The sequence below is a fragment of the Lactuca serriola genome, chromosome 6, assembly GCF_051521515.1.
Source record: "Lactuca serriola cultivar US96UC23 chromosome 6, Lser_US96UC23_V15, whole genome shotgun sequence".
In the NCBI taxonomy this organism is placed as follows: Eukaryota; Viridiplantae; Streptophyta; class Magnoliopsida; order Asterales; family Asteraceae; genus Lactuca; species Lactuca serriola.
The window spans coordinates 185592286-185664374 of NC_136413.1; the positions used below are offsets into that span (position 1 = coordinate 185592286).

General features: G+C 39.6%; 1 long non-coding RNA gene across 1 annotated transcript; it reads right to left on the minus strand.

Annotated features, from left to right (window-relative positions):
• Positions 1–11200: 11200 nt before the first annotated feature.
• LOC145059232 (uncharacterized) lies at positions 11201–12569 on the minus strand. Its single transcript, XR_013686714.1, has 3 exons — positions 12302–12569; positions 11740–12191; positions 11201–11433 (listed from the first exon to the last, which is right to left on the minus strand). It is a non-coding gene; the product is annotated as an uncharacterized LOC145059232 (long non-coding RNA).
• Positions 12570–72089: the final 59520 nt, after the last annotated feature.

The window sequence follows — 72089 nt, forward strand, 5'->3', positions numbered from 1 at the left end:
CTCGTCCTTTAGCTAACTGGGTATCACCCACCTCAGCCCAGCATAGAGGGGATCTGCACTTTCGGCCATAGAGGGCCTCGAATGGAGCAGCCTTTATGCTCGTGTGATAACTATTGTTGAAGGAAAATTCTACAAGGGATAAATGAATATCCCATGCTTTCCCGAAGTCTATCACACAGGCTCGCAACATATCTTCCAAGGTTTGGATAGTTCTCTCACTTTGCCCGTCGGTCTGTGGATGGTAGGCTGTACTCATGTCTAGCGTAGTTCCTAGGGAACCGTGTAACGACTGCCAGAACCTCGAAGTGAATCTACTATCTCTGTACGAGATAATGGATAAGGGAAGACCGTGCAGTCTTACAATATCCCTAATGTAAGTTCTAGTAAGTTTCTCCATCTTGTCTGTTTCTTTGATCGGCAGGAAGTGTGCAGACTTGGTCAATCTGTCGACGATGACCCATATGGTATCAAGTCCACCCGTCGTATTGGGTAACTTGGTTATGAAATCCATAGTTATCCGCTCCCACTTGCATTCTGGTATCTCAGGTTGTTGTAGTAGACCTGAGGGTTTCTGGTATTCGACCTTGACCTTGGCGCAAGTAAGGCATTTACCCACGAAGGTAGCAATCTCTGCTTTCATGTTAGGCCACCAGTATAACTTTTTGAGGTCCAGATACAACTTATCTGATCCCGGGTGCACGGAATAACGAGTGTTGTGTGCCTCGTTCATGACCAAGTCTCTGAAACCACCTAGTTTTGGGGTCCAGATGCGGTCCATGAAATAATAAGCTCTGCCACCCTTAACCTCCAAGTTCTTATCCATCCCTCTTAGGTATTCACCCGCCACATTTTCAGGCTTCAAAGCATCGAGCTGAGTTGCCTTAATTTGTGTGGACAACTGTGAATGGATAGTCATAGTCAATGATTTGACTCTACGACCAGAATATTCCTTCCGACTCAGGGCGTCAGCTACTACGTTGGCTTTACCCGGATTATAACGAATTTCGCATTCGTAATCACTAAGTAGCTCGACCCACTGTCATTGTCTCATGTTGAGCTCCTTCTAGTCGAAGATGTGTTGGAAGCTCTTGTGGTCTGTAAAGATAGTGCTCTTCGTTCCGTACAAGTAATGTCTCTAGATCTTCAGAGCAAACACAACTGCTCCTAGTTCAAGATCGTGGGTCGTGTAGTAGACCTCATGTGTCTTCAGCTGTCTCGAAGCATAGGCGATGACCTTACCTCGCTGCATCAGAACACATCCGAGCCCTTGATTTGATGCATCGCAATAGACTATGAAGTCTTCTATCCCTTCAGGGAGGGATAGTATTGGTGCGGTGCACACCCTTCTAGGTTAGTGTTGTAAGAGGTTTCTCTATGCGGGAGAAGTTCTGAATGAACCTGCGATAATAGCCAGTGAGGCCTAGAAATTGACGAATTTTTGTAGGCGTCTTCGGTGCTGACCAGTTCTCAATGGCTTTGATTTTGGAAGGGTCCACGTGTATTCCCTCTTCGCTAACCACGTGCCCTAAGAATTCGACTCGTCGAATCCAAAATTTGCATTTTGAGAACTTCGCGTAGAGCTTCTCCGAACGTAATGTTTCGAGGACTTGTCGCAGATGTTGACTATGCTCCTCCTTACTATGAGAGTAGATAAGTATGTCATCGATGAAGACGATAACGAACTGATCCAAGTAAGGACGACACACCCTATTCATTAAATCCATGAATACTGCGGGCGCGTTTGTCAATCCGAACGGCATTACTACGAATTCGTAGTGCCCATAACGAGTTCGGAAGGCTGTCTTGGGAACATCCTCCCCTAGCACTCGTAGTTGGTGATATCCGGATCTCTAGTCGATTTTTGAAAAGAAGCTCGCCCCTTGAAGTTGGTCGAATAAATCATCGATACGAGGCAACAGATAACGATTTTTGACCGTCAGCTTGTTGAGCTCCCTGTAGTCGATGCACATATGAAACGATCCGTCTTTCTTCTTGACGAACAAGACTGGAGCTCCCTAGGGTGAGAAAATTGGTCTTATAAATCCCTTGCTGAGCACGTCGTTAAGTTTATAGGACAATTCTTTCATCTATGCAGGTGCTAGACGATAGGGCGATTTGGCTACGGGGGTAGCCCTAGAACTAAGTCGATTCGGAACTCGACTTGACGTTGCGGAGGTAATCCTGGGAGTTCTTCTGGAAAGATGTCGGGAAAGTCGCGTACTACTGGAATGTTCTGAATGTCCTTCGTTTCTTGGCTCACATCGACCACATGAGCAAGGAATGTTGTACATTCCTTTCGCAAGAATTTACGAGCTTGGATGCTCGAGGTGATACGAAGGTTCGTGCCAGGTTTGTCACCATAAACGATTAGGGTTTCGCTAGACGGTAGATTTAGGCGAACAACCTTTTCGTAACACATGATATTGGCACGATGAGAACTCAACCAATCCATGCCGATAATGATGTCGAAACTTTTAATTGAGACCGGCATGAGATCGATCGAAAATGAGTAGCGATCTAAAGTTAGGGTACATCCTATGAATATACTGTTAGTGCTCTCTGTCTTGCCATTAGCCATTTCTACAGTGAACGGTTCTTTAAGTGTTCGTGATTTTTGCTTAAGTAATTGAGCAAACTTTTGGCTCACGAAACTTCTCTCCGCTCCACTATCAAATAGAATGCATGCATAAGCGTTATCTAGGAGGAACGTACCAATGACCACTGTGGGGTCGGCTACCGCTTCCTCATGGCCTATGGTTAGGACTCTTGCCACTCCACCGGCAATCCTTGCCTTCAGGTATTTCCTTTTGAAATGGCCTACCTCGCCTCTTCCGTAGCAAGCTTGGCCCACTCCAGCACCGGGGACTTGGTTGATTGGCTTCTCCGGAGCTTTACAGAAATGGGCAGTGTGCCCCTTCCTGTTGCAATTCATACACTGCATTTCCCGGCAGGAACCCACGTGATGGAAGTTGCATTTGTTGCACTTAGGCAAACTTCCAGCGTACTGCTTTACCAAAGCAGCAGCGGCAGGTGCTATCAAAGCATGTACTGCCACGACCTGCTGCTTTTTGGCAGTCTTAGCTTTCTTCTTGTCATCCCAAAACTTCCGCTTGGAGTCAGCGGTTCTTGCAGGATCTGAGATGGCCAGGGTAGTTGTTGCGGCCGGGGTACGAACCACATGGTCTATGAGCCGTTGTGCCAACTACTTGGCACTATCAAATGTAGTGGGGTGTGATGCCAAAATATTTCCTTGGTACGGTGGCACCAGCCCCCATATGTATCTCTCAATCTTCTTTCCTTCTGTATGAACCATGTTGGGACAGAGGGCCACCAGCTCGCAGAATCTGGCAGTATAAGCGGTTACGTTGGAGCTCTTCATGGTTAGGCTCCATAGCTCTTCCTCTAGCTTTTGGATCTCGCCCCTCAGGCAGTACTCCTCCATCACGAGGTCTTTCAAAGTTTCCCAGCCCATCGCATTAGCCACTATAAGTGATAGTGACTTAACATGGCCATTCCACCATGTTAGGGCTTTAGTTTCGAAGGTGCAAGCAGCGTACTTCACCTTGCCCTCCTCGGAACAAGAGCAGATTTTGAAAACCGATTTGGTTTTCTCAAACCATTGCGAGAGGGCAATGACTCCGCCAGTCCCTTTGAAGGACAATGGCTTGCAGTTGGTGAAGTCCTTATAGGAGCACTCTCTTGAGCGCACATGAGCTTCAACCTGGATAGACTGAACAGGGGTTCCTCCTCCGGTGGAACCAGATGAATGATACTGAGCCATGGTCGTAGCCACCGCTGCAGTTATAGCAGCATTTAAGGATGTCGTGTTAAACTGAGGAGTAGCTGGTTGAGGAGGTGGAGGAGGTGGTGTTTCGTTATTGAGGTTTCGCCTTGCATTTCTGCGAGGCGGCATCTTTGATCTATAGTTTATGAAGATGAAACATTGATAAGATTTCAATGGCAGATTGGATGAGAATGACTCAGGGACTAACTCTCCAAAGCCCAACGATACGATTGAATGGAAATCTAGAACTAATAGATGATCACATTTGGATAATAATTCCCATAAGATTAGGTACCTGTTAATATTACTGGAATTACAGATGTAACAAATTTGGGAAAAACGGCCAACAGAAATAGGCGTTACATCAACCAAAATGGGAAAATTTTGACAGAATTACAACCTAACCAAGACCTAACATGCCTACGATTTACAACGATAGAGAATTAGACCAGCATTTTACATAACTAGGTTATATCCAAAAAGAGAGAAGTTGATGAGAATCTATCAGCGATGAGAACTACCAGAGTGAGTTCTTGATCCCAACAGGAGATGTTCTATATCCCTCATACGCCTATCATCCCTTGCTTGCTGAGCTCGTAGTTCTCTGACTTCAGCTCTCGTTTCAGTGAGTTCCCTCTAAAGAGCTACATTGTGAACTAAAGCCCTTTCATGAGCAGAATCTAGTTGGCGTATACGGACAGTGTTAACACCAATGTTGGCGTCAATCTCTAAGAATCGATTGATAGATGATTGACCCAGTATCGTGTTCCAAGAAATCCTACGAACCATGATGGGTAGGACTATGTCAGCAGAACCTCCATTAGTGAGGTTGTAGAAACTTCTGTCTCCATTGTAAGGAATGGGATGACCCTGTTCATGGCTCCATGTATTCAAGTTTGTTGCCCATAGAGGTGTGGGTTCTTGAAATGCGGGTCGGGGGTTGTTATTCAGGGCTTGACCTACTTGAGGTAGGTTGTTGAATTCGGGGTCGGAGTCAGATCCATCCGAGAAGCCTTCAGCTTGATGATCATCCAAAGGGATTTGATGCTCATCATCAGACTCTGCTTCAAGCCATCCAACATTTCCGTTGGGTGGAAAGTACGGGTCGTCATGATGATGAAATCTAGCCATGATATCTATGCGAGAAAAGGGGTAAGGAAATAATTAATAGACGAGCTAACTAGATAATTATAAGGTGATCTTTATCAGTTACTCCAATACTTGACTTGGGCATACCAATAAAGACCTTTAGTTCCCAGGTAAATAATTATAGTAACACAGAATACTCCTATAGTATTTTAAGTTTAATGTTATGTTCTACTATTCTTATCGTGGTAGTGTTGGTAAGTTTTTAGACTTGTTGCAACCTCACAACCATCCTTAGGCACATGGTAGTCACTCCTCGGATAATGTAGTTGATCATGCTACATCTTCCCAGGGTTGACCATATGTCTCTAAGTCTACCCTTGTTGTCCAACAATCGTAATACTTTTGTTCTGTCCTAGTGACACTGATTTTAGTATGAATGTAGGTATGTATACTTAGTTAAATATTTTATTATTTAACAGTATAAACTCTTAATCAGAGTATTTTAAACTCGCTTGTGTTTATAGTTCATATATCTTTTATGGGTTGATACACTCAATTCACTATAAACAATGCTCTGATACCAATCTGTCACGCCCCAAAACCTGAACGGCGGAATCGTTCGGGGGTGGAGGACGCCATGTATAATATCACAACAATGACAAGTAGTAAACAAGCAACAACATCATCCATTGCATTAATAATATAATTTCATACTAGTGTGTTCTGTTAAGTTAAATAGACACCAAAAAGTACATCAAAATAAAAGAAGAGTCTTGAAACAAGCTCCATCTTTTCAAAAACCTGGCTCCGGTACCTGTCTACTGTTGCCCTGAGATTACGGGTTATTTTGAAAGCGAGTATCAGCTTTAAAGCTGGTGAGATCATAAGTATATTAGTGTCTGAGTTTGTATGAAAACATTTGTAAGATGTTTGTAAGATGTAATGTATAAGTTTTGTAAAGTTTGTATTTGTTTGAACACTCCTAGAAAACCCTGTATTTCCTACTAACAATAGCCTTCTACCAAGGCATCTAGTAACTATGTGTGTCTCTTTTAAGAGTCTGTATTTTCCCAAATCCGACTATCATTAACCAAAAATATAGTTTTTACATTACCGTGCATCGTGTGAATGTTCACGAAGTGAATGTAATGGGAAAATATTATAGTACTGTAGTGTTGTATTAAGTAACTACCACTGTACTAACTACCTTAAATCAATTATTATTTAAAGTACCATGTGATCGGCCTGTACCCTGCTACCGAATCAATAGTAAGACGACGATGTAAGACACCGTAAGAAATGACATTTGGCACCCGTAGACTTGCAAGTCCCACTGTAGCGAGCAGCAAGGTGTAGGGTAGTCAATCAAGTATAGATCTATATGCAAACTCATATGCTCCCCAATTAAAGAGATTATAGATACAAAAACGGTCATGGCAGGTAGTGCCATGACCCGTTTAATGGCTCACATAACTGAATGTAATGTATATGTAATGTATGTGCTAGCTGTATTGTGTGTTCTTCCTCTGTCTAGCCTGTGTGTTTGTTTCTCATCACTATGTATTATGTTTGTTTCTCATCACTATGTATTATGTTTGTTTCTCATTACTATGTATTATGTTTGTTTCTCATCACTATGTATTATGTTTGTTTCTCTTCGCTATGTATTATGTTTGTTTCTCATCACTATGTATTATGACTCATGTATGAACTGACTCTTTGTATGATTCATTGTTCTAGTATTAGTATTAGTAAAACCCTAAACTACGCCTATTGTAGTTTACTAGTAATATAACTTGTACGTATGAACATGAAAGTATAACCTTGCTACCCAAGGGTATTGAATTGACTGGAAGAACCTTTTATGACTATATATGTACACATGATATATAACTAATAGTAAAACAACCTTCGGACGGATACCCGATATCTTACCAGACCACATCCCAACGGGGAAAAGGAAATAAAGCGAGCTGGCCTTCCTAAGCCTTTTAAACATTGCTTATATAATTGTACATACATAGGCATGCATTTGATAATAAGTATAAAAGAGCTTAAGTATAAGTATTTGATAAGTAAAATAGTTTGAAGCAAAATAGTTTGATAAACAGTTTAAACAGTAAGAAAATCACAGGTTTTGTAGTTATTAATCACATGTGATTGATGTAATAACTATAAGTATTTAACTTGTACCCCCCCCCCATAAAGCATTTAAAAACATTTAAAACATTGATTTAAGGGTATGAACTCACCTATAGTGAGTGGTACGGATGAACTGAAGATGTAGGATTGATAGGTGTCAAGTGAAGTCTTGAACACACTCTATGATCCTAGTTAACATATAATATCACATATATGTATCCAATTAGTCTTTAAACCACTAATAAACAAGTCAAGACACCCTAGGACATGCTAAACACCTTATACAAGTGTAATAAGTCTCATGGATTACATCTAAGTGTTGTAGGGAAAGGCTAGTGTGTTTGGGGTTCAAGGAACACTCCATTAGGGAGTTTATGGTTTTCTGGTCACTAGCAAAAGGGTTTACAATCATAAACTCACCCCTTGGTGACCAGTTGTTGTTTGAAGCTTTAAGAGTCCCTAGAAGCTTTTCTACTTGATGTATGTGACCATGGAAGGAACTAAGGTACCATTTCACTCCTAAATGGAGTTTACGGTCCCTTTACCATTTTCTTTTGAGTTTACTACCTCAAAATCATAAGGTTTATGGTATTTGTGGGTTTTCAAGTCCTTAGCTCATCATGGTAATAGTCTTTGTTAGATTCTAGGCATAAGGAATAAATATGGGACATTTATACACCTTTTGGGGTGTTTACGGTTTTGGGAGATCCCCAAACCGTAAACACATAAATGTGAGATTTTTTTGCTTTTTGTGTGATAAACTCATCAAGGATGGATCTAGACAAGTCCTTAAGGCATTGTGAAGCATCTAGGCACCCTAAGGCACCTTACTTGGTGTTTACGGTTTTGGGAGCCCCCTAAATCCGTGAACACTTTGTTCTTGGTGTTCTGGGGACATTTCCTTGATATTAATATGTATAGCAAGATTAACAAGACTCTAGGATGGAAGTACTTACTTTGTGGAAGGTTGAAATGAACTAAAAGTCCTAGAACACTAGTGTGTGTTCTTGGTGTTTTGGAAATCTAATCAAAACACAAAAATGGATGGATGAAAAGATGTATAATCACTAGTAGTTATGATACATCAACTAATCAAGTCGATAAATACTCACGTTGTCGGGAAATCGGGTGAAAACCGGGATGATAGTTGAGAGTGTTTGGAGTTTACTCTTTAGAGTGAAAGTAACAAGTGAGGTACTTTGGGGAGTAAACTCATGCTGAAGCATGAGTTTACGGTTTTTGGGGGTAATTTACGGCCCAAACATTAAAGTTTGGCTGTGAACTTCTGAGCTACGTGTTATTCACGGTTTAGAAATTTCAAGACTCGAGGCGTTACATTCTTTCACCCGTTCATTTAAAGAATAATTATTATAATAGTCTAACGAACTTGAAATTTGTTAAAAACAAATAGAAATGAAATTGACTTATAATATGAAGTGATTGACTTTTAGGGTTTGACCGAAAGAAAATTTCGGGTTGTCACACCGTAAACTCCAATTAGGAGTGAATTGTTGCCCTAATCACTTCCTAAGGCTCAGACTTGGAGTTAGGATGCTTCAAAAATGACTTCTAGGACTTCAAATCAACAAATGGTCAAAGGATTATGTGCTTACGGCCGTAAACTCAAGGGTTTACGACTATAAACTCAATGAGTTATGGTTATTAAAGTGTAAACTCATGAAATGGGGTTCCATTGAACCCTAAACTCAATGGCTTTGTCCTACAACTCTTAGATGCACCACTTAGAACTTATGACACTTACATAAAGTGTTTATCATGTCTTAGGATGTCTTAACTTGGTTATTTAGTTGTTTAAAAGGCTAATTGGTTACATATATGTGATATTATATGTTAACTAGGATCATAGAGTGTGTACAAGTTTTCACTTGACACCTAGCATCCTATTCAGTCCGTTCATCCCAACCACTTGCTACAGGTGAGTTCATACCCCTTAATCTATCTTTTAAATGTTTATAAATGCTTTTATGGGGGGGATACAAGTTGAATCATACTAGTTATTATATCAATCACATGTGATTAATAACTAACATGCAAATGGATTTACTACACTTTTAGCTATTTTACCAAACAGATTACTTCAAATGGCTTTCCAAAACATTTTACTAGTTTAAAACTCTTTATTAAACTGTCATACATAATAAATGTTTCTTTTCAAACCCTGTTACAATTGTGTTTCAAACAAAGGTTTTCCTTATACTTAAAACTGTTCTTATCAAATATACTGCTTTCAAAACGTTTTACAAACTGACATCAAGTCATCTTTCTTAGTTGTTAAACTTTTATAAGGCTTTACAAAACTTCTTTTATGCTTTTATATTGTCAATTGCATGCCTATATATGTATAGTTATATAAGTAATGTTTAAAGGACTTAGGAAGGCTAGCTCGCTTTATCTCCTTTTCCTCGTTGGGATGTGGCTTTAGGGCATCGATTATTCGTCCGAAGGTCGTCTAAATATTAGTTATATATTATGTATACATGTATAGACATAAAAGTTCTATCGGTCAGTTCAATACCCTTAGGAAGCAAGGGTATACTTCCATGTTCATACATACAAGTTATCTTACTAGTAAACTACGATACGCGTAGTTTAGGAAGTTACTAATACTATTACTAGAACGAAGAATCATACAATGAGTCAGTTCATTCATGAGTCAATACTTGCTAGATAGAGAGAGAACACACATTACAGCTAGTATACACAGTACATTTCACTGCTTGCTAAATAGAGAGAGAACACACATTACAACTAGTACACACAGTACATTTCACTACTTGCTAGATAGAGAGAGAACACGCATTACAGCTAGTACACACAGTACCACTACTCGCTAGATAGAGAGAGAACACACATTACAACTAGTACATGCAGAACATTACAATAAATACATGCTAGACAGAGGGAGGACATATAATATAGCTAGCACATTCATTACATATACATTCATGCAGTTATGTGAGCCACTAAACGGGGCATGGTACTTCCTGCCATGGCCGTTTTTGTATTCAGAATCTCCTTATTTGGGGAGCGTATGAGTTTGCATATAGATCTATATTGGATAGACGATCCTACACCTTGTTGCTCGCTACAGTGGGACTTGCAAGTCTACGGGTGCCAAATGTCATTTCTTACGGCGTCTTACATCGTCATTTTACTAGAGTCGGTAGCAGGATACAAGCCGATCACACGGTACTTTAAATTCCAATAGATTTAAGGTAGTTAGTACGGTTGTAGTTATTTGATACTACACTATAGTACTATTTCATTTTCCCATTACATTCACTTCGTGAACATTCACACGATGCACGGAAATGTAAAAGTTATATTTTTGGTTAATGATAGTTGGATTTGGGAAAATACACACTCTTAGAAGAGACACACACATATACTAAATGCCTTGGTCGAAGGCTATTTTTAGTAGGAAACATAGGGTTTTTTAGGAGGTTCAAAACTTTTACATATTTACACTTCACATACTTACAAATACTTTCTTACAAATTCAGACACTAAAATACTTATGATCTCACTAGTTTTAAAGTTGATACTCTCTTTCAAAATGACTTGTATCCTCAGGTCAACAGTAGACAGGTACCGATGCAAGGTTTAGAGAAGATGGAGCTCGTTCAAGACTCATCTTTCATTTTGATTTATACATTAGTGTCTATTAGACATATCAGAACGCTTGTATTAAAATTATATTATTAATCCAATGGATGATGTTGTTGCTTTTTACTACTATTCATTGTTGTGATACTGTACATGACGTCCTCCGCCCCAGAACGTTTCTGCCGTTCCAGGTTTTGGGGTGTGACAATTGTACATTCCATTACTTTCAAATTAGGAAAATCAAATTATAGAAAAGAATATTCGGATTTTAAGGGATTTTTTATTATTTTAATTTTGAATTCTGATTTCTTTAATTAATTCATTTTTAATTCTGTCAGAATGCATATTTTGTCAGAATACAAATTCCAATAGATTGCATATTCTGACAGAATACATATTCTGATTGAATGAATATATATTGAAGAATATCAACATTTTGAACCATGAGTTGAAGAATAAGAAGATTCTTAAAGAATAATAATCTATTTTAACAATATTTAAGAAACTAATGTCCAAAAATAAACAAATAAAACAAATTTATAGTCACATTTTATAAAATTAGAATGCCATTCTTGGAATATTTGTCCCATTCTACAAGCATATAGTGTTTTATATTAAGCCATTTTGAAAGAATCTTCATTCCATAAGAATACAATATCTTATAGTAAGTCATTCTTGAAAGAATCTTCATTCTCATTATTGGTATGGTGAATCACAATTGTCATGAAATTGTCTCTTAATTTTCGTCCATCATTGTTGTTCCAAGCAACATTGCTACGTTCTGAGTGGTCCTGAAACAAAAATATACAAATAATGAAGTTTACGAATGTAAATAAATACATTTGTCATCAAATAAGATGTAGAAATATTTGACCTTCTATGCTAATATTAACATAAGAAAGAACAAAAAAAGTCGTTTTTCTTGTTAGTATTACTTGAGGTAACATCAAGATTTCTGCAACAAAACTTTTTCTAGCATTATAACATGAAAAAAAAACAATTGTTATTAAGAAATGACAACATTTTGTATAAAAGAAACTTAACATTTATAACATTTTGTATAAAAACATCACTTGTAATAGGTAAGAATAATTAACCTGATATTAACGAGGTAGGAATAATCTGAATAGGCACAAGAAACGATCTTACTGATGAAGCACAAACACAAACTAAGCATCACAACCCATTCGAACAGAACTTAACCACTTAGAATACCATTCCAACACTTAATCTATGAATAACAAACAAACATATGTAAAAAATAAAAATTTAATGGGTGAAAGCTTTAGTAAGAAACACTACATGCATTTATGACGTATTTATTGGATATGAAAGCTACCATAGGACCTAACATTGATATATTATATGATATATGTGAAAATGAAATGGGATGATAGGGAAGAACTTAACTGTTGTAAATATAAATTTAATGGGTGAAAGCTTTAGTAAGAAACACTAGCTTTCCCTCTTTGTTGAGTCATACTACTCTTACTAATTATGAAAGTGGAATGAAGAAAGACCTTTAACCCATGCCTTGAAGTCACAACACCTGTAGAAAAACCAATCAAAACAAATGTAGTTAAAATCTAAATCATTAAATGCTAGGTCCTTATTAAATCAAACTATAGTAAAAATTAAAAACACCCAAATTGTTTTTACCTAGGACGTAACCTAGCTTCCATAAAAGTGAAAATCAAATGAATTTGTTCCTTCAACAATGGTACATAGTTGTTGCCATCGCGGGGGATGGCGGAACGTGAGAGAACGGCTTGGGAGAGAGTAAGTAAGGTAGAACAAGTTAAGAGGATGAACAAAACAGATGCATGAATACCGATTATAAATGTTGACACAACAACAGGAGAGATCGGCCTACTTATTACTAATTCAAGATGAAGAAAAACACAATCATTGGTTACTTATATACATAAACCAAAGAATATTAATCTTAAGAGATGGAACAACCTAAGAAGAGAGAGGGGAGAAGACCGTCGTTGCCAATTAATTTATGAGATAATTTCAATTCTTACCATTAAAATGGAATGTAAAAAGTTTGAAGAAGGTGGAGGATGAAGTTCGACTTGAAGATTGTGGCCGAAGATTAGAGATACATCAGAGGTGGATTGATGGCGACGGATCGATGGGAGAAGGGAATATGGAAAATTTGATAAAGACGTAAGGTAATTGATACGCAAGCTGTATTTAAGGGAATTAATCCATGTTCTTAGGGATTTATACTTATTTTAGGGATTAATTAAATATTTATTTAATTACTAAAATTAATTAATATGTAGGATTACAATTTTACCCTTATTTGAGTTTTTGTAATGATTAGTCCATAATCATTCTTACATCCACACAATAGATAGTTAAAATATTTGAACTTACCCCTCTCTCTCTCTCTCTCTCTCTCTCTCTCTATATATATATATATATATATATATATATATATATATATATATATTTCTCTTTTATATGCCTATCAATTTCATGAAGAATTGTGGTCCATCCTAAATAAAAGAGTTATCACTATTTGAACCAACTATTATTAGGCTCAATTTCCCTTATTTTAATTGATTGTTGGATTTTATTTCTGTGAAGTGTTATTACAATAATTCTGTCTTGGCAGTTGGTATTATCATTTGTTTCATGCAAAAAATACTTGCTTACCTTGCAAATTGTTTTTTCTGACAAGATAAAACTGATACACGAACGCATCAATTGTAAAGTTAATAGTTTATTTCCGTTAAATACTCAACGATTATTTAGGCTATTTGCGAGAATATTAATCTGCCATATTCCTTATACAACGAAAATGAAATCGAGAGTCAATGGACATAGCTAAAGACATGTGGTCTATCTGACTAATTTAAGTAACGATTGATGACCACAATAATCTTAGGTTGAGAAAACCATATAGATAAAGGAAGATATAGAAATTTTAAGATTGTATAAAAATGGCATAGGCTCAAGATACCACTACATCTCAGGAGACATCTATGAGTCAACATGTAGAAGTAGAAGTATCACCCATGTTGTGTTGGTGATTTGTATCACTAATATTATTTAAGTGTAACGAGATTCACTTGTTTACCAATATGATCTTGACAAATATTGAATAAGGAAGGATGATGAGGAGTGAAAACTTGTTTGAGTTTGTCTTGATTCAAAGTACACTGTTATTTAGGGGAGAAGCCCATAAACTACGGGGTATGGGAGCAGCTCCCCTGGTAGCGGTATGCAAGGGATGGCAACCCCTGGCGGGGTCCAAGCGACATAGCCCTTGGCTATGGTCAAGCTGATGGTTTTACCCCTGCCATGGATTCGATTTAAGATAGTTAAATGATAGTTTTGTGGCACTTTGTAATTCTAATATGACAGTTTATTTACAATTTTAGGACAACGACTTATATCATGTTTTTGGTCACTTGAATATGGTACACACAAGATATAACACACAACATTCTCTATTCTTGATCTTATATTGAATTTTATCAGATTAGAGATTTCGAGTGTACCATCGAAATGCTTTAATTTGAAAGTGTAATTCACGTCTCTCTGTAATCGAAGCAATCGTTACCCTATTTTCAAACAAATATTAAAGCGTTTTGTGAAAATAGTGTATGGAGATTTTGGGAACGACATAGCAAACAAGTTTGATAAGTTGGTCAATTTTGGAGGGCATGATTTTGTAGATAGAAAACTAAGATGCATTTTCTCCTTACTACTCTGAAAGTGGTGTATATTTTGAGTACCCCCATGCTTAAATTTGTTAGAGATGAATTCCTGGAATCAAATAGGAGGAGATGAACATTGGAGAATGATGAATACATATGTCATGCTCATATTCTAAATGGTATGTATGGCTCTCTATTTGATGTTTATCAAAATGTTGAATCTGCAAAGGAACTATAGAATTCACTGGAATCCAAGTATCTGGCTAAGGATGCTTATAGTAAGAAGTTTCTACTTAGTAATTTCATGGGTTACAAGATGGTTGATACAAGTCCTGTAATGGAACAATTCCATGAAATGTTAAGGATTATGGGACAGTTTGCTCAACATAATATGAAGATGGATGAATCCATCTTGATGGTTGTCATTATTGACAAACTGCCTCATTCCTAGAAAGAGTTTAAACATACTATAAAACATAACCAGGGAGAGATAACTTTGGTTCAACTTAGAAGGTACTTAAGGATTAAAGACAGCCTCATTCCTAGAAAGAGTTTAAGCATACTATAAAACATAACCAGGGAGAGATAACTTTGGTTCAACTTAGAAGGTAGTTAAGGATTAAAGAGTCTTTAAGGGCATAAGAACATGGCAATAATCCTAAAGGTAAGAACCAAGTTGGCTCTTCTTCTATAAATATGGTGGAAGGTGATAGTTCAAAGAATTTCAACAAGTCTAAAGGCAAAAGGAAGCACAAAGGAAAAGATGATAAATCTTCCAACAAAAGTCCAAATTGGTGTGTTGGCACTGTAACAAACCTGTTCATTTCAATAATGATTGTAGTGTTCGTAAATTGAAAAATATGTTGGTCCAAGTGGGTCTAATGATCCAGAAAAGCAACAAGGCCAGAATTGTAATTCAGTGCAAAATTTTAATTATGTTTATAAACGGCTATTATGCGTATGTACATGTAATGCTCGTAGATTTGGGCTAGAGATGTAGTAGTCATAATGATTATCTCATGGATAAAAGGAAAGCTCGAATCCGACTTCGTATTAAGAAGTTATGTTTCTTCAATGTTTTGTAGTTGAATCGACACGAAAATGTGAACCGAAAAAAGTTAATTTTCGATAGGTTGCTTATTATCCTAAGTAATCTAAATGAAAGTCGTAGTAGTCGTAAAAACGAGAGTGTGTATATAGAGAACTTCCAAATCTGATTTCGTATGAGGAAGTTATGATTTTTCGAAGATTCAGCATCGTAGTGCGGACACAACAATCAAAATTCAAATCGGTTGATTGTTTGCCAAAACAATCTAAACTAGAGCTGAAGATCTTGTAAATATTAGCTCATTGATATAAACACAGTCGAGAACAAATTTTGTATGAGAGACTTATGATTTTTATAAGGACTTTAACAGTCTAAGCCTGTTAAAATATAAATTTAAGAATAAATTAAGAATTAGCCAATAGAGTCTAAATAAAAGTTGTAGCACTTGTCGATAGTTATGCGCGTATATAAATAATGTTGAAAACGAAGCTTATATAAGAAAGATACGATTTTATAAAATTTTGCGAAAAGCGTCACGTGCAGGAGGCATGACGCATGTTTCTAGAAGGAGACCTCGTTGAACCAATCTGAGCATGCCACGTGTCACGAGGAGGGAGGCCAACCAAAGCGAGTACATGTCACTCCTCTAGTCTGGGCGTGGTGCGCGTCCAAGAAAATCACCCTATATATAGCAGTCAACCCTCATTTCATTCTTTCACACTTCTAGAGCAATTCCTTTGAAAATCTAACTCCAAATTCCGAAATTTCTCTATGTCTTAGGAGTTTTAGTAAAGCTCTAAGGTCCGTGAAAGCCCGACAATTAGAAGTTATCAGGTCGGACTTCTACCAATAAGATTTTCGAACTTTTATAAGTAAAATCTATGTAAATCAAGCAACACTTATATTGCTTTCAGTGTAACTTATATTTATATTCGTACTTGTAATCATGAATTTATAAATAAGATTTATGAGATTATTGATGTAGATCTTGATGTAGACATTGAGATTATTGAGGAATCTAGATTATCCTTAATCATGAAGAATACTTAACTAAGACCTAGTGATCATTATACCTAGGTCACATCAAAGGAAAAGCTAAATGCAATCGCGAAGTCCTGCCCAAATTTCGAGTCATCCAATTTGAATAAGTGAGTGTATAGTTACTTTCATCTTACTTGTAGATATGAAGTATTTAGATGATTAAATGTTATATGTTCCTATTATATGTATATATATATATATATATATATATATATATATATATATATATTGTAACACCTGGATTCCCAGGTATGATATTTTGTTCCTTTATTGTTGGGTTTTGTGGGGGAACTCGGCGAGTTGGCGTCTACACTCGCCGAGTATGGTCGCGGATTTGTATGCGAGTTCACAGCTGGACTCGGCGAGTTCATGACTGGACTCGGCGAGTCCACGCTATTTAATGAAACCCTAATTTCCTGGGTTTGAGACCTATTTAAAGGGCCTTATGCCCGTCATTTGCGGCCACCAACCCTCAGAGAGAAACCCTAAAGAGATCTAGAGCGTTTGTGAGGAAGGAGAGGCCAATCTTGAACTTTGGTGGGTGTTTTTGCAAGAAGGAAGTGTTCAAGGCAAGAGGAGACTGAAGGAGGTGCGATTTTGGTGATTTTGGGCTCATAGAGATTGCATTGAGGTATTATTCTTGGACCTTCTTCAGTTTTGGTGTTGATCCTTAGTGTTAGGGTTTTCTAACCCTTTTAGAGGTTGATTAAGTGGTGTATTTGATCCTTTCTCGAGTTTCTGTTCTGGATCTGGACCCAAAGATGTCCAGAGACCTTAACCCTTGGAGCTTTATGAGTCATTTTGGGAGTCATGAGCTTGGAATGTCATTTTTGGGGCAAAATCACCATTTTGGACCATTTCTATGTTATATGTGTGTCAAGGTCCGAACTTTACGTGATTATCACGCTTGGGGAGGCCAGATCTATGATTGTATGGAACAGATCTGACCTCAGAAGTTGTTTTGAGTCTGTGCATGGCATGAACTTGCCGAGTCCGAAGAACAGACTTGGCAAGTAGTATGAAGGTTGCCCGTTAATCACTCAGTGAGTGAACTTGTCGAGTTAGGGGAATGACTCGGTGAGTTAGGGAGAGTCGAGGGTCTGAGTTCAAGTTGGAACTCGCCGAGTTGTTCTTGAGGCTCGACGAGTTGAGTCGGGGTGGACCCGCGATTCATGCCAGTTGGAACTCGTCGAGTCCAGGGAAGTACTCGACGTGCCAAGAGAGGGTCTAAGAGAGTCAGTGGACACGTGTAGACTCGCCGAGTCGCCCTAGTGCACTCGCCGAGTCGGGTCAAGTTTGACCGTTGACCTTGTTGACTTTTAGGGTTGAGTACAGTTCTATTCATGGGGGTATTTACTTTATGTGATTAGGCGGAGGCCAGATCACATTTCTTCCGAGTCAGATACTTACCGAGACATCGAGGTAAGTCTTCTCACTATACGTTACCTAGAGTGGTACTATGCGATGACCAAAGGGTCTTATGTGTTATGTATGAGATTATCTTCTATGTGATCTTTGTATGTTGTATGATGATATAGACCGGACCAGAGGGTCCAACGAGCTATGACCGGACCTAAGGGTCCAACGAGCTACGGGACTGGAGGGTCCCAATGAGACACATCGACCGGAGGGTCGTATTTTAGCCTCGAGTGGTGTATGTGCTGTATGTGGTATTTTGGGGAACTCACTCAGAATTTATGCTTACAGTTGTTGTGTTATGTGTTTCAGGTACTAGTGATGAGCGCAGGAAGGCGCCGGCATGATTCGTACATACACACATTGGAGTTTTTGTAGAGATTTTGGGGAGATGTTTTGTGACAATAGCATTTGATACAATATGTTTGACATTATTTTATGAATGAATGAATGTTTTAAAAATGAAAAATTATTTTGAAAATTTATGTTGTTACAATTTGGTATCAGAACCTTGGTTTGAGGGATTCGGATGCATCTTCGGGCGTATCTGAACTCAAATTGAGGATTTGAGATAATTTTTGCTAATGAAGTAAAACTTTTGAAAAGAGTAAAAAGAGTTTTGAGAAAAACAGAGCAGAGCCGTGTGTACGATCAGCGAACGCCCGAACCGTGAATCCCCAAAAGTACCCTTAGATTATGTGTTATGAGATATGTTATGTTATGCATGCTAGAGTAGGCTAGGTATACAAATTAGGACTAGAGTGGCCTGATTTGTGATGCCTTAGCCTAGGAGATTTCTGCTGCTAAGATGCTTTGAGAGTAGAGTACTTGTAATCCATGATCCAAGGAGGAGGACTTGGAGTGAATACTGATGCGGTGTGGTCAGTAGTATTGGGCCTGTACTACTGAAGACACCGGATCAGTGGGCATTCCAAGTAAGAATCTTTTGGACAATGGAGGACAAGTAGGGTTGCATCATCGAGTATGTGTATGCTGGATTGAGTCTCTGATAATTTTTGTTGTATTTCAGAAGCATCATGGTTGGGAATCGACACACACCTGAGAGCAGTGGTGTCAGCGACGAGGAGATCCGTCGATTGATTCATGAGGAGGTTGCTGCTGCCATCCGGGCTGAGATTCTCGAGATGTTTGGGAACATCAAGGCCACGTTGATTGAGACTTTTGATGAGCGGTACGCGGCATTGACTGAGGCTGCTTCAGCTGCAGCTACAGCTACTGCTGCTGTTGCGACTGCCAGACCTTAGGGAGGTGACTCGTTGTTGTTCCGGGAGTTCAGCAACACGAAGCCACCAGAGTTCGACGGGAAGCATGACCCGATTGCCGCTATGAGGTGGACCTCTGACATCGAGGGATGTTTTTATATGTGCTCTTGTCCAGAGCACTTGAGGGTTCGGTTCGCCTTGAACCAGCTCCGCCTGGGAGCAAAGGATTGGTGGAATTTCCTGATGGAGAACTTCACTTTGGCTGAGATTTCCGAGGTGACCTGGGAGAGGTTCGCCGCTATGTTCAGAGAGGAGTATGTTCCCCCAGTGGAGAGGGAACAGTTGAATCAGCAGTTCTTGACCCTCAAGCAGGGTACTGATTCTGTGGCAGCTATCACCAGGAAGTTTCATGAGAGGGCGATGTTTTGCCCTGAGCAGGTGTCGTCTGAGCAGGCTCGTATGAGCCGTTATCTGATTGTGATGAGGAGAGATATTCGGGAGTTCGTGGCGAACTCAACTTACCGGACATTTGCTGAGCTCTAGGCAAATGCCCGGAAGAGGGAGATCGAGTTGGAGACTCGGGCCAGGGAGGAGGCCGAGTCTCAGAGGATGGATCGGCGGCCGGCTCAGTCTCAGCCAACAGCCAAGCGGGCTAGACCCGCTGATTCGAGATCTAGAGGCGCAAAGGGTCGCACTTGTGGGAAGTGCGGTAAGAGTCACGAGGGGTCATGCAGGGTTGGGGTATGCTACAAGTGTGGGAAGGAGGGGCATATCGTGAGGGATTGCCCCAAAGGATTCTCGGTTTGCTTTCATTGCAACCAGACCGGCCATCGGAAGGCCGATTGCCCGCAACTTCTTCAGAGATCAGCACAGGGATCTGTGCCTACTGCTAGGACTACCGAGGTTCGGCCGGTGAAGGTTGAGGCCCCGAAGGCTCGTGGGAGGGCATTTCAGTTGACCGCGTAGGAGGTCTGCACGGCGCCCGATGTTGTGGCTGGTATGTATTCTCTTTTCATCTTTTATTTGAGTTGAGTTTTTATGCTTATATGATGATATGCGTAGGTACTTTTCTTGTGAGTTATGTGCCTGCGTTGGTATTATTTGACTCGGGTGCGAGTCGGTCGTTTATTTCCATAGCATTTAGTCAACATATTAGTCTCCGTCGAGAGGCGTTGGATCGGCCTCTATGAGTTTCCATAGCTGATGAGCGAGCAGTGTATGCTTTGGATGTGATTCGAGGATGTGTCCTTGAGATCTTCGGTGTGGAGTTCCCGATAGATCTGGTTCCGATCGCGATGGGGGACGTGTGTGTTATAGTGGGTATGGATTGGTTGAGCCGATATGGAGTTGTGATAAACAGCGAGCGTCAGTTGGTGACGATTTGAGACCCTAGTGGGGGAGTTATTACAGTGCACAGTGAGGGTACACATGCGGGGTCAACATTTTGTTCGGCCGCCAGAGCGAGACAGAGTCTACAACAGGGTTGTAGAGGATTTGTGGCATATGTGATGGATGCGAGGGTTGTTTCAGAGAGACCGAAGTCGGTTGATGAGGTTCCAATAGTGCACAAATTTTCGGATGTATTTCCAGAGGAATTGTCGGGTGTGCATTCGGGGAGGCAGGTAGAGTTCGGTATTGAGTTGGTTCCAGGAGTTGCGCCTATCGCAAAGGCGCCTTATCGCCTTGCACCTCCGGAGATGCAGGAGTTATCCTCGCAGCTTCAGGAGCTACTGGGGAAGGGGTTCATCAGGCCGAGCAGTTCTCCATGGAGGAGCCTATCCTTTTTGTCAAGAAGAAGGATGGCTCGCTCCGGATGTGCATTGATTATCGTGAGCTGAATAAGCTAACGATCAAGAACCGTTACCCATTGCCGAGGATCGATGATTTGTTTGATCAGTTGCAGGGAGCATCTTGGTTCTCCAAGGTCGATTTGAGGTCTAGGTATCATCAGGTGAGGGTGCGGGAGGAGGACATCCAGAAGACAGCATTCCAGACTCGTTATGGGCATTACGATTTTGTGGAGATGCCTTTCGGACTTACAACGCACCGGCGGTGTTCATGGATCTCATGAACAGGGTGTGCAGACCGATGTTGGATTGCTCAGTGATCATGCTCATCGACGACATTTTGGTGTATTAGAGATCCAGAGAGCAGCATGAGGAGCATTTGAGGGAGATCCTCGGAGTTCTGAGATCGGAGAGGCTTTATGCCAAGTTCTCCAAATGTGAGTTCTGGCTATGAGAGGTTCAGTTTCTAGGACACCTTGTTAACCAGGATGGGATATTGGTCGATCCGGCCAAGATTGAGGCGGTCATGAGATAGGAGGTGCCTAGGTCACCCACTGAGATCAGGAGTTTTCTAGGTTTGGCCGGCTATTATCAGAGATTTATTAAGGATTTCTCCAAGATCGTCGTGCCACTCACCAACTTGACCCTGAAGGGTGTTGCGTTTTCTTGGGGTCTGGAGCAGCAGACCTCGTTCGAGACACTTCGCCAGAAATTATGCGAAGCAGCAGTGTTAGCTCTTCTGGAAGGGATGGAAGATTTTGTGGTTTATTGTGATGCATTGATATCCGGATTGGGAGCAGTACTTATGCAAAGGGGGCATGTGATTGCATATGCATCAAGGCAGCTTAAGCCTCATGAGTCGAGATATCCCACTCATGATTTAGAGCTGGGAGCGGTAGTGTTCTCTCTCAAGATTTGGTGACATTATCTTTATGGGGTTCGGTGTACGATATACACAGACCATAAGATCTTGAAGTATTTGATGGATCAGCCCAACCTGAATATGCGCCAGAGGAGGTGGTTGGACGTGGTCAAGGATTATGATTGTGAGATCCTGTACCACCCGGGCAAGGCTAAAGTGGTAGCCAATGCATTCAGCCGTAGGGCGGAGGCCGCCCCAATTCGAGATGTTTGTTTGAGATTGTCAGTGATTACCCCGGTGTTGGATGCTATTCGTGGGGCCCAGGCTGAGGTTGTGAAGCCAGAGAGCCAGAAGAGGGAGAGAGTTGTCGGGCTGGTATCGGAATTTGTTACCGATAGCCGGGGGCTTATGACATTTCAGGGTCGGATTTGGGTACCGTCTATGGGCAGAACGCGTACCATTTTGATGGAAGAGGCTCATCGATAGAAATTCTCGATCCATCCCGGGGCCACTAAGATGTTTTTGGACCTGAAAAAGAATTATTGGTGGCCTTGTATGAAGACGGATGTCGCTTGGTTTGTAGAGAGGTGCTTGACCTATCGCAGGGTGAAGGCCGAGCACTAGCGTCCACATGGTAAGCTGCAGCCATTAGAGATTCCCGAATGGAAATGGGAACAAATTACCATGTATTTCATCACTAAATTGCCAAGGACCGCGAGGGGTGTCAATGCAATTTGGGTGATTGTAGACAGGTTGACTAAGAGTGCTCACTTCTTGGCCATCAGTGAGAGCTCTTTCGCGGAGAAGTTGGCAGAGATGTACGTGAGAGAGGTGGTATCACGGCATGGAGTGCCGATCTCGATTGTCTCAGATCGAAATGTACGTTTCACTTCCAGATTCTGGAAGAAGTTTCATGAGGAATTGGGTACGAAACTGCATTTTAGTACCGCATACCACCCACAGACTGACGGGCAAAGTGAGCGGACGATTCAGACGCTCGAGGACATGCTCCGGGCATGTGTGTTGGATCTTGGCGGGAGTTGGGACACGTATTTGCCCTTGGCGGAGTTTTCTTATAACAACAGCCATCATTCGAGCATTGGCATGCCGCCCTTCGAGCTGTTGTATGGAAGGAGGTGTCAAACCCCTATCTGTTGGGGAGAAGTAGGGCAGTGTGTGATGGGCAGCACCGAGATTGTGCTTCAGACGGCAGAGCAGATCCACCAGGTCAGACAGAGGTTGTTGACCGCTTAGATCCGTCAAAAGAGTTATGTGGACAGACGCCGGTCCGAGCTCGAGTTTCAGGTCGGCGACTTCGTGCTCCTGAAGGTCTCTCCTTGGAAAGGAGTGATCCGATTCAGGAAGAGGGGCAAGTTGGGGCCCCGATATATTGGTCCTTTCAGGGTGATCGCGAGGGTAAGCAGGGTAGCCTATCGTTTGGAGTTACCAGCATAGTTGGGTCAAATTCATGACACTTTCCACGTGTTGTAGTTGCGAAAGTGTATAGCCGACGAGTCGACAGTGGTGCCATTAGAAGATATTCAGGTGGATGCGAGCCTGAATTATGCCGAGAAACCGGTGGCGATCAGGGATCGGAAGATCAAGGTTTTGAGGAACATGGAAGTGCCACTAGTGTAGGTCCAGTGGCAGTATCGGAAAGGGTCAAAGTTTGAATTGGGAACCGGAGCATGAGATGCAGGAGCAGCATCCGGAGTTGTTTGCAGAGTGAGACTTCGAGGGCGAAGTCTGATTCTAGTGGTGGAGAATTCTAACACCCGGATTCCCAGGTATGATATTTTGTTCCTTTATTTTTGGGTTTTGTGGGGGAACTCGGCGAGTTGGCGTCTAGACTCACCGAGTATGGTCGCGGATTTGTAAGCGAGTTCACAGCTGGACTCGGCGAGTTCATGAGTGGACTCAGCGAGTTCATGAGTGGACTCAGCGAGTCCATGCTGTTTAATGAAACCCTAATTTCCAGAGTTTGAGACCTATTTAAAGGGCCTTATGGCCGTCATTTGTGGTCACCAACCCCCAGAGAGAAACCCGAAAGAGATCTAGAGCGTTTGTGAGGAAGGAGAGGCCAATCTTGAACTTTGGTGGGTGTTTTTGCAAGAAGGAAGTGTTCAAGGCAAGAGGAGACTGAAGGAGGTGCAATTTTGGTGATTTTGAGCTCATAGAGATTGCATTGAGGTATTATTCTCGGAACTTCTTCAGTTTTGGTGTTGATCTTTAGTGTTAGGGTTTTCAAACCCTTATAGAGGTTGATTAAGTGGTGTATTTGGTCCCTTCTCGAGTTTTTGTTCTGGATCTGGACCCAAAGAGGTCCAGAGACCTTAACCCTTGGAGCTTTATGAGTCATTTTGGGAGTCATGAGTTTGGAATGTCGTTTTTGGGGCTAAATCACCATTTTGGACCATTTCTATGTTATATGTGTGTCAAGGTCCGAACTTTACGTGATTATCTTGATTGGGGAGGCCAGATATATGATTGTATGGAACAGATCTGACCTCAGAAGTTGTTTTGAGTTTGTGCATCGCATGAACTCGCCGAGTCCGAAGAACAGACTCGGCGAGTAGTATGAGGGTTTCCCGTTAATCACTCAGTGAGTGGACTTGTCGAATTGGGTGAATGACTCGGTGAGTCAGGGGTTTGAGTTCAAGTTGGAACTCGCCGAGTTGGTCTTGAGACTCGGCGAGTTGAGTCGGGGTGGCCCTGAGATTCATGCCAGGTGGAACTCGTCGAGTCCAGGGAAGTACTTGACGTGCCAAGAGAGGGTCTAAGAGAGTCAGTGGACATGTGTAGACTCGCCGAGTCGCCCTAGTGCACTCGCCGAGTCGGGTCAAGTTTGAGTGTTGACCTTGTTGACTTTTAGGGTTGAGTACAGTTGTATTTATGGGGGTATTTACTTTATGTGATTAGGCGGAGGCTAGATCACATTTCTTCCGAGTCAAATACTTACCGAGACATCGAGGTGAGTCTTCTCACTATATGTTACCTAGAGTGGTACTATGCGATGACCAGAGGGTCTTATGTGTTATGTATGAGATTATGTGCTATGTGATATTTGTATGTTGTATGATGATATAGACCGGACCGGAGGGTCCAACGAACTATGACCGAACCTAAGGGTCCAACGAGCTACGGGACTGGAGGGTCCCGCTAAGACACATCGACTGGAGGGTCGTATTTTAGCCTCGAGTGGCATATGTGCTGTATGTGGTATTTTGGGGAACTCACTAAGCATTTATTCTTACAGTTGATGTGTTATGTGTTTCAGGTAATAGTGATGAGCGCGGGAAGGCGTCGGCATGATTCGTACACAGACACATTGGAGTTTTTGTAGAGATTCTGGGGAGATGTTTTGTGACAATAACATTTGATACAATATGTTTGACATTATTTTATGAATGAATGAATGTTTTAAAAATGAAAAATTATTTTGAAAATTTACGAAAATACTGTTATAATTAAATCAAGTAAAATCATTTCATATAGGTTCATCTAATACATAATATATATATATATATATATATATATATATATATATTATGTATTAGATGAACCTATATGAAATGATTTTACTTGATTTAATTATAACAGTATTTTCGTACTAATAATATATATAAATATCAGGTAGTGATGGGGGATGAGAGATGAGAGATGTTTACGGATGTCATGACTTTTACTTGCGATGATTGCGATGTAGTAATCTAACAAAGTATAGATGACGACCCTAATTAGGGTTTAGATGTTGCGCTCTTACGATGAGAGATGGGGAGGCCCTTAAGGAGTTAGAGCCTTTAAATAGGGCTCACAACCCCTAAATTAGGGTTTAGATGATGCACTACTAAGCCCAACATAGATATCTCTACGCCCACCGTAGAGCATTAAATCCAAGCATGGAATCTTTTACCTATGCCCAACATAGTAGGATATCTTACGCCCAAGCGTAGGGCACTTGAAATGAAAAAATGGGAAAAATTAAACATTAAGAATCATACCTAAGTATACAAGTGTTACATAAATGATATATCTTCATATTATCTATATTTTGTGTTAGATGAACCATTATGACATGATTTTAGTTGATTTATTTATATAAGTATTTTTGTACTAATGATATATATATATATATATATATATATATATATATATATATATATATATATATATCGGGTGGTGATGGGCATTGATAGATGGGAGATAATAGATGATTATGAGATGCCATGACTTTTACTTCCAATGATTGCAATGTAGTCATCTAACAGAGTATAGATGACGACCAAAGACTATTCTAGACTGTCCATTGGAACACTAGTAGGTTCACAACCTATAGGTGATGAACTACTTGTTCATGCGATGTACTCCCCCCACCCTTACTGACATGTATTGTGGAGGAACCCTCGAAGCGGTATTGTCTATGTTATCTTAGTGATGATCCTTATAAGAGGTTCTTAGCAATGAATATATAAGAAATTGAGATGTTGGCTATGATCCTTAGGATAGGTCCATAGAGATTAATATATAAAAAACAAGGATGGGTATTCGGGTTAATAGTTTAATATGAATTGTATAATTACAGAAATTAATTATTGTTGGATGAAACCCTATGTATTCACCAGGTTTCCCAACCTATCCCACTCAGTTTATTTGTATTAAAGGTAGCGGTACGAAGGTACTTAACATAAATACCTGCTGAGGGATTCAAGGAGAAGTAGGCCATTAGTTTGAGATGTTGTACGGCATGTTAAGGCTAGTTTATGCTTATGTTTGTTATGACATACCAAATATTCATAAATTAATGAAAATCATTTCTCCTGAAAGGTTTTGATATATTAATATCATTTCACTTAAACAATATTTTGGAACAAATTCCGCACTAATAAAGAATACTCTGTTTAAATAAGCATAAATAAAAAGGTCGTTTCTAACTGTGAAAAATAGGGACGTCACAGTACAGTACCACATTCGCCATTCGATAAGTACCTGAAAAACATTTAATCCACAACCGTAAGCCAAAGCTTAGTGAGTTCCCCCCCCCCCCCCCAAATACCCCACACAACTATACACATACAATGCATACACACATGAGCCTACAGTCTGGCTAGATTGCCTCACAAGGTCTATAGTACATCTAGACCACTCTCATTGGGCCTACAGTCTGACTAGATCACCTCGCAAGGCATACAGTACACCCGGACTACCTGTGCGCTAATTGCATTCTCTATATCTGATCCACAACTTGAGTGGATCAACGCTCCTCTATCAAGATCCAAAACGCTTTTGAAAGGAACTACTGACCACATCAAGTTCGTTACGCATCGGCCTCCTGCTGTGAGGACAATGCTTGCGACTTTGAAGACATAAACCAAACGACAACTTGCTCTGCACCCATGATTTGACCAATCCTTAAATTCTCCACGACCATGGAGGACTCTGACGGGTCCTCAAGAAATGCAATGAGAAACCTCCTAACCACAGGCACTTTGATGGTAGCCCCCTCTCCTTCTCTTATGCAGTAATAAACCCGAACCACAGTCTTGCATAACTGAACTGCATATTCCTCTGACCCAATATCCAGAAACCATAAAATCAAATTAACTAATGATCCTCCAAGCAGAGTCCATTTTCTTCTCTACTTAGGGTACGAACTGTCATCAACTTACGTCTACAACATCAAAGCCTCAGATCGACTCAACCATATATATACCAAGCTTTACTCTTAGAATTTATAACACGACACAAGATGTGTAACAGCCCAAAAATCTCAGTAAAGATTTTCATTTTTAATTAAGAAATTCATTCCCATAAATTTTAAAATTTCAATTACAATTGTTTTTAAAATTCATAACATCAGATAGATTTCCATAAGATCATAGTGTCCCAAATAAATTCCAGAGAGTGCATGTCGCGCCATCACACCGGGCTCTTGGCCTTAGATCCTGAAATACCTGAAACAACCATCAAACTGTAAGTTAATGCTTAGTGAGTTCCCCCGAGCATATTCCACATAAACCACATAACCATATACTCCATATCAATCACATAAGCTATGCATATAAACATATAAGGATGCAATGGAAACCCTCTAGAGTCTTACTCCGGGTGCTCTGAAAGCCCTCCTATGTCTTAGCCTATTGCCTCGGGAACCCCCCGAGGTCTTAACTAAGGATGTCATGAAACCCTCCAAGGTCTTACACCCTAGTGCCTCGGGATCCCCCGGGGTCTTTACCTAGGATGCTATTGAAACCTTCCAAGGTCTTACACGAAAGTGCCTTGGGAACCCCCTGAGGTCTTTCATGCAATTACCACAAATATAGCTAGCATACCACATAGCAAATAATCAACTAGCACATTACATAGCAATAATGGGCAGGCCTTGGTGCCTTCGACCCATTGGTATGGTGAGGAGACTCACCTCTCAAGAAATACTAAACTGATAAGATCCAATCCTAACTCGCACTCTAAACTCAACTATCTAGAACTAACCTATAATCACTTCAACGAAACCACAAATCAAAAAAATATACCCTTAAAGTCAAACTTGGTCAACCCTGGTTCAAGTCAAAGTCAATATTCAAGATCAACATTCCATGTTTGACCCAACTCGTCGAGTGCATTTGGTAACTCGTTGAGTTCCTTTAGTGTTCAGAAAGCCGGGACAACCCTAGCAACCTCGTCTAGTTATCTCACTAACTCACTGAGTTCACTCAGTATCCATAAGGCGGGAAGAATCGATCCAACTCACCGAGTTGGTAAGGCAACTCGTCGAGTTTTTCTATTGTTGCACACGTTTGGATTTTCCTTCGATTCTAGGGACACTAATGCTCAAATCTGAATTCCTAATGTGCCTTAAAGGATAAAATTTTCAACTTTATCCTTTATTACCATCCCAAACGTCCAAAACTCTTAACCGAGTCTTTTAAACCCAAAAGCTTAACAATAAGCCCACGGCCTTAGAGATCTGGAACCCACCCCTTTTAGAAGAGGTTCTAACCTCAAGGACGTCCCAAAGATTAAAGCTTTATAGACATGAATGTCCAATGCATTTCTTGAAACTATAATGGCCCCAATAGGAGAAATATGTCGTAACTTCCAAGCATGGCATCATGATTTGATCAAAAGTCAGATCTAGCCCAATAAGAGACTCTCTTGCCCTGGAGATTCATAAAGTTGAAAGCTTTATGAATCCCCTGCATGCACAACTATGAATGAGGAAGGATGAAGGGACAAATCCAAGATCAAGCTATCCATGTACATAAAAATTGGGTTTTGAATACTCACAACAGTTCACCCCAGTACCAACACGAAGAAATATGGATTAGGGTTTGCAATATCGATATTAGGGTTTAGGGTCTGATAACGGTTCAACCTCTAAGCCTTAAGGAGATTATATAGTGTGCGAACCCTGAAAATTAGGGTATTTCTTTCCAGCGTTAACTCGTCGAGTTGGGGCTCCCAACTTGTCGAGTTGAGTCCTTAATCCTGCATCCAAAATAATTCCTACACAATGAGTTGGAGCTTCCCAACTCGTCGAGTTCCAGTCAAAAACCCTAAAATATTGAGAAATAAATAATACCAGAATTAAGTGTTACAAATCTCCCCCACTTGAACTAGACTTCGTCCTCAAAGTCTGATGATGCGAAAAGGTCCAGATAATGCTCTTGCATCGCATTCTCTAGCTCCCATGTCCATTCCAAGCCTTTCCGGTGCTGCCATTGCACCTTCACTAGTTTCACCTCCTTGTTACAAAGAACCTTGGTTTTCTTATCCAAAACTACAACGGGCCTCTCAATGTAGTTCAGGCTCTCATCCACGTAAATGTCGTCCAAGAAAATAACCGCAGCCTCGCCAGTGATACACTTCCGAAGCTGAGATACATGAAAGGTGTTGTGAATCTGGCTAAGCTTGTCCGGCAGGTCCAGACGGTATGACCCCTTGCCCACCCGGGCAGAAATCCTGAACGGGCCGATAAATCAGGGCCCTAGCTTTCCCCTCTTCTGAAACCTAATGACAGCCTTCCATGGCGACACTTTCAGCAATATGAAGTTTGCCACCTGGAAATCAAGATCCGAATGACGTCGGTCAACATAGCTCTTCTGACGGCTCTGTGTGACTCGCAACCTATCGCACACTTGTTGGATCAACAAGATAGTCTTTAGTGGGAGTTATGTATCCCAACTCCCTTTGAAATCCGATACGCATGCCCTCAACATATCCTTGAGCGTCTGGATCGTTCGCTCGCTTTGGCCGTCTGTCTGGGGGTGGTATGCAGTGCTGAACTGTAACTATGTGCCCAGTTATTCGTGGAACTTCCTACAAAATCTAGATGTAAATCGGGCATACTTGTCAGAGACCACCGATACTGGCACCGCGTGCCTAACCACCACCTCTCGCACATAAATATTTGCTAACTTCACAGTAGAGATGCTCTCAGAGATCGGAATAAAGTGGGCACTCTTCATCAATCTGTCCATAATGACCCAAATGGAATCCACGCCCATCACCGTCCTTGGTAAATTCGTGATGAAGTCCATGGTGATATATTCGCATTTCCACATGGGAATAGGTAGCGACTAAACTAGGCCATGGGGCCGATGATGTCCAGCCTTGACCTTCGTGCTGGTCAACCACTGCTACATAAACCAGGCGATCTCTCGTTTCATGCAGGATCACGAGTAGTTCAACCTCAGATCTCTATACATTTTTGTAGCCCCGGGATGCATAGAAAACTTGGACCTATCTGACTCCTGTAAAATTTTCTGTCTCACTCCCCTAGATACTGGCACCCACACTCGGTCACACTGTGTCAACAGACCCCGACCATCCCGGACAAACAAGGGAATCGGAACCCGACTTCGCTCTATCTTCTAGTTCTCCCTCTTCAAACCCTCCACCTGAGCCTCCTTGATCATATCCAACAAGGGAGAAATCACCGTCATCCTCAAACAGACATCCCTAATCGGAGCACTTGCTGCCTTGTGGCTCAAGGCATCAACCACCACGTTGGCCTTCCCAGGACGGTATAAAATCTCGCATTCATAATTCTTCAGTACATCCAACCACCTCCTCTATCGCAAGTTGAGGTTCTGCTGATCCATCAAATACTTCAAACTTTTGTGGTCAATAAAGATGGTGCACCAGACTCCATACAAGTAATGCTTCCAGATTTTGAGGGCAAACACAACCGCCCCCAATTCCAGGTCATGAGTGGGGTAGTTCACCTCATGAGGCTTCAACTTCCTTGAGGCGTACGTGTCACACCCCGCTAAAGCGGAAATACGGGGCATGGCAGTACAAAGGGTTTCATTGTAAAAGTTAAAAGACAACACCAACCATAGTATTAAATCATTACAAATTTACAATGAGTTTGAACAAATTTTTAAATGAAATTACAATGTAAAGTGAAATACAACACATGCGAATGCTCCTAAAAGTGAAGTGTCCCTAAGTGTCACTTACTCGATGATTCTTGAAAACGCATGTAAAACAAGCGTCAATTATAAAAATAGTTGGTGAGTACTCACAACTTTATAACATAATCAAGTTTTAAATTCATTGCTAAAATAAGTAAATAAGTTTTTATGAATAAAAGTTCGTTGCTAAAGCGAGTAACAAAGTTTCAATAACGAGAAATATATTGCAAAAATGAGTAATAAGTTTGCATAAACAAAGTTCTTTGTTATCATGAGAGATAAAGTATGTTGCCCAAATGAGATGCAACGTTCATATTCTCATGGGAAATAAAGTTTGTTTATAAAATGAGTAAACAAGTTTCATTGCTATAATGAGCAATCAAGTTCGTTGCTACAAGGAGCAAACAAGTTTGTTACTATAAGGAGCAACGAAGTTCATTGCCAAAACAAGTAAATAAGTATTTAGTAACAAAAGTTCATTCTTATTTTGAGATACAAAGTTTATTGCTATAATAAGTAATTAGTTTGTATGTGTATGAGCAAGTAATGAGTTCCCAACCAAGCCTATGACTGATGCCTTATCAAGATCTATGCTTATCGTTCCATAGATTATATGGTATGATGCACTCAAGCAATCGGGCGAGTGAGGAGTTGTTAATTCCTAATAGCGATATCCATAATGATCATTGGCTCAAAGAGTTAATGGTTGGATTAAAGTGTAAGAGAAGGGACTTAAGACGATAAGGCCTCATGTTTCGTGTTGCATAGACATACATAGCGAAATATAGAAATCAAGTTTCACACAAATCAATTTAAATACAACAAGCAATAAACAGTTTTTCGGACATGCTTTTCCACCCCAAAACATAAAAACTGAAAATAGGGGGAGTCTTGAATACTCACAATATGCAAAATATAGCAACCAAGTTTATACGAGTCAAATAAATACAACGAATAAAAATAATTTAGGACATGCTTTTCCACCCAAAAACATTTAAAAACCGAAAATAGGGGAGTGCGTGAATAGTCACAATACATTGAGATGATGAAAATGGTGCCTTGAACTACATTCCACTTATACCGCTATCGATTCATACACGATGTTACACACTAATGAGTCTCTAATAGAAAGCTAATACTAATATACTTGCCACTACAATAGAATTATGCCAATACTATGTTAAAATTTAATATTGATAAGTTACAAACATTTTCTGAAATGGTGAAATTTTATAACTCATGTGATTAAGATAATTTTGGATATTATTTTCCAAATTTTCGTAATATTAATTGAGGGTATTTCAATACACTTAAAGGTGTTTTAAGCTCTTAAAAATCAAAACTATTATCAACAAGTTTCCAAAAAATCTCAAACTTTTCTTTTTCATTCGTGAAAAAATAGAATCTAGATGATCAAAATTCCCAAACATTTTATAATACTGCCATTAGACATAATTAAGCTGAGAAAAATATAAATATTGATTTCTAAACTGTTTAACCTAATTTTATGATTTTTGTTCATTTATTCTAATCAAATTTGAAATAAAAAGAAAACAGTTTTCAAAATTGCCCAAACTTTTCATATTACTGTTATTAAACATATTAAGCTTGGAAAAATATAAAAATGAATTTTCTAAACTTTTTAACTGAATTTTATGATTTTTTTGCATTTAATCTATAAAAAATTGAAATAAATAGAGAACAGTTTCCAAAATTGCCCAACCTTTTTGTAAAATTGTTATTATACATATGGAAGCTTTGAAAGATATAAAGATACTTTTCAATTAGAATTGCTATTTTTCTTTGTTTTATCCACTTAAATAATCATTAATTGGAGAATAATTATTAATCAATTAAAGTAAATTACCAAAAATTTTGTAAACTTCATTTACAGTGTAAATAATCTGAGAAAGATACCAAAGGTGGTTGTTATCTACTAGAATCTTATTTTGTGGATTTAAGTGTATTTCATCTTTGAAAGTAGAAGAAAAATAGCATACTAAATAGAAAAATCATCCAAATTTTATTTAGAGTTAAAAGGTAGTATAAGGTCTTCTGGTAAAGTTTCATGAATTTTGGATCAGTAGAACTATTTTTTCTGTTTTTAGTCCATTATAAATACAAAAATTAGGGAAAAATAGGAATACATTATGAAGAATTTGGAAAATATTTTTCTGAGTCTTAAACATAGGGTAGGAGCTGTGAAAATTATTAGATACCCTTTTCACATTCTCTAAAGTGGTTTTATCATTTATTGGGGATAAAAAAAATAAAGATCAAAACCACAATAAACAGTAACAAAAATTGATGAAACTTAATTATAGGTCATTATTTACCATAGGGGTCATCCCCGAATTTATCTAGGATTTATAGATCTCAGAAAGTAATTTATATGATTTATTACCCTATTTTATTGCAATAATTATAATAATTCGAGAAAAAAGAATTATTTTCTGAAAATTTACAGATCATCTTATTTTATTAGTGGGATTCTTAAAAAAAAAGTGGATTTGATCATAAAATTTACAGATCATCTTATTTTACATATTTGAAAGCTTTTAACAACAAACTTTAATCATCTAGTATCTAAGCTTGAAGATCATTACATGCATGTTTGTTTGAATACCATTCATGAGTTTGAAATGTTCAAAATTCATTTTTGAAAGAAAACTTTGGATGCATGTGGTGTTTTTCCACCAAAACATGTAGAAAAGTGCATTTCCTTGATTTTGACTTAGGTTTAGGTCATGGGACTTCACCATCTACAACATGCATGTTGTTTTTGAATGAAATCCTACCACCATCATCATTAAAACCGTGAGTAGGTGAAAGTGTTCATGATTTTACAATAGAATGGAGTAGAAGATGGAGAAAATCCATGAAAAACAAGTTAAACTTGAAGGAATGGTGAAGTAGAAATCGATTTTACCTTCAAGAACACCTCAAGATGATTAAGATTTAGAGTGCAAGGTGTGTTCTATGACCTATTTTCTGGAGAATTTCATGGTTGAGGAATAGAGGAAGAGAGAATAGAGAGAAAATGAAGTGAGGGAGTGTGAGAGAGAAAGTAAAGTATGGAGAAATGGAGTGTGTATGGGAATTGATTAAGTGTGTTGGGAAGAGGAGAGTGAGAGAGGAGAGAGAGAGGAATCCGACTTTTGAATGGAGAGAGGGTCTCCTTCTTTTAAATTTTATAAAATATAACTTTATTTTATAAAAACATAAAGTTTTTATAAAATATGCACCTTGTCCAAATTTTCATTCACAAAACCTTTATTTTTGGCTTAAAAATAAGGTTAAATACTAATGATTTAAATTTTATTTCTCCTTTGTTATATTTTTACTAATTTGAGTTATTTTAAATTGATATTATAAAGTCCATACCAAATTTTATGGACTTTTAGGTGTTAGAGTTTAGAAATTTGATTTTTTAGGGTTTTTAGGGTCTTGAGATTTAATAAATATTTGGATATCAAAATAAATTGATTTTTTGAGATTTCAATTTATGTTAGAGTTTCATAACTCTTTTCTAGTTAAAAATAATGTTTGTAATTTATTTTTATCGATTTATTGGCATTCTATGTAGTGGTTTCGAGATTCAAGCAAAATTGAGGAATTGAGTATACTAGTCCTAGTCTTCAACTTTGACTTAAGTTTCTATGAGACTTTGACCTAATTTCTAATTTTAAGTCAAGTGCATGATGTGTTTATATGATTCATGAAAAGGTGTTCAAGTCAAAGAGTGACCCGAATATGGATAGTCTCTATAGTTAAGTAGTTGAAGAATTCACATACCAATGTGAAATCTAAGTACACTATCCTTCAATCCTACTCTTTTCCAAGTTTCTAGTAGGTTATAACTTAGCTTCTAGTTACTAAGTCTAGAATGTGTCGTGCCTATATGTGCAACTAAGTTTACTCAAATCTAGAACTGACTCGAATTTTGACGGTAGTCACAGTACGCGATCACATGCCCCCTCTACATCAAAACTGCCCCTAACCCCGAGATATACGCATCACAATACACCACCAAATCATCAAATCCAGTGGGTAGTGCTAAAGTCGGGGTCTCACATAGCCTCTTTCTCAAAGTCTCGAAGGCCATCTGCTGATCTGGGTCCCACTTAAATGTCAAATTCTTCTTGGTCAAGCGAGTCAAAGGTAGCGCAATCTTGGAGAAATCATGAATAAATCTCTGGTAATACCCCGCTAGGCCCAAGAAGCTATGAATCTGAGATGCATTCTTTGGTATTTCTCATCACATCACCGCCTCAATCTTGGTCGGATCAACCAAAATACCCTCTTGGTTGATGATATTCCCAAAAACTGTACTTCACGCAACCAAAAATCACACTTCGAGAACTTGGAATAATGCTTTTCCTTCCTCAGTGTTACAATACCTCTCTCAAATGCTGCTCATCGATAAAGACGATCACAGACCGATCCAACATCGGTCTACACACCCTGTTCATCAGGTCCATGAACACTGCTAGGGCATTGGTGAGCCCGAATGGCATCACCACAAACTCATGGTGATCGTATCGAGTCCTAAAAGTTGTCTTCAATATATCCTCTTCCCTAATCCTCATCTGATGGTACCCCGACCGAAGATCAATCTTGGAAAACCAAGATGCACCCTGCAACTGATCAAACAAATCATCGATCCTTGGAAGCAAGTAACATTTTTTCACCGTTAGGTTGTTTAGCTCTCGATAATCATTGCACATCCTGTGTGACCCGTCCTTCTTTTTCACAAACAGGATTGGTGCTCCCCATGGGGAACTGCTTGGATGAATAAATCATCGGTCTAGCAGCTCCTGAGGCCGCATAGACAGCTCTTGCATCTCGGGCGGAGCTAGCCGATATGGTGACTTAGCTATCAGAGCGGCACCCGACACCAAATCAATGCGAAACTCTACTTGCCTCTCTAGAGGCATCGCTATCAACTCTTCGGGAAAGACGTCCCGAAAATCTCGTACAACCGGTACACTACTCAAATTTGTCTTGGGCTCAACCCCTATATCTGATATGTATGCCGAAAATCCCGAACAACCTTGATGAAGAAGTTTCATAGCCCTCGCAGCCGAACAGAGAGTTGGCCCCTGCGAGGTCCTCTCCCCATGAATAACCAGTTCTCACCCACTTGGGTTTCGAACTCTTACCAGCTGGCGCTCACATTCTATCATGACCCCATTGGCCCCTAACCAGTCCATCCCGACAATCACCTTCAGCCCTCATAAGTGTATCGGAACCAAATCAATACGAAATCTCTCCCCAAACACGTTCAGGTCATAGTCCCGATATACTCTTGCAACACTCATAGTGCGGTCATCCGCAATCTCCACCTCCAGTGGGGTATCCAGATTCCCTGGAGCAACCCAGAACTTCTTGCTAAGCGCAAGAGATAGGAAGGATTGGGTAGCTCCCGAATTAAAAATAACATGAGTTGACATACCGTTTACCATAAAGGTCCCTATATAGGTGCACGTACACATACATATAAGCATAACAAAAAATATCAAACAGGAAAAATAGATTATATAACATCCATGACGTCGGGTGCAGCTTGAGACTCCTCCTTGGTCAGCTAAAATGCACGACTCTTCACTGCAGGAGCATCCGCCTTAGCAGGGTGGCCATCCATGATTCTTATTGTAGCGGGCGTAGGTGCCACCACTGCTCCTCCTCCTCCCTAGAACCTCGGGCAATCGGCCCTTTTATGGTCGGTCTGGTTGTAGTAGAAACAAATCAATCCCTTCTTGGGGTAGTCCCTATTCACGTAGTCGGGCCGTCACTCGACAAACTCCTCCATGTGACCTCCCGCACTTGGCACACCGGCCACGACCTTGCTGGCCCCTACCAGAAGAATTAGAGGTCTTAGGCTTTTTAGCCTGATCTACAACTGTCTGAATCAGCTCTCGCTTCCGCTTCGTGTGGAACTCCAACTCCATCTCTCGTTCCCATGCTTCTCCACCATCTCATTTAGGGTTTTGCACCCCAAGAAGCTCAAAAACTTGCAGATATCATCCCTCGGCATGGAATGATACCTCCTCCTCCTCATATCCTCATCCGTAGTGTATTACGGGATTAATAGGGCTTGTTCCGGAAACTTGGCGGTGATCTTCGCCACAGTCTCAGTGGTCTGCTGTAACTCCTGGAACTCCCTCACAATCCATTGCACCTCGATGGATAGTGCAAAATTCATCTCAAAACACCTAACAAACTCCTTCCAAGACATCTCAAAGACTCCGGCTGACCCCACCTAATGGGTCACCTCTTCCCACCAGTCCCTAGCTCGATCCCTCTGCATACACCAAGCAAACCCCACCTTTGCTGCCTTGGGGCAAGAGCTCGTGCGTTGGGCATTCTCCATGTCTGCTACCCAACATCGACTAACTATGGGGTCCCTGAACCCAAAGAAATCGGGTTCCCCGCATGCCTTGAACTACCAGAACAAGGGAGTTCGGGCCCCGACCTGGCCTGCGACAATCTCGGCTCGAAAGGACCTGAGCCGCTTCTCCATGATCTCCAACATCCCCTCCTTGACAGTCCTGAATATCACCGGGGCAGCATGAAGAGTACCCATTGTAACCTCAGTCGTGATACGCTCGCACAACCTCTCATCATTGGGCTCAATAGCATAGCCCGACCAAGACCTAGATCTTGATCCTGATCCCGATCACCCTACTCCGTGTCTTGTAATCACCATACTGCACTGAAATATCACAAGACATAATGATCAGGATGTTCAAAAAGGGAATCCTTCCACACCGGTTCTCCTTAGAGCTTCCATATCTAACATTAGTTTGGTATAGGTCCTGTGCTTTCGGTAGTATGGGCCCAATACTATCTTCCACACATACCTATAATTTCCCTAAGGCTCTACCTGATAACTCTAATTCGTCCCAAAACGAAACATATTGCACAGACTACCGCATAACTCAAATCCTAGACTATCCTAAGATTTGCTCAATCCCATCATACCATAACTCAAATCAATCATAACAGGTTACCTTATGGATGCAAATTATACACAAAACAGGATCAAATAGACTTTCGAATAACAGACTCTACCCTAGAACCACAACCAGACAAGGAACAAGAAATAAGGCCAAATTCATCATTTTAAGGGTATAAGACCCCAACGTTACAATTTTGAAAGCATATACATAACGAGATTCATACAATTGTCAAATTCCAAGTATCATCATAGCATGGCTAACCTACTGGGGAAAATAATTACTTGAGCTCGGTTGATTACACGCATTTCACTCTCCATTTTTGTTACAAGAAATTGGTTTTAAGAAGTGTTTGACTTTGATTTTTTATTTTTTTTTACAATTTTCTTAGTTTGAGTCCAAACACACCCGAGAGTGTGTCTGAATCCCTCAAACCGAGGCTCTGATACCAACTTGTAAAAACCCAAAATCTCGGTAAAATTTTTCATTTTTAATTAAGAAATTCATACCCATAAATTATAAAATATCAATTACAAATTTTTTCAAAATTCATAACATCAGATAGATTTGCAAATGATCAGAGTGTCCCAAATAAACGCCAAAGAGTGCATGTCGCACCATCACACCAGACTCTTGCCCTTAGATCCTGAACTACCTGAAACAACCATCAAACTGTAACCTGCTTAGTGAGTTCCCCCGAGCGTACCCCGCATAAACCACATAACCATATAATCCATATCAATCACATAATCCATGCATATAAACATATAAGGATACCCTGGAAAGCCTCCAGAGTCTTACTCCAGGTGCCCTGAAAGCCCTCCAGGGTCTTAGCCCATTGCCTCGAGAACCCCCCCCCCCCCCCCCCGAGGTCTTAACTAAGGATGCCATGAAACCCTCCAAGGTCTTACACCCTAGTGCCTCTGGATCCCCCCGGGGTCTTTACTTAGGATGCCATGGAAACCCTCCATGGTCTTACACCAAAGTTCCTCGGGAACCCACAAGGTCTTTTATGCAATTACCACAAATACAACTAGCATACCACATAGCAAATAATCAACTAGCACATCACATAACAATAATGGGCGGAGCTTTGTGCTTTCAGCCCATTGGTATGGCGAGGAGGCTCACCTCTCAAAAAATGATGAATTGATAACGTCCAATCCCAACTCATACTGCGAACTCAACCGTCTACAACTAACCTGTAATCAATTCAAGGAAAACTTGAATTAACAAAGATACCCTTACAGTCAAACTTGGCCAATCTTGGTTCAAGTCAAAGTCAATAGTCAAGGTCAACGTTCCATGTTTGACGCAACTCATCGAGTTCCTTCAGTGTTCAGAAAGTTGGGACAAGCCTAGCCAACTCGTCGAGTTAACTCACCAACTCACTGAGTTCGCTTAGTATCCAAAAGGCGGGAAGACTCGATCCAGCTCGTTGAGTTGGTAAGGCAACTCGTCCACTTTTTCCCTTATTGCACACGTTCGGATTTTCCTTTGATTCTAGGGACTCTAATGCCTAGATCTGAATTCCTAACGTGCCTTAAAGGATGAAGTTTCCAACTTTATCCTTTGGAACCATCCCAAACGTCCAAAACTCTTAACCAAGTCTTTTAAACCCAAAAGCGTAACCATTAAGCCCAAGAACATAGAGATCTGGAACCCATGCCTTTTAGAAGAGGTTCTAACCTCAAGGATGTCCCAGAAATTAAAGCTTTATAGACATGCATGTCCAATGCATGTCTTGAAACTATAATGGCCCCAAAAGGAGAAATATGCCCTAAGTTCCACGCATGGCATCAAGATTTGATCAAAAGTCAGATCTAGCCTAATGAGAGACTATCTTGCCTCAGAGATTCGTAAAGTTGCAAGCTTTATGAATCCCATGCATGCACAACTAAGAATGAGGAGGGATGAAGGGAAAAAAATATGAGATCTAGCTATGCATGTGCATAAAAATAGGGTTTTGAATACTCACAATAGTTCTCCCCAATGCAACACGAAGATGCTTGCTAAATCCTTGCCTCTTCCTCACCAACTTCTCCTCTTCTTTCTCCAAAGTTCCAACTAGCTCACAATATGGAAGGAAATGGGGATTAGGGTTTGCAATATCGATATTTGGGTTTAGGGGGCCGATAAGGGTTCAACATCTATGGTTAATGAGATTATATATGGTGCAAACCATGAATATTAGGGTTTTCCTTTGCAGCGTCAACTCGTCGAGTTGGGGCTCCCCAACTCATCGAGTTGAGTCCTTAATCTAGCGTCCAAAATAATTCCTACACGATGAGTTGGAGATTCAAAACTCATCGAGTTCCAGTCCTAAACCCTAAAATATTGAGAAATTAATAATACCTAGACTAAGCGTTACAAGATGATCCTTCAAATAATAATCAAATAATCATAAGGAAATTATGAATATCAGATGGAGACCTTGGAAACTTTCTCCAATATTTCCACCTCAATCTTAGTGAAATCAAACAAAATACCATTTTATTAAGGAGGCACTTAACAAACTGAAATTCATGCAACCACAAATTGCATTTGAAGAATTTACCCTCAAACTTATCCTCCTTTAAAGCTTTAAGAATCCCATACATATGCTCAAATAATAGCTCCAACAAACTCAACATATCATTAGAACTCTCCTTTCCAAATCAGGAACATCTCGATCGTCCTCGAATACACCTGATATTCTCAAAACTGAGTTACATACCCAACATGCGATATGGTCTTCACCTAGGCCACCAAACCAAAAGAACAGTCAAGTCTCGATCATTCCCTTCCTATATGATGGAAATGATTCACCATGAACTGAATGATAAACCCTTGCAGCAAAAACTAATGCGAAGAACACTCTCCCCTTCTTCTATCTATCAACTAGCACATGTCTGCTCCCTTATCCCTAAAAAACAGGAGGCTAGAAGAAGGTAACCCTGTCAAAGAGAATGAAATCCCAAGCTATCGGTCGACCACCCATCTTTAGGCTGCAATCATCAGCTCGATTATCACAACCGATTCCTATGTTAGTCCCGTGACTAAAACTGGAACTACTTCGAAAAAGGTCTTTGACACCTTAAGATCAACTAACTCATAAACATTTATACCCTTCAGGTCTAAACTTCCATGGCCACTTAGGCTCGAACAAGCACCAATTTCAACCTTATCCACAACAACCATTACCAAAAGACCTGCAACATAAGGACATGCTATAACTAACACTAGTGCTATACCACATTGTCTACCAACAACTGGTTCCCTAGAAACCTTGTAACTTTTCTTGATCCTCATACGGATCGTTTTCTTATAGTAGTACATGCCCATACTACCTTCCACACATATCCATAGTTTTATTTTATAGAATCAACCTAAGGTTCTATATCACTAAACTCGACAGCAACCAGGTGTTAACATTACCGTACGCAGCCACGTTAAACTTAACGGAAAGTACTAACGAAGTGTTAAGTTTCTAGGGCCTTGGTTGGTACCCGGCCTTGGCTTTGGTAGGCCAACGTTGAGCTGGTAGCCTGCTTCTCCTCGTGAGGAAATAATATTACTCGTAATATTCTTATTCTCTCACCACCAATCAGGTCATGACAAGGAGCCTGGTGATGCCTACAACTGACGTCACCTGGCAGTTAGTTATCGTGGGGATACACCTCCCAGTAAGAGGGTGCCATGTCTCACTCCCAGATGGGAGAGTCACTTTGTTCCATTAGAAACAGGTATAAAAATATCTTTTCCGATTGAAGGGAGGGATCTATCTTCTTCTCCATACAACTTACCCTAAAAATTCCCTCAAATTAAGGACTAACTTGATTGTCGGAGTGACATCCCGAGAGACCCCCCGGTTGTCCTTTAACGATTCTTCTGTTTTGTTTTCACAGGAAAAGCTCCTGGACAAACCCGTCTACAAACAACCAATCCCCTAATGAGCATGTCACAACATTTGGCGCCATCTGTGGGACGTATCCTTAGAGTGATATAGCCAATAAACGATGCTGGTTCTCTACACAAGGGTGATCTAAACCCAACAACATCTACAACTGTAGTAGAAGATCTGTTCAGAATACCGGTGACGGTAAACAACGACCACCACCACAAGTATATAACACAGGCCCCAATCCAAGTGCTAATGACACAGATCCCACTGATTACGGAAGAAAGAGCAGAGCCAGTAATCCAAAGAGGTTTTCGGCAAATGTTGTTGGAAGGTTCGCTGCCACAGACGGCGGTACCGCATCCTGGTTTGCTACAGGAACCTCCTATGATGGCACCGACGTACTTACTATCTCTAAGTGTAAGAGAAACGCAACTCACCGTACAGAGGACGAGATAGAGGTTCTCTCGAGAAGTATACTCAATATTAGTGTTTCGAGCAACGATGCAAGACCATTGAACGAGGATCCACGAGACCCACTCCTCATATTTGGATTCATTCATCATACGAAAATCCATCGAGTATACATTGACAATGGCAGCTGCTCTAACATACCTTATGAGCATTCTTTCAGGCAACTACCAGAGGCACGGAAGGAGGGGCTAAGGCCGCCAACTGGAGGACCACTGGTAAGGTTCACCGGACATAGTTTGTGGCCATTGGACACTATCCGGCTACCCCTAACTTTGGTTAGTCATGACGGAAGGGATGGAATCACAAGAATAATCAAATTATCTATGATCCTCTTTCCAGCAGAACACAATATTCTGCTTGGCTGGTCGGCAATCTCCCTACTACAATTCGTGCCATCAACGATACATGACATAGTTAAATTTAGCACGCGCCAAGGATCAACGACAATCATCGCCACAAACACCAGGGTGCAGCACTGCCATCAGATCATAGCCGCTCCCGAGTTGTTGCGAGCACCAAAGAATTCGAAGGAGGGATGTGCCACCGAACATTACCAAATAAACGTGGAATATCCAGAGCAGCCCGTGTGAATTGGTGCTCACCTATCAAGCGAGACCAAGGCATGACTGGTAGCACTTCTGAAGCAGTATTCCACCGTTTTCGACTGGAAACCAAAAGATTTGATAGGTGTAGATTAACAGGTTATCGAACACAGTCTCAATATCACGCCTGGAAGCAATCTTGTTATACAAAAGAAGAGGGGCTAAGCGGAAGATCGGAACAAGGATATAAATGTGGAAGTCACCAGCCTAGTAAGTGCCAGCATACTCAGGGAAGTAATGTTCCCGACATAGATAGCAAATCATGTTATGGTAAAGAAAGCCAATAGATCATGGAGAATGTGCATTGATTACTCAGATCTTAATAACGCCTGTCCAAAGTATTGGTATCCTCTCCCAGAGATTGATCAGAAAGTCCAATCACTTGAAGGTTTTTAGTTCAAATGTTTCCTCAACACGTACACAGGCTATCATCAGGTACAGATGAAACGAGAGGACGAGGCGAAAAAAACCTTCCATATCGAGAAGGGAAAATTCTTCTATTAGAAAATGCTATTTGTACTACAAAACGTGGGCGCTACATATCAGAGACTAATGGACAAGATATTCGCTGATCAAACTGGTAGAAATATCGAGGTCTATGTTGATGATATGGTAATCAAAAGCCGTAGCGAAGAAACTATACTCCATGATGTGGAAGAAACTTTTAAAACGCTAGCTAAAGCGCAGATGAGGTTAAACCCGACAAAGTGTACCTTCGGTGTATAGGAAGGTCAATTCCTTGGATATCAGATATCCAAAGAAGGGATCCTGCCTAATCCCACCAAAATCCAAGAGTTCCTCGAGTGAAAACTCCCCACAACCTCAAGGGTGTACAAGAGATCAACAGCAGGTTGACGACATTAGGAATATTCATTGCCAAATCGGCGAAAAAGGTGCTTCCTCTGTACCAAACCCTCAAAGGGTGCTTAGATAAAAAGCAGTTCAAATGGACGGAAAAAGCAGACGAAACATTGCAATGACTGAAAGACACCTTACACCAACTACTGCTCTCACCGGCCCGTTACCAAGGGAGACACTACAAATGTATTTTGCAGCTTCAGAAGAAGCTATCTCCTCTGTGTTGGTAGTGGAAAGGGAAGGCAAGCAGGTCCCCATCCACTTTGTGAGTTGGGCCTTGGAAGGGCTAGAGGTCAATTACCCGACCTTAGAGAAGATGGTCCTCGCCTTGGTATACACTGGCAGGCAGCTACGACAGTGTTTTCAATCCCACAAGGTGCATATCCTAACAAACTATCTGATAAAGCAAGTTCTATTAAGGCCGGAAAAGTATAGGCGCCTGGCTAAGTGGGCCATAGAATTAGGCGAGCATGATATCAGTTATCACCCCCGAACTAGCATCAAGGCCCAGGCCCTCACAAACTTCCAAGTAGAAATCCCAGACACTATTAGGGGAGTACCGACGACAATCTCTTTCGACCTATCGGAACCAGAAGCCAGAAAAGAACTTTGGAAGTTATACACCGGCGGTGCGGCGAGTAAGGAAGGTTCAGGCGCAGGCTTGATCCTTCAAAGTCCCATGGGCGAAGAAATCACTTACGCACTATGATTCAATTTCTAGGTATCCAATAACAAAGCAGAGTATGAAGCACTTCTAGCAAGCCTGAGGTTGTCAAAGGAGGTTGGTGCAAAGCAATTAGCACGTCTTAGTGATTCACTACTTATCACAAACCAGATAAATTGAACATATGAAGCAAAAGATCCAAGGATGCAAAAATACCTAGATTCAATCCGCAACTTAACAAGCACATTCAAAAACTTTTCCATAAACCAAATTTTCCATGGAAAAAATGTGAGGGCGGATGCTCTCAGCAAGCTTGCCTCAACTTCCTACAACCACCCAACAAAGAAAGTACTAGTCGAAGTGCTCCCAGAAAGAAGCATTGATAAACAAAAGGTCAATATAGTCTCGAATATCCCAGAATGCACCAAACCATACATCTATTACTTATGCCAAGGAGTACTCCCGGGCGACCCATAAGAAGCATGGAAAGTCAGGATCAGGGCGTCACATTTCACAATCAGAGACAACCAACTATATCGGAGAGGGTATTTCAGCCCATAGCTAAAATGCAACTCTAAGACGGAGGGACAGACACTCCTAGAAGAAATTCATTCTGGAGATGCTGCTGTGCACTAAGGTACTCGGGTGCTCATGGGCAAAATACTCCGCCTAGGATTATATACAACAAGGCAGCGGCCCTAACCAATAAATTCAAAGAATGCAGGCGTTTACTCCTTTCCAGAATCAACCGACCATGCCGTTGACCAACATCACTATCCCTTGGCCTTTCCATTAGTGGGGAATTGACATCGTGATGCCATTCCCACCAGCTCCAAGGGGGTGTGAAATTCTTGTTAGTTGTCGTGGATTACTTTACAAAGTGGATAGAGGTAGAAACGCTATCCACCGTCACCGGAAAACAAATGATAAAGTTCATGGTCAAAAATATCTTGGCTCGCTTTGGTACACCCAGAGTTCACATAAGTGAAAATGACACACAATTTGAAGGGAGTCCCTTCAAGGAGTGGTGCGAAGACAAGAAAATTCACCACTGGTTCACGTCCGTGGTGCACCCTCAGACCAATGGACAAACCGAGATATCAAACAAAACCATAGTCAATATTCTGAAGAAGAGGTTGCTCAGATCAAAGTCTGGGTGGGTGGATGAGCTCCCAACAATGTTGTGGTCATATCGTACCACAGCAAGGTCAAGCACGGGAGAAACGCCATTCAGCCTAACATATGGGACGGAAGCAGTCCTCCCATTGGAAATAGTGGTTGGCTCATTACGAACAGATAGTTTCGAGGAAACAACCAATGAAGCAAGCGACACCATGACGTGGACATGCTAGATGAAAAACGTGAGGCTGGGCATATGCACCAAGCATTGTACAAATCGCACACTGAAAACTATTACAACCGCCAAGTCCAGGTCAAGATTTTCATAGTTGGAGAATGGGCACTAAGGAAAAACGAGTCCAGCCATGCCAAGCCATTGGGTAAACTCAGTGTCACTTGGGAGGGACTGTAGAAAATTGTGGGAGCCCATAAGAATGGCGCTTACATACTAGAAGCCCAGGATAGGCGTGCAATCCCAAGAACTTGGAATGCGCAGATTCTGCGTCATTTCTATTCTTAAAACGAGTGTCAAAGAAAAATTGAATTTTAGCAAAGGCTATGTGTATTACTTTTGGAATGTAGATTTAACCAGAAAAAATTACTTTACCACTTCCAGTCTTACAACACTCCAACAATAAAATTAGAAAAAAAAAAGAGCAATTCAGATGCTCTTTATTTTCAAGCTTGAAAAATAAAATAAAGAGGTTGTGTACGTTTACCATGTGACAACAAGTACTTATCATCCAACATCACATGAGCGAAATCGATACAAGGAGGCAGCCAGGGGGTTTATAAAAAAAAGGTTCATAACCTTTCCCCCAGAACATGTTGATCACTCGCATTTTAGCAAACGTTCCCAAAAACAAGTGTGCAAAAGAACATGTAATGTAAGTGTAGAAGAGTCATAATCTTCCACTAATGACAAAAGCACAACCAGGTGAGCCTTAAGATAGCTATCTTGGCTACACCTAGGGTCTTTCAGCAGCATGACGGAACAAATTTCCAAAGAGTAGCATGAGTAAAACGCAAAGAGTCCTCAAGTAAAAGGACTCAGACCAAGGATTTAAGCAAGTCGTGCATAAGTACTACGTGATGGCCAACATAAACCATTTACGAAGCAATCAAACAAAATGTATACGATAATATGAAACATTCACATCCATAAATATAAAGCAAACATTGTCAAATTGTCGGACTCCCGGACTTTAGGACTGCCACTAAGGGCAACAAACACAAAAAACAAAGTGAGAGAAATATAAAATATTTTTCACAGAAGTTACATCAAAACAAACTTGGAACATAACATTACTTATGGGCATGGGAATTACCATTATCGGGTGGAGAGCTTGGGCCAGGACCTAACCCATCACTCTGAGCATCTTGACAAAGATCACCGAGCTTGGCCAAATCTATGTCGTTAAGCCAGAGATAGCTGGCAAAATCTGTCTCCGTGAATGCCGCAATGACATCCTCCATCTCCCGAGTCTTGGTGGCCACATCCACCTCTACCTATGGATTAAACTCCCTGGCAACCACCAATTCTCTCTAAGTCCTCTTCCCTTCCTCCACACCTACCGCAACGCAAGTTGCCAGCACATGAACCAAACCCTTCAAAAATTTTGGGCTCTCAATCACCCTGTCTACAACCCGGTTGAGCCCATTGCAAAGGATCCACGAAATATCCTTCTCCAAAAACCCTCTTGCAGAACTTTCCCAAACCAAGTCAGCCTTCAACTCTGTTGTTCGATTGCTTAGGTCGGTTTTTTCCAAGGTCAAGACCCCCACGCGATCATTCAGGTGCTTCACCTCCCCGTCTAGCTTTGCCACTTGTTCTTTCAGGCTTGCCTTCTCTCATAGCAACACCACTTGCTGGGCCTCCCAATTGCGCTTTTCGGATTCCATTTTTGCCACCTGGGCTTTCACCTCTACACATTCAATGCTCACTTTGTCCACCTGAGACTGGATAGTCTATATGTCGGAAATGTGCTCAACAGCTAAACCATGTAAGATGACACTTGGGTGGCCGCATAGCAAAGAACGTCGGTCATGTGCTCATCCGCCAAAACAGATAAAGAATCAGTCTTAGCAGGTGGAAAAGCATGACGACACCACTCAAGAGCATTGTCGTGGTAGGACACAAGGTCTCTGGGGGTTAGGCTCCAAGATGGCATGTAGGAACTTGAATAAGACCCTACATGTGACAACCTGGAATTTCTATCTTGTATAACCGTTCAGTTCAATCAAAGTCAGACTCGATTCGGCTATCTATTAGCATTGTTTGAGGTCTTTTTGAGAGTTCTAAGCCTAGTACCTTTAATGTTCGGGTTTAGAAATGTGTTCCTTAAGTTCATCACTTTTCAAAAGGGCCAAACGCTCCTTCAAGAGGAGTGTACGGCCGTACACCCCCCCCCCCTTTTGGCCGTACACTCTCACATATATATGTGAGACTTAGCCATTTTCAATCACTTTTCACTCCTTCAAGCCAAGAAATTGATTCTCTCTTAACTATCATCGGGTTTTTCACCTAGATCTTCAAAATGTAAGTGTTAGTTCCCTTGATTTGTTGATTCATTACACTATCTAGTGAAGATGCATGATTTCATCCATGAAATTACTTCTTTTGGTTAGCTCTTCAAGAAAAACCAAGAACACTCACTAGTTCTTGGACCTTAAACACCCCTAAAGGCTTCTAATTCATAAGTACCTCTTCCATCTTCAAGTTAGGCTTGTGAATCACTCCTTTTCTAGCCCTAAATCATCATATTATGCATGAACACAAAGAGTGTACGGCCGTACACCCTTTATATGGCCATACACCCCTTGTTTAGTGCATATTTGGCCTCAAACTCATGATATACTCCAACACAAGATAAAGAACACTTAGGGGATGCTAGATATAACCTTAGACCACCCTTTTTGACATGTTCTCCAAGGAGTGTACGGCCGTACACTCCATGGCCGCACACCCTTAGCCGTACACACCACTAGTGTAGCCTTAAAACCCATTTTATGCAATCCTTGGTACTTAGAACACTTCAATCTAAGTGTTTACTACTTCCTAGAGTGGTTTTCTTGCATGATTAGTTGTATAAACACTAATTATATCCATATTTGTATCATTATATGCTTATTAGGATTCGTTTGTGCTCGAGGTTTCACTTGACACTTAGCATACAGTATCAATCTTACATTCACATCACTCACTATAGGTGAGTTCATACCCATTTAACTTATATTTTAAATGATTTTAAATGCTTTTATGGGGGGATACAAGTACAAACATTATAGTTGTTATATCAATCGCATGTGATTAATTACTACCAAACAAGTGAATTTTCTTATACTTCAACTGTTTTATCAAACAACTCTTCAAAACATTTTATAAACTGACATCAAGTCATATGTTGCCATTCAAATGGTTAAAACTCTTTTATATGTTAAACTTTTATTAAACTCTTTTAAACTTCTATGTTGTTAAAATCATGTCTATATGCATATAGTTATATAAGTAAGATTGAAAGGACTTAGTACTCATAATTCACTTTATTTCTTGTTCCTTGTTTGATTGTGGACTTAGGGTATCCGGTTATTTGTCTGAGTATCGTTTGAATCTTGGTTGTATATTATGCATATATGTATAGATATAAAATTTCTTACGTCAGTTCAACACCTTTGGGAAGCAAAGGTGTACAAACATACTCAATCATTCAAACAACATTCCTAGTAAAGTATAATAGGTATAGTTTAGGGATTTACTACTCACTACTTCTAGTACAATGAAACATACAAGAGTCATTTCATTCATGAGTTCATACAAACTTACTATTATGAGAAACAGAAAGAACATACTATGACGAGAAACTAAGAGAACATAAAATACACTATATAAAGAGAACGTACTATACACTAGAACAGAGAGAACATACAATACACTAGAACATACTATACAAACACTAGAATACCATAACATTAATGTGAGCCACTACTTCATGGCATGACAACCTACTGTTGTGTCATGTTTTGTAACCAGAGTCTCCTGGAGGGAGAGTGTGAATTTGTGTATAGATCTATACGAGACCGACCGTCCTACACCTTGCTGCTAGCTACAGTGGGATCTGTAGGTCTACGGGTGATGAATGTCATACAATTTCGACGTCTTTGAGCGTCGTGTTTTACTAGTCGATCAAGTATGGTTACAATCATATCACATTTTACCTGAATTAACAAACTGGTTTTAGGTAGTTAGTACATTGGTAGTCACTTATATACAATACTACAGTACATCGTTATTTTCCTATTGCAGTCACATTGTGATCTTCTCACATAAACGGAAATGTAAACTATATTTTGGTAATGATATTCATACTTGGGAAAAATACACACTTTTACAAACAAACAACACACAGAACATTCGGGCCTTGGTAGAAGGCTACTTTTAGTAGAAAATATAGGATTTTCTAGGAGATAGAAACATTTATTACAAACACTTACATACATTTACATCAAACATTTTCATACAAACAATGACACTAAAATACTTATCAACTCACCAGCTTTAATGCTGATCTACTCTTTCAAAATAACTTATCTATCTCAGGTCACCAGTAGACAAGTACCGATGACCAGGTTTTTGAGAAGACGGAGCTTTCAAGACTCATCTTTATTTTGATTACTCATTTTTTGTGTCTTATAAACTATACACAGAACACACTTGTATTAAAATTATATTATTAATGCAATGGATGATATTGTTGCTTGTTTACTATTATGCATTGTTCTGATACTGTACATGACGTCCTCCGCCCCAGAACGTTTCTGTCGTTTAGGTTTTAGGGTGCGACAGATTGGTATCAGAGCTTTGTTTATAGTGAATCGAGTATATCAACCCATAAAAGATATACAGACTATAAACATAACGGGATTAAAATACTCTGACCAAGAGTTTATACTTTTAACTAATAAAATATTTAACTAAGTATACACACCTGCATTCATACTAAAATCAGTGTCACTAGGAGATAACAAAAGTATTGCGGTTGTTGGACAACACAAGTAGGCTTGGGGACATATGATCAGATCTAGGAGTGATATAGCCTAATCAACTATATCTTTCTGAGAAGTGATTAGCATGTGCCTAGGAATGGTTGTGGTGTTGCAGCAAGTCTAAAAACTTACCAACACTACTGCAATGAAAACAATAGAATAGAACACAAACTTAAAATACGATAGGAGTATTATGTGTTACTATAATTACTTATGTGAGAACTAAAGCTCTTTATTAGTAGGTCAATAGTTGCTTGGTGGATACACTAAGGTTATATGTGACTAAGGTGTCATAGACTTAGAATCTGTGATCTTTGCTTTATTTCTTGTTGCTTGTTTGGTTGTGGATTTGGAGTTAGGGTCACTTATTTGAAGGTCTATCCTATTTTGATTTCATGTAACTGATATGCACCTTGAAAGTATTAAAGTAACTGATAACGATCATCCTATAATTATCTTAATTAGTGTGTCTATTAATTAATTCTTTTACCCCCTATTCTCGCGTAGATAACATGGTTGGATTCAATATCCGTGTCGACCCGTACTTCCCTAACCCAGGCAATGATGGATGGCTCGATGTCGAGCCAGAAGAGATCATCCAATCCCTTTGGATGATGACTTCGCAGAGAACTTTCCAGAGGATTCTGACTCCGAACCAGAAGTCAATGATGTGCCTCTGGTGGCTCCAATCCCGAATCCTAACCCTCGTCCGGCTTTTCAAGGCCCGACGCCTCTGTGGGCGAAATATTTAGGAGCATGGAGTCAGGAGCAGGGTCAGCCTAATCCTTACAATGACGACCAAAGCTTCTACAACCTGAGCGAGGGAGGCTCGGCAGAGAGGGTCTTGCCCATTCTGGTCCCTAAAGTTGCTCGTAATGAAGAGTAAGGTAGGACAGCCATCCACCGAATCATGGAGGTTGATGCCAATGCGGCAGTTAGTACAGTCCGCATTCGTTGTCTGGAAGATGCTCGTGAGAGGGCTGAGAGAGACAATGAGGCTCTACAACAAGAACTGGCTGCAACTCGGGATGAAGTCATAGAGCTCCAAGTATGCCAAAAGGTTTATGAGCGACACCTCCTTGATGTGGAGCGTCAGCTGGCTGACTTGAGGGTTCACCCGAGGGGTACCCGTCGCCTGTACAAGACGCTTTACTCGTTCTTTCTTTTGGTTTTAGGAATAGCCTACGTATCTATGTTGTATGTAGCACTTTTCCACTGTAAATATTCCTATCTATCTAGTACTGTCAAAATTTTCTTATTTTGGGTTGATGTAAGACCTACTTTTAGGTCATTTTTCAAACTTGTTACATCGTTAATGCCAATATTATTGACAGTCATCTAATCTTTTGGGGAGATCCATATCCAAGTACTTTTGGACTTCTACTGCTAGATCTCCATATCAATCATACTGTCATTTGTTTTTTTGGACTACGAAGAATTAGTCCATGGACCACTCTCATTATACTTACAATTAATTCTTACTATCATCTTCATCTTTGTAAACTTTTAGTTGAACTATGCCTCACGGAGAGTGACAAGGTGTAATCCTCTGATAACTCCTACGCAACCTCCACCTCCTCCACAATACAATCTGGCGGCTATCCAAGATGTGGTAAATGCGGCTGTTACGAAGTCCCTAGGTCAGTTCAGTGCTAGTGTAACTAGCAGGAGTGGAACAATTGTGCATTCCACTCAAGGTGATGCTCCAGTGCATTCTAGAGAGTGCTCGTATAAGGACTTCACCAACTGCAAGCCCAGGTCCTTCAACGGGACTGGCGGAATCATTGCCCTCTCATAATGGTTTGAGAAGATGGAATCAAGCCCTAACATGGTGGAATAGTCATGTCAAGTCACTAACTCTGATAGTGGCAAATGCCATGGGCTGGGAAACTCTTAAAGAACTCAAGATAGAAGATTACTGCCCGAGGGGCGATGTTCAGAAACTTGAACAGGAACTCTGGAGCCTGACCATGAAGGGCTCCGACATAGTGGCTTATACTGTCAGATTCAGCGATCTGGTGGCACTATGTCCGGGAATGGTCCCTACTGAAGGAAAGAAAATATAGAGGTATATATCGGGGGTGGTGCCTCCATTTCAGGGGAATGTCTTAGCTTCAAACCCCACTACCTTTGATAGTGCCAAGCGATTGACACAGCGGCTCATTGATCATGGAGTCCGCACCTCAACTACAACAACAGCCCTGGCCATCCCAGAACCCTCCAACGCCATTGGCAACAAGTGGAAGTTCTAGGATAACAAGAAGAAGAACGTGGCGTAGAGTTCTACCAAAAATCAGCAGGTCGTAGCCGTGCATGCTGCGATAACCCCTACTGCTACTATGTTGATGAAGCAGTATGCTAGAAGCTTGTCCAAGTGCAACAAATGTAGCTTCCACCACAATGGACCCTGCCGGGAAATGCAATGCGCTAACGACAACAGGAAAAGGCACACTGCCCGTTTCTACAAAGCTCTGGCAAGGCCAATCACCCAAGTCCCCGATGTTGGTGTGGGTCAGGCTTGCTACGGATGTGGCGAGGTGGGTCACTACAAGAGGAACTGCCCGAAGGAAGGGAACACTGGCGGAGTGGGCAGAATTTTGGCTGTAGGCCACGAGGAAGCGATTGCCGACCCCACAGTGGTCACTGGTACATTTTTCCTTGATAACTCATATGCATGCATACGGTTTGATATTGGAGCGGAGAGGAGTTTCGTGAACCAAAAATTTGCTCACTTACTTAAGCAAAAATCACGTGCACTTAAAGAACCGTTCACTGTAGAAATGGCTAACAGAAAGACTGAGAGCACTAGTAGTATATACAAAGGATGTACTCTAACTCAAGATAACCATTCATTTTCAATCGACCTCATGCCGGTCTCAATTAAAAGTTTTGACGACATTATCGGCATGGATTGGTTGAGTCTTCATCGTGCCGACATCATGTGTTATGAAAAGGATGTTCGCCTGAATCTGCCATCTGGCGTAACTCTAGTTGTCTATGGCGACAAACCCGACACGAACCTTCGTATCATCTCGAGTGTTCAAGCCCAGAAGTACTTGCGAAAGGAATGTCGCACATTCCTTGCTCATGTTATCGATGTGAGCCAAGAGACGAAGGACATAAAGAACATCCAAGTGGTACGCGATTTTCCCGAAATCTTTCCAGAAGAAGTACCAAGATTATCCTCACAGCGCTAAGTTGAGTTCAGAATCGACTTAGTTCCATAGGCTACCCCGGTAGCCAAATCGCCCTATCGTCTAGCACTAGCTAAGATGCAGGAACTAATCCAGTCAACTTAACGAATTGCTCAGCAAGGGCTTTATTAGACTGTGCTTCTCACCCTGGGGAGCACCATTCTTGTTCGTGAAGAAGAAAGACGGATCGTTTCGTATGTGCATCGACTACAGAGAACTAAACAAGCTTACCATTAAGAATCGTTACCCTCTGCCTCGCATAGACGAATTGTTCGACCAACTGCAAAGGGCGAATTACTTTTCAAAGATAGATCTGAGATCTGGGTATCACCAGTTACGAGTGCTTAAGGAGGATGTTCCGAAGACAGCCTTCCAAACTCATTATGGACACTACGAGTTTGTAGTGATGCCATTCGGATTAACTAATGCGCTCGCCGTATTCATGGACTTAATGAATAGGGTATGCCATCCTTACTTGGATCAGTTCGTCATTGTGTTCGTTGATGACATACTTATCTACTCTCGTAGTAAGGAAGAGCATAGCAAGCATCTACGTCAGATCTTGGAAACATTACAATCAGAGAAGCTCTACGCGAAGTTCTCTAAATGCGAGTTTTGGATTCGAAGATTCAAATTCCTAGGTCACGTTGTTAGTGAAGAGGGAATTCATGTGGACCCTTCCTAAATAAAGGCCATTGAGAACTGGTCAGCACCGAAGACGCCTACAGAAATTCACCAATTTCTAGGCCTCGCTGGTTATTATCGTAGGTTCATTCAGAACTTCTCTAGGATCGTGAAACCACTTACTACATTGACCCAGAAAGGCGTGGCCTTTGACTAGGAAGAGAAACAAGAGAAGGCGTTCCAAATGCTAAAACGAGCCTGATGCACCACACCGATACTAGCCCTCCCAGAAGGGATAGAAGGCTTCATGGTTTATTGCGATGCATCTAACCACGGACTTGGTTGTGTTCTCATGCAACGAGGTATGTTCATTGCCTATGCCTCAAGACAACTAAAGACACACGAGGTCAACTACACCATGCATGATCTTGAGTTAGGAGCAGTTGTGTTTGCTCTGAAGATCTGGAGACACTACCTGTATGGTACGAAAAGCACTATTTTTAAAGAACATAAAAGCCTTCAACATATATTCAACCAGAAGGAGCTCAATACGAGACAACGACGGTGGATCGAGCTACTCAATGACTACGAATGTGAAATTCAGTATCATCCCGGTAAAGTCAACGTAGTAGCTGACGCCCTAATTCGGAAAGAATACTCTGGTCGTAGAGTCAAATCATTGACTATGACTATCCATTCACATCTGTCCACATAAATTAAAGAGGCTCATCTTGAAGCCTTAAAACCTGAAAATGTGGCGAGTGAATCCCTGAGAGGGATGGATAAGAACTTGGAAGTGAAGGGTGGCAGAGCCTTATATCTCATGGATCGGATCTGGACATCGAAATACGGTGGGTTCAGAGACTTGGTCATGGAAGAAGCGCAAAATACTCGATATTCCGTCCACCCAGGTTCGGATAAGATGTATCTGGATGTTAAAAAGCTATACTGGTGGCCTAACATGAAAGCAGAGATTGCTACCTTCGTGAGTAAATGCCTTACTTGCGCCAAGGTTAAGGTCGAATACCAGAAACCATCAGGTTTACTTCAACAACCAGAGATACCCGAGTGGAAGTGGGAGCGGATCACGATGGACTTCATAACCAAATTGTCCAATACAACGGGTGGTCTCAATACCATATGGGTGATCGTAGACAGGTTAACCAAGTCCGCACACTTCCTGCCTATTAATGAGACTGAGAAGATGGAGAAACTAACTAGAAGCTACATTAGGGAGATTGTACGCCTGCATGGTGTTCCCATATCCATTATCTCTGATAGAGATAGTAGATTCACTTCAAGGTTCTGGCAGTCGCTACAAAGTTCCCTAGGAACTAGGCTGGACATGAGTACAGCCTACCATCCGCAAACCGATGGACAAAGTGAGAGGACTATTCAAACCTTGGAAGATATGTTCCGAGCCTGTGTGATTGACTTTGGAAAGGAATGGGATGAAATTCTCTCTAACCATGGGGGGGTGATGTGACAACCCAAAATTTCCATCTTGTACAACAGTTCAATTCAATCAAAGTCAGACTCAATTTGGCTATCTATTAGCATTGTTTGAAGTCTGTTTGAGAGTTCTAAGCCTAGTACCTTCAAGGTTAGGGTTTAGAAAGGTGTTCCTTAAGTTCATCCCTTTTCAAAAGGGCCAAACACTCCTTCAAGAGGAGTGTACAGCCGTACACTTGGGTGTGCGGCCGTACAACCTCCTTTTGGCTTTACATTGTCACATATATATATATATATATATATATATATATATATATATGTGTGGGAATTAGCCATTTCAATCACTTTTCACTCCTTCAACACAAGAAATCGATTCTCTCTCAACTATCATCGGGTTTTTCACCTAGATCTTCAAAATGTAAGTGTTACTTCCCATGATTTGTTGATTCATTACACTATCTAGTGAAGATCCATGATTTCATCCATGAAATTACTTCTTTTGATTAGATCTTCAAGAGACACCAAAAATACCAAGAACACACACTAGTTCTTGGACCTTAAACACCCCTAAATGCTTCTAATTCGTAAGTATATCTTGCATCTTCTAGTTAGGCTTGTGAATCACTCCTTTTCTAGCCCTAAATTATTATATTATGCATGAACACAAAGAGTGTACGACCGTACACCCTTCATATGGCCGCATACCCCTTGTCTAGTGCATATTTGGCCTCAAACTCATGATATACTCCAACACAAGATCAAGAACACTTAGGGGATGCTAGATATAAACTTAGACCACCCTTTTTGACATGTTCTTCAAGGAGTGTACGGCCGTACGCTCCATGGCCGCACACCCTTGGCCGTACACACACTAGTGTGGCCTTAAAACCCATTTTATGCAATCCTTGGTACTTCTAACACTTCAATCTAAGTGTTTCCTAGTTCCTAGAGTGGTTTTCTTACATGATTAGTTATATAAACACTAATTATATCCATATACGTATCATTATATACTTATTAGGATCCATTTGTGCTCGAGGTTTGACTTGATACTTAGCATCCAATATCGATCTTACATTCACATCACTCACTATAGGTGAGTTCATACCCCTTAACTTCTTTTTTAAATGATTTTATGGGGGGAGATTACACGTAGAAACATTATAGTTGTTATATCAATCGTATGTGATTAATAACTTCCAAACAAGTGAACTTTCTTATATTGCAACTGTTTTATGAAAAAACTCTTCAAAACATTTTATAAACTGACATCAAGTCATCTTTTCCCGTTCAAATGGTTAAAACTCATTTATTTGTCAAACTTTTATTAAACTGTTTTAAACTTCTATATTGTTAAAATCATGTCTATATGGATATACTTATATAAGTAAGATTGAAAGGAATTACGACTGATAACTCACTTTATTTCCTGTTCCTTGTTTCGTTGTGGACTTAGGGTATCTGGTTATTTGTCCGAGTATCGTTTGAATCTTAGTTGTATAATATGTATATATGTATAGATATAAAATTTCTTACATCAGTTCAGCACCTTTGGGTAGCAAAGGTGTACAAACATACTCAGTCATTCAAACAACATTACTAGTGAACTATAATAGGTATAGTTTACGGATTTCCTACTCACTACTTCTAGTACAATGAAACATACAAGAGTCATTTCATTCATGAGTCAATACAAACTTACTATTATCAGAAACAGAAAGAACATACTATGATGAGAAACTAAGAGAGCATACACTACACTATACAAAGAGAACGTACTATACACTAGAAAAGAGAGAACATACACTACACTAGAACATATTATACACACACTAGAATACTATAACATTAATGTGACCCACTACTTCATGGAATGGTAACCTACTGCTATGTCACGTTTTGTAACCAAAGTCTCGTGGAGGGAGAGCGTGAATTTGTGTATAGGTTTATACGGGACTAACCGTACTACACCTTGCTGGTAGTTACAGTGGGACCTACTGGTCTACGGGTGACGAATGTCATATCATTTTGACGTCTTCGAGCGTCGTGTTTTACTAGTCGATCAATTATGGTTACAGTCATATCACATTTTACCTTAATTAACAAACTGGTTTATGGTAGTTAGTACATTGGTAGTCACTTATATATATAATACTATAGTACATCATTATTTTCCCATTGCATTGACATTGTGATCTTCTCACATAAACGGAAATGTAAACTATATTTTGGTAATTATAGTCATACTTGGGAAAGATTCACAGTTTTGCAAACAAACAACACACAGACCATTCGGGCCTTGGTAGAAGGCTACTTTTAGTAGAAAATATAGGATTTTCTAGGAGATAGAAACATTTATTACAAACACTTACATACATTTACATCAAACATTTTCATACAAACAATGACACTAAAATACTTATGAACTCACCAGCTTTAATGTTGATCTACTCTTTCAAAATAACTTATCTATCTCAGGTCACCAGTAGATAAGTACCGATGACCAGGTTTTTGAGAAGACAGAGCTTTCAATACTCATCTTTATTTTGATTACTCATTTTTTGTTTCTTATAAACTATACACAGAACACACTTGTATTAAAATTATATTATTAATGCAATGGGTGATGTTGTTGCTTGTTTACTATTATGCATTGTTGTGATACTGTACATGACGTCCTCCGCCCCAGAACGTTTCTGCCGTTCAGGTTTTGGGGTGTGACACTACAAAAAAAGGGGGGACAGTTCCTTTTTTACTAGAAGAAGTTGACACGAGCTCTGGGATAGCGAAGACACATTCTTCTCCTTGGTTCCTCCAGCAGTAGGATCAGGGTTGGTCATGTCGGTTTTTGCTTTCTCTATATGCATGGGCAGTTCAATCGCCCTATTGTCTGTAGGAATTTCATCGGGACATTTTTTGGGAGATATTCAAGGTAGTTGATTTAAAGTCCTTAATATAACACCCAATATGAAATAATAAGGCTAGGATCCAACACAATATTTTATAACTTGGAAGAGGGATGCCGTAATCCAAGCTATGAAATATTTGAAGGTAGGTGAATGACGATTCACCAATTTCCACCATGAAAAAACGAAATAATTTATTAGGTTTTAATTGGATTTGAAACTCCTATATCTTTTGAGATTCATTGAACTTGTCAATGGCATGTTTCAATCTCAAGTGTGCCCTTCAGGTTTTGTGACTGGGATGTCGAGGATCACAAAACAAGGTGTGAAGTAACCATGCAAATTACTTGGTACCTTTAATGTTTACCCCTCAACTGATGTGTCGGTTAACCACACACGCTCCACCAATACTATGATAAACATTAAGTTACCATTTTCCTACCTTGTTAAATCCAGGTTAGTGTGTCGGTTACCCACATGCACTCCATTAATGACTTAAGCAAAGCGCAAAGTGTAATTTCATGGATTAGCACCAAATTCACATTTTCCTAAGTAACTAAGATTGGGAATTTATAAAAGTTTAGTTACTTAGTATTTATCATTAATACTTTTAATGAAGGGAGAATTCTAGTCCTTGTCCTACCCGTTCGGCTAACGACCATCCACCAGTCAAGGAAGCGGTGGGTGAGAGTGGACACCCATTAAATTGTCATTTTATAGGCAGTAACCTTATACCCCCTTATACACCGGCTTCTTGAATAAGGCCTACTAACGGTAAGACTGACTTGCTCTTATACATACATACATATGTGTTTAAAGTAGTTTTAATTCAAAAAACTCTTCAAGTTCCATAACATGAGGACAAGTTATGGAAGACTTTAAACTATTAAAATAATATGACTTTTCTTTATTCATAACCTATGAAAATATTTATGAATTTTATGAATCTTAAATGTGACTTTTCATATAACTCGAGGACAAGTTACAAAAACACATCTTAGAACCAACTCTTAGATTAATTTGGAATGAAAACAACAATTTTACATAACATTTCTATTAAACTAAGCAACTCATAAGAACATGATAATTCAATCAAACTTTTTCATGTAATTAGCCTAACCATTAAAATAATACAAAACATGAATCTATTGAAAATTATATTTGAAATTGGATTAGCATGAACATTACCACATCAAAAACAGGTTTATAAGTTGAAAAACAGCTTAGGGTAATGTTCCTAGTCCAATTCCAACCAAAACAGTCGAATATATGTTGTCTGGGGGTCCAACTCGTTGAGTGCATGAACCAAATCGGCTAGTTGCATGAGTTTAGCCTAGGACTCGTGGAGTCCCCTCATGGACTCGGCGAGTCTGATGAGCAGACAGCAACAAACTTCGATTTTTCAGCCAATTTTGCAAGTATAACAAGAAAACAAGCGTAGACTCTAATACCACTGTTGGGTTTTTTAGCATTCTAACACTCGTAAGTATACATGCAACCCTAAATACATTGGATCTATGTTTTCTCTATTATACATGAAAATATGAATATTCCAAGGATTATCCTAACTAGCATACAAAACATTGATTCATTGATAATAAAGCAAGTTGGAAAACATACCTTTTGATGTAGCTTGCTTCCATGGAGCTTAAGAGCCTATTGCCCCAAGTGTGACACGTCAAATGGTTCACACAACACCAAATACACTAAGAATAACTTGAGAGAAATGAGACACTTCATGAAATCGGCTAGCCCTCACCATTCCTTCATATTGGTCCATTTTTGGGAAGAATAAGATGCTTATATAGTGTGTCATAATTAGGGTTACACCATGTAAACCCTAATTGTCATGGCATTTCATTTCCATGATCCATGGGTACAAAAAACACCATGGAGCATCCTATGGGTTTTAGCCCAACTTGATAATCCATGGAGCGTTATCCCACTATACAAGTATGGATGATTTACACAATCAACTCATATATTTAATTAGTCTCCTTTTGATCACTTAATTAATTCCAAATTAATTCTTGATCAATACTAATTAAATAATCTTATTAATATATTAGAACTTATAATATATTAATAAACCTTAAATGTTATTTCTCTTATTTTAGTCTATCCAAATGCATGATGCCATGCAACCCAAATGGACCATGCCAATTGGTTCAAGTACATACCAAATACAGTTATGGACTTCGACACTAATCCAAAAACTCTGTGCTAACAAAGGCTGACTCATGAAAATATCCTCATTTAACTTCCCATTAAGGAAAGCGGTTTTGACATCCAGTTGCCATATCTCATAGTCATAAAATGCAACAATGGCTAACATAACCCTAATAGACTTAATCTTTGCTATCGGTGAAAAGGTCTCATCATAATCAACTCCTGGAGTTTGAGAAAAGCCCTTTGAAACCAGTCGTGCCTTATAAGTGTCTACATTTCCATCCATGTCGGTCTTCTTCTTGAAGATCCATTTGAACCCAACTGTCTTACGACCTAGTACATTGTCAACCAAGTCCAAACTTGATTGTCATATAATGTGCACAAAAGTACCCACTAATTTTAATATTTATCACCTAACAAACTTAGACTAACTATGCACTTATAGGCAGTGTACCTAGTCAGATTACAGTATAGCTTAGGTAAGTCGGGTGTCGATCACAGGGAACGGTGGTGAATTAATTTAAAATATTTGAGTATAGGTTACAGGTCACATGAAAGAATAAAGAAATAGTTGAATAAATCTCAAACTAACAATTAATTGACAACTTTCGATAAACTAACAGGAAAACAAATCTCTTCAGGTACTTTGATTTAGATAAATTACACCTTAAAAACATAGATAATTGCATACATAAATTCATTTATTTATGTTCACCGATTCCTAAAATGATTAGATGCGCGTTCACTACAACTAATCCTTTAGCAAACAAGTCAATTCAAACAGTGATCAGTTGATTAAACTAACATGCTTCCTAGTGTTCAGTTCGTATCAAGCAAGATTTGTAAATATAGTTAATCAAATTAGTCATTCAATTAACCTCTTGTTGATGGTCATCTAACAAGGCTCACACATTAACTTACTTATTCCCAAGTTAATCCTAGTTTCACATTCGTTATTCTTAGACTTATAATCTCGATGGTCATCAAAATCATAAGCAACAAGCAATCAAGCAGATGTTCATACAACTCAATTTACTTAATACTTAACAGCAAATAATTATCATTAATACGTAAGGATCTTCTAACAAGCTTGGCAAGATAAATTAAACATAAACAAATAATTCAATATAGAAATTAGTCTAATAATCAAAGCTTCATTCAATCATAAACGCAAAGTAAAAGGTTTTTACACCCAAATCAGAAACTAAATACAGAATAGTAACACAATGGAATGCTAAACATGGTCATGTTAACAACCCATATGATTACCGACATGTATCCACTCTCCAATCCTTCTGATCTCCGCTCCCGTTAGCTTAACGGCCTTCCGGCCGCCTCCTAGATCCTCAAAAAGGCAACTATGAAGTTTTCTTGTTGCACAAGTCGAAGTGAAATATCATAGATTATGAAAATGGTGGAATGATATGGGGTATTTATAGTTGATGGAGATGGAATTTATATGGAATATTAGAGTTGGATTGGAATAAGGAAACTAATGTGGCTTAGGGATTAAGCAAATAAAGATAAGGAAAGTGGTGCTTGGGGAATAAGTAACTTGGAGGGAATTTCCGTCCAGCTTTTATGCTTCATCTTCAAGGCCGATTTTGGATAAGATAATTGTCGAATTAGCCAAAAGTCCCTCTCACATAAGTCGTAGGAAATTTCGTTTAGTTTTCAGAACATTTTTAATCTGGTCAATTGGACATATGAGTCATCAGATATACCCGAAACACTGAAGAGGGGTCAATCTGCCAACAATATCCTTTTTGCGTCTTTTCAGCTCCATTCTCTTCCTTTTGCATTTCATCTCCCATTTTAACTGTAATTAAATATTTCAAAGCATATTAAGTATATTTTAGTTCTAAATAATAATAATAAAGGCTAAAATATTAAGATATGCTATACATAAATATATATAAAAATACACATATCAAAATACCCCACACTTAGCCTTTGCTTGCCCCCAAGCAAACTGGCTTTTATTATTTCACCAATATCGCATAGAATAATCCATTTCAAACTCATCCATTATTCCAAGACCGCAATGCATGTATTTGTGTCTATAATTCCTAAGAACTTCCCACTCCTAAATACTCACAATCTTTATGAACCTTCACCCCTTAGCTTATACGACATTCATTTTTGCAACCCTCCGAATCAATCCTCAAATATCTTTATTAACCTGAAGGTATTTTTGGTTAAACTACCAAGCATACATAAATTCTAGAAATTACAACTTTGATACCAGAATGGAGCTCTTTGAATTCATCACTTCTTCGAATATTTGATATTTGCTTTCATTGAATTCACCACCTATTGTTTGATTTTTGGTATCTTCAACTTTTTGGATTTCTTCAGAATTTTGATCTTTTGATCTTCATACTTTTATAGCTCCAAAATTCAAACAACTTTTTTTTGTAATTTCTCTCTCTTTTTTCTATATCTCACTTTTTTCGCTCATACCCTACATGCTTAAGGAAGGAGCTTAACTTCAACCCTTATTGGTTAAGGTATTAGTCTAAGTGCAATGACTACATAAGCTCTCCTGGATAGATTTCTGGTTTAGGCTGCAAAACATATTATGTCATATAAACTACTAGATTACCTTTCATATCTCATGACTTTTCACTAGGAAATGGGAAGCCACAAATACACTATAACATGTGTTGGCTCAGGTAAACATTTGGGTTCTCATTGGATCATCACATACAATATTAGCAAAATTTTAAATTATCACTAGATTTTCTTAAATTAAACTATTATTTCAAGTTTATAAATTTTTTTAAATTTTCCTAATCTAGTAATTTTTAATTTTTCTTTTCCGACCCCCTACCCCACACTTATTTAATACAATGCCCTCATTGTATGCATAAAACTAATTAAGCTCATAAAAATAATAAAAACGAAGAAAAAGGAACAGACTCCCATGGGGTAGTAGTGACGAGATTGAACGGGGCTGCTAAAAGCTGCTCTGAAAATTGCTGGAAGACTGGAAACTGGAACTGCTGCTTCTGAATGTGCCAGAAAATACAAAAGAACATTGACTTCTGAAATGTGGTGCAAACGATTGCAAGCTAAAGCAATATATATTGACCATGATGTGGGAAAGTGTCAATCACGTCGTGTCGTCGAGTGAGGAAAAATTCATATCGCGAATAATAGCATGGCCACGACGTAGTAAGTAGTGGTCACGTCGTGGTATGTAGAATAGCAGCCTCCTCTCGTGATGAAAAACTCCCCCATGACATAGGAAAGTGTCAACCATGTCATGGCAGCCGGGATGATACTTCTACATTGCATCAAAATAAAACTCCATGGTGTGGGAACAGCTCATCCATGCCATGGGAATCAATGTATAGTTAGAAACGCCACTCTTCGAAATAATAATCCCTCCAAATATCGACGTGCACCCCACACTTATTGAAAGTCATGGCTCTCAAGTGTCAACTTCAAACTCTCACACGGTTTTTTCTCTCGTGAAAAATCAACATTCGACCTTAATTATTGAAATTTCTAAAGGCATCTGAAGGGTAAAAGTTTTGCAAAGATCTGAATCATCTAGAGCATCAACATGGAAAACAAAATTTAAACAAACTAAAAATAAAAATAAAAACTCACTAAAATAACTAAGAAAACAAAATAACTAAAAAGGACATCACAATCACTCGTCTTCGTCAAAATCAAGCTACAATTATTGATTAAATCCCTTGCATGCAAGAGGTGGTTTGTGAAAACAAAAACTTTCGGGACCTGTCAGACTATTTCCTTTGTTTTCTTTGCACCATTAACTAAAAAGTAGAACAAGAGTCGACCCAACTAATCAAGAGTAGCAAGAGTTCGGTCTTCCACTTAACCACCTCGATACGCCTTGCTATACTACGCCTCGTGGATTGAGTTGGACAAATCACCCAAAGTAGTAGACTAAACAAGTCAAGAATTCCCTAATCACTTGCAATCTTGAAACCCATGCAAAAAGTAAAACCAAACAATGTGTATGATCACGAATTCCTGCACATAGCAACAAAATCCTTCCCGACAAGTGAAATGATATCAACGAAAATAAAACTAAAAAAAATAAAATAAAAAACTAACTAAAAACAAATAACAAATAATCAAATAAACTAAATTAATTGAAAGTCGTTCCCCGACAACGGCGCCAAAAACTTGATATGTGTAAAACCAACTAGTTTTAATCCTACTAACTTAGACACAAAATAAACACACGAAAGGCAGTGTACCTATCGATTAGTAATATAGTTCAAGCAAGTAGGGTATCGAACACAGGGAACGGTAAACAATTAAAATAAATGCTAATATTATCTAAATAAAACAAGTAATAGAAAATGGGTTTTCTCCGGTTTGCAAGACTAGAAACTTAAACAATTAACTAAAACATAAACTAAGAAACTAAGAGCTAAGCAAATAAAAATCAACTAAATTCAATAATAAAGAGGACTTCTGTTTTGGTTCGACTCATTTGTTCCCATGGATGATTTCTATGTATCAGATTAATTCTTCATTGGCTACCGACTAAGATGATTAGTTTCACGTTCGATATTACTAATCCTTAGGAAACAAATTAACTCAAGCAGTGGCCAATTGTCTAAATTAACGGATTTCCTAGTTATTGATTCGGGTTAAACAAGACTTGTAATGGTTAATTAAATTGGCCCTTCAATTAACCTCTTGTTGATGTTCATCAAACAAGCTCACACATTAACTTACCTATCTTCTATTTAATTCTAGTTTCACATTCGTTATTCCTAGACATACAACTATGTGGTCACAATAAATCATATGAAATTAATAACTAAGAGATGTTCATACAAATTAATTACTAATTTATTAACGGAAGAATAGTTATTGTTAACACATAAGGTTCTTTAACAAGCTTAATAAAACATAATCACCAATTAAAATTAATCCTAATCAAATAATCAATCCATGTTCACAAATTCATCTACCTAAACAGAAGTTATGAGTTTTTAGCTCATGATTACAACAGAAACAAGCACAAAAACGAAATCAATTGGTCAAAACATAGTTCAAACAAGAGATTAGGTAAGAGTAAACTTGATTTTGACTTGATTCTCCTTAAAATTGAATGTAGGGTTGATTCCCTTGCTTCCACGCTCCAGCAGCACCTTTAGTCGACAATTGGCCTCCAAGGGTTCATCTATATGCTAGGGTATCATTCTGAAAGTCCCTTTATATAGATTTTCACAAAACAGAGGCTACTCGGCGAGTCCAGTGACCTACTCGCCGAGTACATCACTTAAAACCCGTGTACGGCAAGTCAACGCGTCCAGAATCGCGAAAGTTCGATACAACTCGCCGAGTAATCGACCCTACTCGCCGAGTACGTTTCGAATCAGCATTTTCTCAAAACATGAAAGTCGTCCGAAATTGTGTCTACTTTTCAGAACATTTTGAATCTCATCAATCGGAGTTACGGTTCATGAGATATGGCCAAAACACTGACGAGGGGTCAAGCTGTCCAGCAACGTCCTTCTTTCTTCAAAATCCAAGATCCATGCATCCAATCGCCAGTTCCGCTTCCTTTTCCATCCGAGCATGTCTTTGTTACTGAAAGTGAAATATTTAAGCTAATTAAGCACCTTTGGTTGATTATTTGAGATAAAATTAACATAAAGTATTAAGATAATGCATGAATTTTATAACTAAATATGCCCATATCATCATACATGGACTGTATCTCGCTGTCCATATCCTCTTTCCATTTAGCATCCTCAGGGCCTGCCATGGCTTCCGTATAGCTGTTAGGTTCATCCAAATTACCAGTGTGCTATCACTGATAAGTGTATCACCTTCTGCAGTAATATGGAAACCATAGTAATGCTCAATTGCATTCCTAACTCTCGTGGAACGCCTCAGAGGTACAAACTCGTCAGTTGAATCAATAGGAGTTTCCTCCTCAGGTTGATTGCTAGGGTTGGAGGTTCCTTCACCGCTTGACTCTTGAAGTTCTTCAAGGTCAATTTTCCTCCCACTGTTTCCTTGGCTCATGAACTCCCTTTCACGAAAGACCCCTCTCCTTGCCATAAAGACCACATTCTCACTGGGTCTGTAGAAGAGGTAACCAAAGGATTTATGTGGGTAGCCGATGAACATACACCTCTCACTTCGAGGTTCGATCTTATCGTGAGTTTCATGTCTCACAAAAGCCTCGCAACCCCAAATCTTGATGTGGTGCAAGTTGGGAACTTTCCCAGTCCACATCTCATGAGGTGTTTTGGCAACCTTCTTTGTAGGGACTAGATTAAGGATATGGGCGGCAGTCTCTAAGGCATACCCCTAAAAAGAGATTGGTAGCGAAGCTCGACTCATCATAGAATGAACCATGTCTAACAAGGTCTGATTACGCCTCTCAGCCACACTATTCAGCTGTGGTGTCATGGGAGGTGTCAATTGTGAGACAATCCCACACTCTTTGAGATAGTCGAGGAACTCTGTGCTAAGATACTCATCACCTCGATCGGATCGAAGCATCTTAAGGTTCCTGCCCAATTGATTTTATACTTCATGTTTAAACTCATTAAACCTTTCAAAAGTCTCTGACTTATGCTTGATTAAGTAGACATAACCATATCTAATATAATCATTAGTAAATGTCAAATAATAGCGATTAGCATCCCTTGTGGCGGTTTTGAAGGTTCCACATACATCAGTATGTATAAGTTCCAACAAACCCTCACCCCTTTCACAAGAACCAGTGAATGGTTATTTCTTCATTTTCCCAAGGAAACAAGATTCACAACTATCATCTGACTTTAGGTCAAATGACTCCAAGACTCCATCCTTTTGGAGTTGACCTATGTGCTTCTTGCTTACATGTCCAAGACGAAAATGCCACAATGATGCTTTATCCAAGCTAGTAGAGGAATTAATACTCAACACATTATTTCCTAGGTTATCTACAACCGAAACAATTTCATACACACCATCACAAGGTAATACTTTAAAATAAAGAACATTATTAAAGAAAGCATTAATACCGCCAACTTCATTATCAAAAGAAAAGGTAAACCCTTGTTTGTACAAACCATGAAAAGAAATAATATTCATCGCCATTTCAGACGAGTAAACACATTTATTCAAATCTAACTTTAACCGACTACTTAGCAACAAAGTATAAACTCCAATCTTGGTAACATGTGAAACCTTCCTATTCCCCATGATTAAGTTTATCTTCCCGTGCTCCACATCCTCACTTCTTCTTAGGCCCTGCAAACCAGAACACATGTGAATACCACAACCTGTATCAAGGACCCCAAGAGTTAGAATATGATGAGTTATTAGACAATATAATGTAAATACCTGCATGGGAGGGCTTTACTTTCCCATCCTTGACATCCTGCAAGTACTTTGGACAGTTTCGCTTCCAGTGCCCCTTATTCTGGAAATAGAAGAAATCAGCATCCTTAGGGATGGCAGAAGGAGTAGCAGAACCACCTTTGGTTCCACTTGATGAGGAGCCATCAAGAGACTTTCCCTTGGTGCCCTTCAAATGGGTCTTCCTCTTCTTCCCTTTGCCTTTCCCGATAACCAAAACAGTGGTAGCTGTAGGAGTAGGAGTAGTAACAACCAACGTACCTTTCAGATCACTTTCGGCGGTCTTCAGAAGTCCTTGAAGCCTGCTGAGTGTAACTTCCTCCTTGTTCATGTGGTATGTCATGCGGAATTGATCATAAAACGAGGGTATGGAGTGAAAAATGATGTCAATTGCCAACTTCTCAGGGAAGTTCACATTCAGTTTCTGCAAAAGGTCCACATACCTTTTCATTTTCTGCATGTGGCCCGTGATGGGTTCACCATCCTTCATTCAGGTTGTTATCATGGAGGAGATTATGTCATACCGCTCTTGACGAGCACTATGATGGTACCTTTCCAATAAGTCCTGGTGCATCTCAAAAGGGTAATAGTCCTCATAGGACTTTTGGAGCTCAGCTGTCATTATGGCCATCATGATGCATGCCACCTTGGTGGCATCTCTCTCATGTGTCCTGTATTCAGCGATCTCCTCAGGAGTAGCAGTAGTCTCATCAAGTTCCTTAAGCTCCTTGTCGAGGACATATTCCTTGTCCTCGTAATGCATGGCCATCCTGATGTTCCGGATCCAATCAATAAAGTTGGAACCCTCGAAGATGACTCTCCCACAAAGGTTCATGAGAGAGAAGGAGCCGGTAGGGTTGGAACCCAAAGCATTTAAGACATCTGAAAAGAAGAAAGACAAGTTTAGATTAGATATATAGAGTCCTTAATAAGACACCCAAATATAATATTAAGGCTAGGACCAACACAATATATTATAACTTAGAAGAGGGATGTCGTAATCTAAGCTATAACATATTTGAAGGTAGGTGAATGACGATTCACCAATTTCCACCATGAAAACGAAATAAATTATTAGGTTTTAATTGGTTTTGAAATTCCTAGATTCTTTTGAGATTCATTGAACTTTTCAATGGCATGTTTCAATCTCGATTGTGCCCTTCAAGTTTTGTGACTGGGATGCCGAGGATCACAAAACAAGGTGTGAATAACCATGCAAGTTACTTGGTGCCCTTAATATTATCACCTAATCAATGTGCCGGTTAACCACACACGCTCCACCGATCTATGACAAACATTAAGTCACCATTTGTTGTCCTTACTAGTCCAAGTTAGTGTGTCAGTTAACCACATACGCTCCACTAACGACTTGGTAAGGTACAAAGTATGAATTTCATGGGTTAGCACCATTTTCACATTTTCCTAAAGTAACTAAGATTGGGAATTTATAAAAACATTTAGTTACTTTAGAATAATCATTATACTCTTAATGAGAATTAAAGTCATTGTCATATCCATTCGGCTAACGACCCTCCACCGATAAGGAAGTGGTAGGTGAGAGTGGACACCCATTAAACTGCCATTTTATAAGCAACAACCTTATACCCCCTTATAGACTGGCTTCATGAATGAGACCTACTAACGGTAAAACGCCATGATCTTATATATATATATATATATATATATATATATATATATATATATATATATATATATATATAAACCATTAATCTTATAATAGTATAAGGGTTTAATTTTAACTTTTAAAATCCTAAGGGTTGGAATTAAAGTGTGTATGAGTTTACAAATTCCAAAACTTGAGGGTAACTTTTGAAACTATTCAAAACTTTTCATTTCATAACTTATGAGTTAATGGTTCATAAAAATGAAGACTCTTCATTTTATATAACTTATGTATTTTAAATGTATATTAAAAGAAAGTGACCTTTGGAAATCCATAACCTGAGGACAAATTATGGATTCCATTAAAACACATAATTGATCAAGAATTAATCATTAAACAAGTTTTAAAACACCAAAACAATAACTCATAAGAACATGAATATCATATCAAAATTTCAAGAGTCATATGAACACATATAAAACATGGAATTTTGATATAAGCCGTTGTAAATGGATTAGCACAACCATTACACCATCTAAAACAAGTTTTAAAACACCAAAATAGTTTAGGGTAATGTTTCTAGTCCATTTCCAGCAGCAAAAGTCGAAAAACTGCAGTCAGAGCCTCCTACTCGTCGAGTGCAGGAACCTACTCAATGAGTAGGATGAATTTGTGCTTGGACTCGTCGAGTCCTTCCATGGACTCGGCAAGTCCACTGTCCAGACAGCTCAATTTTTTGATTTTTCAACAGTTTGCATCAAGTATTCAAGAAAACAATCCTAGGCTCTTATACCATTGTTGGGTTTTGAGCATCCTAACACTCCTATGGTGTACATGCAACCCTATAAACCTTCGATCTATGTTTTACTATGAATACATGCAAATTTGTTTTTCCAAGGTTCATAACCTATCTAGCATGGCATGGGGAACTATAAACATAAAAGCTAGATGAATTACATACCTTTCAATAGTGATTTGATTCCTTGGAGTTTGAGAGCCAAGCACCAATAATGTGGATGCCTAAAATGGAAATCACAAATCACCACAAACTTGGAAAAACTATGAGAGTGTATGTTTTCTTTGTAGAAATCGGCCACCTTCTTACACACACACAACTAGTGCCATTTCAAGCATCATAAGCTCCTTTATATAGCGTGGAGGATTAAGGTTACATCCATGTAAATCCTAATACCCATGACTCTTCCTTTCCAAGGATCCATGGGTTAAACACTCCATGGACTATCCATTGACTCCCATGCATGCCAAGCCCATTCCAAACGAGTATTAGCCCACACTTATATAAATACAAGAGCCTATATTTAATTAGTCACCTTTTTTATCACCAAATTAATTCTAAATTAATTTACGATCAATACTAATTAAATAATATGATTTCATATTAATATATTATAACTTATAATATATTAACAAATCATAAACATACAATTCTCAAAGGTTTAACTATACAAATAGTTCGGGAGAAGTGCAACCCAAATGGACCATGTCGGGTCGGATCAAGTATATATCAAATAATGTTATGGACTTAGACACTTTATCCAACAGTTACAACACTGGTGAAGGAACTTCCAAAAAATAAGGCTAATGGAAGTACACAAGTTGCACAACCTACACCAAAACCACAAGTTGTTACGGTATTTAATTATGTCAAAGAGGAGGGGTCTACTTTATCTGGATGTAATCAAGCAAAGGGTATTTTGTCATATTTCAAGACACTTGATTTCGTGTTTCTTTTACACTCGATGTTAAAAATTCTAGGCCTCACGGATACCTTGTCAAAGCATCTTAAAAAAAGGTCAAGATATTTTGCAAGCGGCTTCATTAGTAAAAGGGACAAAGAAAGCATTGCTAGTTTTTTAGAAAATATGGGTTTCCAAAATTTTGGAAGAAGGTATGTGCTTTTTGTGAATAACATAGTGTTGGAAATGTAGACATATCAAAATATTATGTTACCCTAGGAAAGCATAGGATCAATATGACTAATCAAAATCATTTTGAAGTTGTGATATTCAACACTCTTTTACATATGCAAATTCAAGAA